Source organism: Xenopus laevis, chromosome 2S (genome assembly GCF_017654675.1).
Source record: "Xenopus laevis strain J_2021 chromosome 2S, Xenopus_laevis_v10.1, whole genome shotgun sequence".
NCBI classification, from domain to species: Eukaryota; Metazoa; Chordata; class Amphibia; order Anura; family Pipidae; genus Xenopus; species Xenopus laevis.
The window spans coordinates 150,760,605-150,817,044 of NC_054374.1; the positions used below are offsets into that span (position 1 = coordinate 150,760,605).

At 40.8% G+C, this 56,440-nt stretch overlaps 1 protein-coding gene across 1 annotated transcript; it reads right to left on the minus strand.

Moving 5' to 3' along the window:
* Positions 1-17,853: 17,853 nt before the first annotated feature.
* Positions 17,854-48,968, minus strand: tmem123.S (transmembrane protein 123 S homeolog). Its single transcript, XM_018250307.2, has 5 exons — positions 48,721-48,968; positions 35,833-36,012; positions 29,135-29,236; positions 19,998-20,148; positions 17,854-18,537 (listed from the first exon to the last, which is right to left on the minus strand). The coding sequence occupies exons 1-5, from the start codon at positions 48,818-48,820 to the stop codon at positions 18,513-18,515; spliced, it is 558 nt and encodes a 185-aa protein (XP_018105796.1). The 5' UTR covers positions 48,821-48,968; the 3' UTR covers positions 17,854-18,512.
* Positions 48,969-56,440: the final 7,472 nt, after the last annotated feature.

The window sequence follows — 56,440 nt, forward strand, 5'->3', positions numbered from 1 at the left end:
TTTCTCTGCCTCCCTGGGTGGGTAATTGCTTGATTTTTTTTTGTCTTCCCAGCATGATAGATTGGGAGGGCAGGTCAAAATTAAGGTGGCCATGCCAAATTCCACTTGGACTACATTGGCCAGCCTGCAACTTCAGCAGCAACTGGACACGATAAGTAACTTGAAAATGAGTTTATTGGCCAATCAAGTTGCAGTTGGCAGAAATTTGCTGCAGAAAAATTTGCTGCAACAAAAAAGTCGCAGAGAAAATGCCCATAAGAGAAAGACGCCCATTGACTTTAATGCATTTGGAGCGAGAAAAATTGTTGTACGTGTAAAAAATTGTTGCGTGTAAAATTTTTTTGATGCCCATTGACTTCAATGTGTTTCACAAATTTTTCGCTGATTCATTCATCACTAATGATACATAGTACATTGTAAAATGATGCTTTCTGGTGTCAAAAAGCAGATTTTAAAACTTAAAAGAGAAATTGCCATGCTTAGCAACTGGCATCTGGCACCAACCATGGAAAAGGGGTGTGTCTTTAGGAAATGGGTGTGGTCACAAAGTGGGCACAGTCACAATTGTTTGGTGTGTATAACAAATTGAATCCCATTTGACCAGTGCACTTGAACTCTGAGCTCTTTTCTATTTGTTGAACTACAATTTGCAAAATCTATATTGAGCAGTGCAGTTGAACTCTAGGCTCCTTCTACACTTTCCCATGGGTGCCAAGGTGTCCATCCTGCTGCTGATGAATGATGTTCAACTGCACCTACTGACTCTGGACCTTGCAGTAGCTCCTTGGTTGAGTCAGTTTAAACACCAGTCATGCACCCAGCACCCCAGTCGGATGTGAACACCCTCAAAGCATGCAAGGAATTATGGGGAACATTGTTCACTTTGGGTAAAGAAAAAGGCATCTCTCCTTGCTTTGCAAAACTTACATTAAATATACTGAACAGGGCCGGAACTAGGGGTAGGCAGAGTAGGCACCTGCCTAGGGCGCAAAGCTGCTCTGTCGCCTTCCCACGTGTCTGGTCCCATCACTCCCCGACTGCCGCTGGTGTCTTGTGCATAAATGCTCTTCTGCGCATGCACGCACACATTTCGCGCATGCGCGCTGGAGCGAAATTTCGCGCATGCACAGTCGAGCGCGCACAGAGCCGGCGCCGTGGCCCGCCAGGTTGCCTAGGGCGCCTGGCCCGGGTTGGCCCGGCTCTAATACTGAAAATATTGTTCTCTAAATGAACTAGGGATGCACCGCATCCGGCATTCGGCCTTTTGCAGCAGTATTCGGATCATTCTGCCCAGCCGAACCGAATCCTAATTTTCATATGCAAATTAGGGGCGGGGAGGGAAATCGTGTGACTTTTTGTCACGAAACAAGGAAGTAAAAAATGCTTCCTCCTTCCCATCCCTAATTTGCATATGCATATTGGTTCGGTATTCAGTCAAATCTTTTGTGAAGGATTCGGGGGTTTGCCCGAATCCAAAATAGTGAATTTGGCGCAGCCCTACAATGAACAAACTGATAGTATTGGGTATATATTCTGTTAACAGACAGTTTTTCCTCTAATTGTTTTTAAATTCAGCCAAATCCTCTGGACTTTATGAGTACATTTTCAAATGTTTCAAGACTCATCTAAGATGCTTCCTCAGTTCTACTAAATTGTAAAAACCATCTTTTCCTCTAATCTCATAATTTGTTTTAATTCAGCCAAACCCTCAACAAAAGATCTGGTCGAACAATGAACCACATTCAAACTCTTATTTGCATATTCAAATCTGAGGGTGTTAAAAGTCAGAATAAAAAAGTCCACCAACTCAGACCTGCTGAGTTCATGTAGAAGTCAATGGGAGAAGTCCCAAAAATATCCTAATCTGCACTGGGTTTCGTGCAATAATCCGAAGATTTCATGTTTTTTTTACAAAAATCAAAAAATCGGAGTCTTCATGCGGAAAACCCAAAAAATTTGCAGGATTCAATTTTTTCATGATTTTTTCCCAAAAAGGACATTTTCGGAAAAATTTATTGAACCCCCTTAGAGGCCATTTTTTTTTGTTTTCCCGAATCAAAATTTTTTAGCACTAAAAATTGTGATTGACTGATTACGCTAACTCAGGAAAAATTTGCTATTTATGATGGGGTCCATTTACTAACAACTGAATTTAATTTTTCCCCACGAATTTTGAAAAAATATGCTGTTTTCCCATATGTCTTAAAAGCCAGAAATTCTAAATTGATTTAGTGTAAAAACCATGAAAACCTCTAATACAAAACTTTGCCAAATGAAAGTTGTCGATGTCATATAGAAGACAAGGGAAGCTGTGCTGATCTTATTGGGCCACTTTTTATCAAATTGGACTTTAAGAGGTTTTTGGATTTTGTGCTTGGATTTATCCCAAAAACTCTTAATTTTTTAGAGGTTTTCAAGGTATTTACGTATATTTTTTACTACATCATTCAGTGCTTGTTATCATCATATTTTTGAAATTCTGAACTTTTAATAAATTTAATGACAATTGTGGTTTTAGAGTTTGTGAGTTTAGTCGTTGTTTCAAAAACTTCTTTTCTTCTTCTACTTTTGTTGTCGTTTTTTACATGTGGAGGCTTATTTATTTAAGGTTGAATTTTATTGGTCTTAGAGGTTTTTGAAACCATGACTAAACGCACAAACACTGAAACCATGAATGCCATTGAATTTATTAAAAGAGCAGAAGAAATACAGTAGATTTGACATGTCTATGGTAAAACCACAGCTTTTTTTTCTACTTCCTTACATTAAACTGATTTTGTAAGGGATTTTCCCATAAAGCTTTCCAGTTGTGTAATGTCTAGTGGTTTTCTATGTCAAAGTTTTTAAAGCAACTGGACTTTCTGAGTAATTTTTCAAAATGATTTATGACTCATCCAAACGACTTTCTCTTTTCTACTTAAAGGAAAACTATACCCCCTGAACAATGTAGGTCTCTATAAAAATATTTTGCATAAAACAGCTCATATGTAATATACTTGTTTAGTAGTATGTGCCATTGGGTAATCATAAATATAAAATTGCCATTTTAAAAAATAAGGGCCGCCCCCTGGGATTGTACGATTCACGGTGCACACAAACAAATTATAGGGGGCACATTTACTATGGGTCGAATATCGAGGGTTGATTAACCCTCTATATTCGACCATCGAAGTTAATTCCTTCGAATATCGAGGTCGAAGGATTTACCGCAATTCGTTCGATCGAAGGAAAAATCGTTTGTCCGATCGAACGATTAAATCCTTCGAATCGAACGATTCGAAGGATTTTAATTCGTCGATCGAAGGATTTTCCTTCGATCCCAAATTGCCAGGAAAGCCTATGGGGACCTTCCCCATTGGCTAACATTGTACCTCGGTAGGTTTTAGGTGGTGAAGTAGGCAGTCGAAGTTTTTTTAAAGAGACAGTAATTCGACTATCGAATAGTCAAACGATTTTTAGTTCGAATGGTTCAATTCGAAGTCGTAGTCGAAGGTCGAAGTAGCCAATTCGATGGTCGAAGTAGCCAAAAAAAACCTTTGAAATTCAAAGTTTTTTTCATTCGAATCCTTCACTCGAGCTAAGTAAATGTGCCCCAACATGTTAGGTCACATGAGCCAATTAACAGACAGAGTTCTGTCTTTTGCTCCCACACGTCTCCCTGTTACAATTAGAGCTGCGGTATTTCTGGTCAGGTGATCTCTGAGAAATGGGGGTTCAAGGCAATGTTTGATTAAATATATATATACCAGTTTGGTAAGATTCTTTAATATGCCACTTAATTTGATATAAACTGTTGCTTAGGTATTCATTTTGGGGGTATAGTTTTCCGCTAATTATTTAAATAAATATTTAAACCCTTATGTAAAAATACAGTAACCAAATTTCAATCACATTGGTTCCATTGAACTTAAGGTGGCCATACACAGGCAAAATTAAAGTTGCGAGCATCCGTCATTTAGACCAATTCGGCAACTTACCTGCCAGTATATGAGGGCTTTGACAGGTCTGATTTTGACAGGTTTGATTTTTCTTGTGATCGAGGACCGCATCGGCTAGTTGATCGATCTGTCGCCGCTCATTCTCTTCGCTGTTATCCGATATCACCCTGCCGTTGGTGACAATGTTGGGGAAAGATACGCTCCTTTGGCAAGGTCACCAAATGAGGGGATCTTATTGTGTATGGCCAACTTTAAAGGTGGCCATACACGGGCAGTTAAAGCTGCCGATATCGGTCGTTTGGACCAATTTGACATCTTATCTGCCCGTGTATGGGGGCTTCCGACGGATCTTCCCGATCGATATCTGGCTACGATATCGATTGGGAAGGTTTGATTTTTACCCAACCGACCTGTTGGAGCCCCTTGGCGTATCGTAATTCGAGCGTTCGGCCATACGGCCGAACGTTCGAATTAAGGTGGCCATACACGGGCAGATAAAGCTGCCGATATCGGTCATTTGGACCGATTTGACAGCTTATCTGCCCGTGTATGGGGGCTTCCGACGGGTCATCCCGATCGATATCTGGCCACGATATTGATCGGGAAGGTTGGATTTTTACCCGACCGACCCGTCGGAGCCGCTTGGCGCATCGTAATTCGATCGTTCGGCCATACAGCCGAACGCTCGAATTACCCCCGATATAGCCACGCAGTTTAGTGGCATATCGGGGAAAGATCCGCTCGTTTGGCGATGTCGCCAAACGAGCGGATCTTTAAGTCTATGGCCACCTTTACCCCCGATATAGCATACCTTAAGGTGGCCATACACGGGCAGATTAAAGATGCCTATACCAGTCCATAAGACCGATTTGGCAGCTTATCTGATAGTGTATGGGGACTTCCAATGGGTCTGCCCAATCAATATCTGCCCAAGATATTGATCAGGGAGGTTTGACTTTTCTGGCAATCGAGGACCGCATTGGCTAGTTGATACAGTCCCACGACACATCAGCGCCAATTCTCTTTATAGCAATCCGATTGTTTGGCCCTAGGGCAGAACGTTTGGTTTAAGATGATATCACCCCCGCCATTGGTGGGTATATTGGGGAAAGATCCACTTGTTTGGCGACCTCACCAAATGAGCGGATTTTATCATGTATGGCCACCTTTATGGTAGGTGTTGGCCGAAACTCACAGAGGCGTGGAGGTATGATCCAATCACAATGGTACCATCAATCTCAGGTATGCCTTTATTTATTGTTTAAGATACAGGAAGTGTCAGGGTAACAATGATAAAGTAGAATTGTATTGGGTGGTGTCACAGGCAACAAAAGGTCCTATTTCTACATGGTAAATAATTTACTAGTAGGTGTAGTTGAGTAATAGAAACCCAACAGACCCAACATGTCATGACCTGCTGCTGCTTATTCTGTGTCATTGAATCATTGATTGTCAGATAATAGCAGTGTGGAGTTCAATTATTGAGCTCATTCATTCTGTGAAAAAACAGGAGCCAATTACAGCCCTTATTTAAAGGGCATGTAAAGTCTAAAATAGAATAAGGCTGGAAATGCTGTATTTTGTATAGTAATTACTGCACCACAAGCCTAATCAAACAAATGATTTATGCTTTCAAAGTTGGCTACAGGGGGTCACCATATTGTAACTTTGTTAAACATCTTTGCAAGACTAAGACTGTGCACATGCTCAGTGTGGTCTGGGCTGCTTAGGGATCATCATAAACAAAGCTGCTTGAGTTCTGCATGGCTGGGAAGTAATGCGGGGGCTCCCCCTGCTGTTCATAAGTATGATTGTTTCCCTGCTCAGCAGTTAGGGACCGTCTGACAATTCCTATCCACAGCAGTAAATGAAGGGAGAATTTCACTGCATACAGTCAGGTTTCTTATAAAAACAGTAAACATTTTTTAAATTAAAGTATATTGGAGATAGGTTTCTTTTTCATTAAAGAAAGTAAAAATGGGATTTTATTTTTTTACATTTACATGCCCTTTAAGGAAGGAGCAAATGTTGTGCTGCTGGTTATAGTGTATTTCTCTCTAAAAATGGCTCGTTCCAGACATTGTTCAGAAGAACAGAGTACTTTGATTAAAAAGTTGATTGGAGAGGGGAAACAATATAAAGAAGTGCAGAAAATGATAGGCTGCTCAGCTAAAATGATCTCAAATGCTTTAAAAAGGCAACTAAAACCTGAAAGAAGTGGAAGAAATCTGAAAACCACCATTGGAATGGATAACCAAAATGGCAAAGACTCAGACAATGATCAGCTCCAGGAAGATGAAAGAAGGAGTAAAGTTACCTGTGATACTGTTACAATTAGAAGACGCCTATGTGAAGCCAAACTATCGGCAAGAAGCCCCCGCAAAGTCCCATTGTTGTAAAAAGACAGGCTGAAGAGCTTACAATTTGCCAATGAACACATTGACTGGCCTAAAGAGAAATGGTGCAACAGAGTGAAGCCGGTGGCACAAGCATCTTGATATGGGGATGTTTCTCATACTATGGTGTTGGGACTATTTATCACATACCAGGGATCATGGATCAGTTTCAATACATCAAAATACTTGAAGAGGTCATGTTGGCTTATGCCGAAGAGGAAATGCCCTTGAAATGGGGTTTCAACAAGACAACAACTCCAAACAAAAGATCATGTAATCGATTAATGGGCCGCGGGGATCGAGTCTGGGCCGGTGGGGCCCACCAGGTTTTTCCCTGGCGTCCCGCTGGCCTAGTCCAACCCTGTCCAAGTGCCTGGCTGAAGCAAATTCAAACCCAAATATATATTTAATGTTTACGCTGGCACGCCTGCGTTTCTTGTGCTGCAGAAGGGTTAGGATTCAGTTGGGTATTTAGCAAAATCCGTAACCCTGGATTGGGGATTCAGCCAACCCCTAAAAAGCAAGGTTTGGCGCATCCATACTTAAAATAAGGTTGTATTGGCCCACCCATAATGCTTCCGGTATCCCGGTGGACCAGTCTGACCCTGTTTACAGCCTGAGATAAGGAAAGTTACCCAGTACTCCTCCACCCCGGGTACATCGCACAAGGTTGTTAAGGGAATGTGTGTGTGTGGTGCAGGATTTGTGTAGGGATGGGGAAGCACTGGGATATACTGTATATGGAAAAACATGTTGAATAGTACTGACAGAGAGGGACATGTAGCACAAGGAAGTCAGAAATGGATTTGTGTGTTTTTATAATAATACCAGCAGGATGTGATGAGTTGTATTGTTAGCCAATACATTGTGTTATCTTTATTGTTCTTAAAATGTGTGATCAAGTGCACGTTGTTACACATTGGTTATTGTCATACTTCCTTGTCCTGGTTTCTAATCTCTATACTTCCTCTTAGGTGATATATTGCACCAGCGGATATATTCTACATATGGCACAAACGAAAACTTCGGAAAGTTCTATAAAGTTTTTGTTTTGTTCAATAGAGGAAGTGAGATAATAAGGGGCCAAACTCGAGAGAACCTGGTAAACAGTAAGTAACGAAAAAGAGGAATGAATCATTTGCGGTGCACTCCGTGCTCCAGGGGTTGGTTTCAGGGTAAGGTGGAGAGGACACTTTATACCATCACAGGGGGACTGACATTTTTTGAAGTGATTGCAAAGGGGAAAATGAATACATCTGTTGCTTCGTGTAGAAGATGGATAGAAAAGAGAGAACTTTATCATTTGTAATGTCATTTTATATCAAACTATTGTACAATGCAATGTAAATGTCAACTCATGGAAATGTTATGTCTATACATACTGTATATGTTTTAAATACAAATTGAATTGTTAAAAAAAAAGAAAAGAGAGAACTATATGTTTATCATATGCCCCATAAGTCATTTAATATGGGAGCCACGCTTGTTTAGTCGGTGATCATGTGGCTTGAGTGGATCCAGTGATCTCACCCTTCTGATTCACTGTTATATAATAACGTCCCCCTCTAATGTCATTCGTAAAGATATTATAAGTCACAAGGAATTAAATGACCATATAAAAGGCTCAGTGCTTTTATACAGCTCAGATAAATCCGAGGTGATGTTTAATATCTTTATCAATTGAATGTACATTGTATTAATTAATGTATATAGTAAAGTCAAGAGCTTTTTTTCTTTTTGCTGCAGAAAAATGGTCGGTACAAATGTGGCATAGGCTATGGTTTTCCAGAATAGTTTTTTACCAAAATAATAATTGCTTACAATAGGTTTTTAGTGGTAGGCAGTGTGCAAGGGGACAAGGGAGTGCACTGTTTGTAAAAATATCAATTACAAGTTTGGTTCCGTAGAGAAATGACCAAACTGTATATCAGGAGTGCCCATACTGTTAGTGATGTTGTCCCATTATGACCTACATCCATAAAGGCATTGTTATCATTCTGTTCCATGGAAAATATGATTTAAATATTGATTTATGAGAAAATGTAGATTGTTATATTTAACAAACAACTATTTCTTATGTAACCTTAAAGGGCATGTAAAGGCAAAAAAATAAAATCCCATTTTTACTTTCTTTAATGAAAAAGAAACCTATCTCCAATATACTTTAATTAAAATATGTGTACCGTTTTTATAAGAAACCTGACTGTATGCAGTGAAATTCTCCCTTCATTTACTGCTGTGGATAGGAATTGTCAGACAGTCCCTAACTGCTGAGCAGGGAAACAATCATACTTATGAACAGCAGGGGGAGCCCCCACCTTACTTCCCAGCCATGCAGAACTCAAGCAGCTTTGTTTATGACGATCCCTAAGCAGCCCAGACCACACTGAGCATGTGCACAGTCTTAGTCTTGCAAAGATGTTTAACAAAGTTACAAGATGGTGACCCCCTGTGGCAAACTTTGAAAGCATAAATCATTTGTTTGATTAGGCTTGTGGTGCAGTAAGTTCATGTTTATGTTTAGTATACAAAATATAGCATTTCTAGCCTTATTCTATTTTGGACTTTACATGCCATTTAACATAACAAATATCTGAATGAAAAGAATGAAACAGGAGGGAGATTTAGACAAGCTGATTGTTGTTAGTGTCTTGAAATCTACTGATCACCAACTAAAGGTCCACTGGTAGATCCCGATCTATCTTTTGGGCTCCCCTGCTGTAGATGTACATATGTACATAGTATCATTGTTGCTATTGCATTAGACATTACAAAGGTTTTTGTGGTAGAAAACAAGACCATGAGTAGGTTTATAATGAAAGATGTAAACAGTGGCATAATTAGATATTACTGGGCCCCACAGCAAATTATTTTTCAGGCCCCCAAAATGTTTAGAGGTTGACTTGTTTTACCAATATTTATTGAAATTGTATATGAATTAGGGCCTCATGGGGCCCCTATACCTCCTGGGCCCCCTGCAGCCTCAGGTTATGTTTCCTCTATAGTTACACCCCTGGATGTAAAGAAAGCCTTAAGCCATCACTAGGATTCTTATAATAAATACCCTTATTATTTTCATGGTAAGACCCCAGAGCAGGGTCAGACTGGGCCTGCTGGACTCCGGGAAAAAATCCAGTGGGCCCTGACCCTCATGGACCCCCACTGACCCAGACCTGCTTCATTGGCTGCCCCAATAACAAACATAGCAATGGTGGTGTTGGCACAGATAGTCTTCTGCGCATGCAAGCCACACTGGTTGAGCATGCGTGGTTGAGCATGCCGGTACCAGCAGGTTTATGGGTAACGAGGGGCCCCGGGACTGCCTGGAGGACCCTTGTTTTCCAGCCCCGGGGGACCCCTAGGATCCAGTCCGACCCTGCCCCAGAACATCACTTAACAGTCAGAGCTGAGCTAATACGGACACTCAAGGCTTGATAACAAGGGGGGCATTTGGCATTTTGAAGGGCAGGATAATGTTTGGAGGCAATGCACTCTCCATTACATCAATTTTAGAGGTTGCTTTTGTAAATGACCCCTTTAATCTCCCGGACAAACTTCTATTGTTTCATGAGCTCAATGGTTCTGAAGTCTTGGTGGCTCCAAACCAGGAATGTCCAACCTTTTGGCTTCCCTGGGCCACATTGGGAGAAGAAAAATTTTCTGGGGCCTCACTCGAAATACACGCAGACACTAGCTTTTGATTTATTTTAGAGTGTATCATAAACCTAGTGGGATTTGTATGTATCAATATCTGGTAGTTGCAATACTCAGTGAATTCTCAAGGTGCTCATCCGATAATTTGGTTGTAATTTTACTCTTAGTTTGTTCATTCTTGAAAAAAGTTGCTGAGAAATGTAGGCGCTGAATATATCCCTAGCATAGGGGGCGATGCCGCTGAAGAATGCTTACTTGCCTTTGTAAGTAACCGAACGCTCACTTGTTAACCGCTTTTCCTGCTCTAGGAAGCCACACACTGCACACCACATGTAAAATTGAAACCACACACGCACACAATCAGCACTCAGCTGAGCATGACCGAGGGTGATCGGGAAACCTGAGGTTAATGTGACTGATGGGTGGCACCTACTCACAACTGAACTCCATCATCTGAGCAAGCAGTTTTCCATTTTCGCTTATAGAAGGTACATGGCAATGTGTGGGGGGCTCTTCCCTTGTGTGGGATTTGGCCTTTGTGTGTATGTTATGCTCAGTGTAGTTAAACGATAGACTTTTATCTAGGAATGCTAACAAGTTTATTTAGTTGTATTTATTTATATACACGTGTTTATTCAGGTGTAGGTGTAAAGTTGTGTTGTGTCGCTTTTATTTCCATACACGCAAATACAATGGGAACACTGCACATTCTATTCCAAATCAAAACATGAAGAACTTGAATGAATTGATCAAATTTGTGTTATTCCTTTACAGACAGCGAAGAAAATGAAATATTTGGCTGTTCCAAAAATAACAGTGTCTGAATTCTTCTTTACTTTCCTTCGATTGACTGAACTAATATTGAGTTGTATAATCAGAGTTTCTGAGAACTGCTACACATCTGTGTTACATGGAGTCCACCAACTTCTGGCACCTGTTACATTCCACAATTCTTCTGCATTTCTTGCTTTTGCCTCAGAAACTGCATTTTTGATGTCACCCCACAAGTTTTCTATTGGATTAAGGTCCAGAGATTGGGTCACTCCATAATGTCAATCTTGTAGGTCTGGAACTAAGATGTTGCTCATTTACTGGTGTGTTTGGGGTCGTTGTCTTGTTGAAACTCCCATTTCCATTTCCTCTTCAGCATAAGGCAACACGACCTCTTCAAGTATTTTGATAATTTATCTGGTATGTGATAAATAGTCCCAACACCATAGTATGAGAAACATCCCCATATCATGATGCTTGTGCCCCCGGCTTCACTCTGTAATGTGACTTGAATTCAGTGTTTGGGGGTCGTCTGACAAACTGTCTGTGGCCCCTACACCCAAAAAGAACAATTTTGCTTTCATCAGTCCACAAATGTTGCTCCATTTCTCTTTAGGCCAGTCAATGTGTTCTTGTAAATTGTAAGCTCTTCAGCACACGTCTTTTTTACAACAATGGGACTTTGCGGGGGCTTCTTGCCGATAGTTTGGCTTCACATAGTCGTCTTCTAATTGTAACAGTATCACAGGTAACTTTATTCCTTCTTTCATCTTCCTGGAGCTGATCATTGGCTGAGTCTTTGCCATTTTGGCTATTCTTCTATCCATTTGAAAAGTCATTTTCCGTTTTCTTCCACATCTTTCAAGTTCTGTAGTCTAACATCACTAACCTGATCAATCACTGTTTTTGTTACAAATGTTATTTCTACATGGCAAATAATTTACTAGTAGGGGTAGTAGAGTAATAGAAACCAACAGACCCAACAGTCATGACATGCTGCTGATTCTGTGTCATTGAATCATTCATTGAGGCTTGTTCCAAATAACAATAATAGCTTGTTCCAGATAATAGCAGTGTGGAGTACAATTAGTGAGCTCATTCATTCTGTGAAAAAACAGGAGTCAATTACGGCCCTTATTTGAGGAGCAAATGTTGTGCTGCTGGTTATAGTGTATTTCTCTCTGAAAATCTGAGTCAAATGGCTCGTTCCAGACATTGTTCAGAAGAACAGAGTACTTTGATTAAAAAGTTGATTGGAGAGGGGAAAACATATAAAGAAGTGCAGAAAATGATTGATGTTATGGAGTGGCCAGCCAAATCTCCAGACCTTGATCCAATAGAAAACTTGTGGAGTAACAACGAAAATGCAAAGCAGATGTGCAGCAGTTCTCAGAAACACTAATTATCCAACTCAATATTAGTTCAGTCATTCAAAGGAAAGCAAAATCTTGAAACGTTTTTCAATTTATACAGAGAATGTTTGAGTTTGTAAAGAAGAATGTAGACACTTATTTTTGGGAACAGCCTAATATTCACCTTTCTTCACAAATTCCAATCCCCCAACGCACCACTCCAGGCAAGTGAGCCTATTAGGGTTTCAGCACACGGGCAGATTCGGGGAGATTTAGTCACCTGGCGGGGCGACGATCTCCCCGAACTGCCTTCCCCCATCTGCTATAATGACAAAACGCCAGCGCCAATGCACTCGCAGCACTTCGATTTCCGAAGTAGCCCGAAGTGGAAGTTTTATCATATCGGTGTGCCTCTGGAGTGTGTGCTCATTTCTACAGTTGTCTGCACCATCACCCCAAGCTACGGGGTCAGAGCGCTGCACCCGAGCCACCACTTGATACCGGTGAGTGTGAATCACATAGTAACATAGTTGAGTGTCACAGACACTTTCCAAGATGGTGACCCCCTGTGACAAGTTTGAAGTCCTGGATCATTGCTGCTATTGACAAGCTGAGACTTTAGGCTGGTGCAATATGTTCAGTATATAAAATAGATCATTTTAGCCACATTCATTTTTAGGGTTTAGTTCTCCTTTAAATATTTCTTGTATCAGCCACTTGTTTGTGATGAGCAATCTATGCCACTACAGTGCGGGTCCTGAACTCCTCCGACTCCACACTCTCGACCTACATCTGATATTAGTAGGGATGCACCGAATCCACTATTTTGGATTCGACTAAACCCCCGAATCCTTCTTGAAAGATTTGGCCAAATACCGAACCAAATCCTAATTTGCATATGCAAATTAAGGGTGGTAAAACATTTCTTACTTCCTTGTTTTGTGACAAAAAGTCATGCGAGTTCCCTCCCCACCCCTAATTTGCATATCGGATGATAAAGGCTGAATCCGGGCCGAATGGATTCGGTGCATCCATAGATATTAGTTAAAATGTTTCTGAGATTAGTTTTTGCCTGTGAAGCAATCAGTTCCCTTGATACTTTCACCTATATCTCGTGTACACTGGTCTGTACTTTATATTCCCAATAGCCGGGGTGGAAAAATCTAATTCAAAACATGAACCCCCAAGACGGAATAGTGCAAATTATCCTTTTTATTAAACAGAAATTCAGGATCATTATATTCACATATTCCTTAAAGCTAAACGTCAGATATAAAATATAAACTGCTTAAATCCATACATCTGAGCAGTTAATTCTTTGTTTCCCATTTCTTGATGAAAATTAAATTCTTCCCGATATTAAACTGTACAACGAGTGGGGGAAAAACTAAACTAAAAGCGTTTTACAAACTTATTTAAAAAATACAAACTATTTTCCACTCCAAAATAAAACCTTTGTATAAATCTCGTCATAAAGTGACAGTTTAGGTTTATACAAAATGTACAGAGATCAGAATCATGATTTGGTCTCAGCTCGGTGGAAATGAAGATAAACATGAACTGGACACGTCTGTAGTGATCATGTAATGAAGGCAAGTGAATACAAAATGTATTTTAGGAACTGATCAGCTATTCTACCTGCCAACTCTTTAAGTGAATTGCTCAGTGATTGTCACAGGGTTGGGCACAGGGTAGAGCCGGCTATTTAGGCAACAGCACGACGCCCTCTGACCAATGTGACTAATGACACAAGTGTTTTTTTCTGCTGGTGCAAAAACACCAGTGGAGAAAATGCTAATACAGTGCCTTAAAGGAACGGTAACATCAGAAACTGAAAATGTTTTTAAGTAATTAATAAATAAATGTAATGTTTGGCCTGCACTGGTAAAACTAGTATATTTGCTTCAGAAACACTACTGTAGTTCATATAAACAAGCTGCTGTGTAGCCACGAGGCAGCTATTCAAGCACAGGATACACAGTATCGCATTGTATACTACAGAACATCTGTTATCTGCTGTGTATCCTGTGCCTTTTCTCGGCTTTAGGGTAAAGGCACACCTGGCGATTCGAGGAGATTTAGTTGCCTGGCGACTAATCGCCTCTTCTTTGGGGCAACTGCTCCCCCCGAATGGCTTCCCCCGGCTATAATGAAAAATTGCCTGCGGCATGGCACACGTGGCGCTTCGTATTCCGAAGTCGCCTCACAAGGAAACTTTGGAATATGAAGCGCCACATGTGCTATGCCGCAGTCGATTTTTTATTATAGCCGGGGGAAGCCGTTCGGGGAGATTAGTCACCCCAAAGAAGAGGCGAGTAGTCGCCAGGCGACAATCTCCCCGAATCGCCAGGTGTGCCCTTACTCTTAAATGGCTGCCCCCATGGCTACACAGCAGCTTGTTTATATAAACTATAGTAGTACTTATCTGTTATCTACTGTGTATCCTGTGCTTGAATGGCTGCCCCCATGGTTACACAGCAGCTTGTTTATATAAACTATAGTAGTACTTATCTGTTATCTACTGTGTATCCTGTGCTTGAATGACTGCCCCCATGGCTACACAACAGCTTGTTTATATAAACTATAATAGTACTTATCTGTTATCTACTGTGTATCCTGTGCTTGAATGACTGCCCCATGGCTACACAACAGCTTGTTTATATAAACTATAGTAGTACTTATCTGTTATCTACTGTGCTTGAATGGCTGCCCCCATGGCTACACAGCAGCTTGTTTATATAAACTATAGTAGTACTTATCTGTTATCTACTGTGTATCCTGTGCTTGAATGACTGCCCCATGGCTACACAACAGCTTGTTTATATAAACTATAGTAGTACTTATCTGTTATCTACTGTGCTTGAATGGCTGCCCCCATGGCTACACAGCAGCTTGTTTATATAAACTATAGTAGAAGCAAACACATCAGTTTTACCAGTTCAGGTCAACAGTGCATTATATTGTCATTCATTTAATACACTTTCTTTTGTTGGTGTTACTGTTCCTTTAAGCCACTGACTAGAGGCATCCGTCTGTAACTACACACAAGTGTACTTAGTGATTGGTGGATACAATTGAAGTCAATGGCATAAGGCACTGTTGGTGTTGGCCGCATTAATCTTAAAGGGGAAAATATCCTACATAATAGTGATGTGCTGGCCAACCTGAAACCCACGGGTTTGGGACGACTCCTGCATGTCGAGGAATAAGCTCTTCCTTCCGCTCTCCCAGCCTGTGAACTTACTCTGCTGCCGTCCGACGGTACCAGCCTATATTTGTTAGGAATGCAGGATTCACTTAATAATAATATTAGCTGTTTTCAGCAGGAGTTGGCCAAATCCTTCTGCCCGGCCGAACCGAATCCTAATTTGCATAAGTACAAATGTAATATATACACAGGTGAGTTGCTGGTTACCATGAAGCCGACAACAATATGCTCCTCACTGAATAAGAGACAAATAATCCTTGAATCCTCAAAGCATGAAGCTTTTCTTGAATATAAAGTGAAACCTCAATTTTACATCCCCTGATTTTAAGTTTTCCCTCATTTTACATTGTTGTTTTCTGGTGCCACCTATATGTTGTGCAGAATACATTTCTCTGATTTTACATTTTCCTGGATTTTACACCATTTTTTTTTCTGGTCCCCTGAAAAAAACGTAAACTGGAGGTTCTAGTGTAATATGCAATATTTTGGGCGTTCACGTACAATCCAGCCACAATGATGCAACAGTGACACCTATGGGAAGCAGTGAAGAATGACGAGTTAGAAATGTCGGTAAGAGGAATGCAGTTCAGTTGCCGATACCTGTTACATCAAAAGGAATATAATCCTCAGCCAAATAAAAGAAACACAAACTATGAATACTCACACCCTAGAATACACAGTGTGATACAGGTATAGGATCTCTTATCCAGAAACCCGATATCCAGAAAGCTACGAATTATGTAATGGCTGTCTCCCATTGACTCTGTTTTATCCAAATAATCCAAATTTTTAAAAGTGATTTCCTTTTTCTGTGTAATAATAAAACAGTAACTTGTACATGATCCCAACTAAGATATAATTAATCCTTATTAGAAGCAAAACCAGCCTATTGGGGTTATTTAATCTCTAGTAGACATAAGGCAGGAAGACTCAAATTACGGAAAGATCCGTTATCCGGAAAACCCCAGGTCCCAAGCATTCTGGATAACAGGTCCCATACCTGTATTATAATTTATGTGAGTGTATGGATGCTGGGTTTTCATTTGGAGGGGTTGAACTTCATGGACTTTGTCTTTTTTTTTAACCCGATTTAACGATGTAACTATATTTTGGGAGTTTATGTAATGGCAGGTCAATGAATGTAATAACATGCAGTATATTAAGCATATGATGCAGCTGTAAAGCGTATAACTGATATTATTGATCACTTTTGCTTTCTGGAAGCAGGGCTGGTGCTCAAAATGCCATTGTACACCCCCAGAGCAGCTACTTGGGAAAAACAATGCCTGTGCGTAACACTTGCTATGGCTGGTCGATATGATAAACAATCCTAATCCGTAGTGTCTGCCACTGCCTGGGGGTCCAATATATTCAATAACACATTTCACTTTTAAAACTCTGACAAATATAAACCAAAAATCAGCCTTAAAGGAAAACGATACCCCGCAAAATGAATACTTAAGCAACAGATTAGATCAAATTAAAGGGCACCAATCATAACTAGAATAAATTACTTATTAAGTAAATACACTATGTGAAAGTTCAAGACATCTGATTTTTAAAACAGTTAGAATTGTTTGTATAATGTAAATGATCAGCTCACTATTCCTTCTGCAAGATCTCCCCTATCTCCCCTTCAGTTCTAGCTGAGGCAGCCATCTTGGATTTCACTGGCTCCTCCAACTTATATCTTCCCAGCCAACTGTAGCTCTGAAATCTCGCACATGCTCAGTTGAAATTCCTTGGTTGCTTAGCAACCCTTCTAAGCTATTTTCAAATCAGCCAAACCTGTGTGTTAGCTGCTGTACAGCAGTGCTGCCACCTGCTGGAAGTTACTGTGTGCCCTTCATTTGCATAATAACATCACCAGCAGGGGACAAGATAGGGAAATCTCCTGATACTTCTAGTGGAGGAGTTTACTAAAGCTAGGCATTCTGGGTAGAATACTCAAAGCAGTGCTTCAATCTGAGCATGCTCCTGAAATTTGCATATTATAGTCTCTGTTATAGTCACAGTATGGCCTCCCTCAGTGAAAGAACCCATTTGACAAAGTAAGGGATTTTTTAAAACCTGCAGTTTTTTAAAAAAAACTATATATGTAGTTTGATTAAACATGCTTATGTTGTACTGGTCAGATTGTTAATATGTGTTTGATTTTGGCTGTGATAGGTGCCCTTTAAGTGGCATATTAAAAAATCTTATCAAACAGGAATATATATTTAAGTAAATATTGCCCTTTTACATCTCGTGCCTTGAACCACCATTTTGTGATGGTCTCTGTGCTGCCTCAGAGATCACCTGACCAGAAATACTACAACTCTAACTGTAACAGGAAGAAGTGTGGAAGCAAAAGACAGAATCTGTCCGTTAATTGGCTCATGTGACCTAAGAAGTATAGTTTTTTTTGGTATGTATGTGTGCACAGTGAATCATACAATCACAGGGGGCGGGGCTTATTCTTTAAAATGGCAGTTTTCTATTTATGATTACCCAATGGCACACTCTACTAAAAAAGTATATTATTGTGAAAATGGTTTATTTACATGGAGCAGGGTTTTACATATGAGCTGTTTTATGCAATATCTTTTTATAGAGACCTACATTGTTTGGGGGGTATAGTTTTCCTTTAAAGAAACAGATGCAAAGTGAATGTCAAGTGTCATTTCCTTATCATGCGACAGGTAAAAGTGCAAATATAGATTTTTCTCATTTGCCAGATCATTATTATACAGACCACGTGTGTGACAGCACAAGTCCAATATGTTATGGATTAGGGATGCACCGAATCCACTATTTTGGATTCGGCCGAACCCCCGAATCCTTCATGAAAGATTTGGGCGAATACCGAACCGAATCCTTTTTTTTTTTTACTTCATTGTTTTGTGACAAAAAGTCACGTGATTTTCCTCCCCACCTCTAATTTGCATATGTAAATTAGGATTCGGTTCGGCCTGGCAGAAGGATTCAGTGCATCCCTATTATGGATACACGTCAATATACAAGGAGATTTCTAACACAAATGCCTAGTAACCTTCTGTGTAAGAACCAAGCCCAGTTCAATACACAATATAAACAAACAAGGTTTCCAAGACATTCAAAATCAAATGCTCAGGATGTAACTGGTGCATTATATAGAATAAAGCTGAGAGAGGAGAATCCTTTAGAGAACATGAATCCTTCGGAACTCTTCAGATTAAATGATAGCTTCGTGTTCATCTCTGCAAAGGTAGAAAAAATAGAGATTATTATGAGGAAAACAGACATTTTCACACACCTCACTGTATCCAGTGAAATTAAAGGGGAACTATCATGAAAATGTAATACAAGCTTCATCATACTGAAATAAAAAAACTTTCTAAATACAATCAATTAAATATTCTGCATAATTTCTGAAATAACCAAGTTTATTTTCACTATCCTTCTCTGAGCATCTGATTCTCTTCCTTCTGTCTTCATGCAGCAGTTGGGTGTCAGATATTCACTGACAGTTCAATCCAATATATCGTATAGGGAGGCTCCTTTTGCCTAGAAGATGTATTAGAGCTCACTCTATTAAAATCACCAGACATCATGTCTCTCTACATGCAGAATTTGTGCAAAAGGCAGTTATTTTGTTTGTACTGGAATCAGTTATTTGAGTGAGCTCTAATTCATCTGCTGGGAAAGGAAGTCCCCCTATAAGATATATTGGATCTAACTGTCAATGAATATCTGACACCCAACTGTTGCATGAAGAGAGAATGAATAAAGAGAGGAATACTGTAGTGAATATAAACTTGATTATTTCAGAAACTGTACAGAATTTTTAATTGATTGTATTCTCCCCTACCTGCTGTACCTGAGCCCAGAGCTATAAGCGAGCAGGGAGAGACTCAGGCAGGAAGTGATGTCACACCAAGCCAATATGGCAGTTAAACAAAAAGCCCCTAATTTTTGATATACACTGAAATAACTCTTGGGTCTGCGAGTATAATATACCACCAGAATAGCCACATTCTAAAGCGTGGGTTTTATTCCTCTTTTTGAGGAATACAGCAATCCCTCTTTTTGGAATTGGTTTATTAGTAGGACCTGACAAAATGTTGGGCGGCAAATGGGACATCAACAACAAGTAGTCCGAAAACCTCTTTGGGAGTCTGATCTCAGCACAACTAGTTTGGTCCCTCGAAAACGTGCATCATATTTCACCATTAGAAAGAAAAAGGTAAAAAAAAAAGTATTAATTATATAAGGGGTTGTTCACCTTTAAGTTTACTTTTAGTATGATTGTAGAGGGTGATATTCTGAGACCATTTGCTATTGGTTTTCATTTTTTATTATTTGTGGTTTTTGAGTTATTTAGCTGTTTATTCAGCAGCTCTTCAGTTTGCAATTTCAGCTATCTGGTTGCTAGGGTCCACATTACCCCAGCAACCATGCATTGAATTGAATAAAAGACTGGAATATGAATAGGAGAGGGCTGAATAATAAAATGAGTAGTAACTTGTAGCAACAAATATGTAGCTTTACAGAGCATTTGTTTTTAGATAGGGTCAGTGACCCCCATTTGAGAACTGGAAAGAGCAAATAATAAAAAAAAACTACAAAAAATATGAAGACCAATTGAAAATTTGCTTAGAATTGACCATTGTATAACATACTAAAAGTTAAAGGTGAACCACCCCTTGAAGCTACTTACATGGTCCTGTATTGAACTCCTCTCCTGGAGTTATAGAACTTGCAGGCGAAGAAGAGGACGGCTATAATGCCCACCGTTAACACAATGCCACCGATGAAACTGCCCAGGTCAAAACCAGAAATCTGAGGCGACACCTGAGAAGCAATGGAACCTGCAGCGAAATAAAAAAAGCCATTATTCTCTCACTGGTAAAACGCAACTGCATCATTAAACTTGTTCAAGCTAATAATGAACCCGCAGCGGCCATGAGAGGGGCAACAAGGCGTCTGCAGCCTCAATATGAGGAATGGAAAAAACTCAACTGGAAACCAACTGAAAGAGACTGTGATGGGCAAATGTGCCTCAGTGTGGCTACCCAGAAGAACAAATCAATGAGACCTGTTATCCAGAATGCCTGGGACCTGTGGCTTTCTGGATAACAGATCCTTCTGTAATTTGGATCTTCCCACCTTAAGTCTACTAGAAAATCAATTAAACATTAAAAAAAACCCAATAGGCTGGTTTTGCTTCCAATTAGGGATTAACCAAATCCAGGATTTGGCCTTTTTCAGCAGGATTCGGGTTCGGCAGAATCCTTGTGGTTGGCCGAACTGAATCCGAATTTGCATATGTAAATCAGGGGCGGGTAGGGAAATCACAAATAAAGAATTTTTTCCACTTTTTCTTTTCCTGCTCTAATTTGCATATGCATCTTTCACTATGGATTTGGCCCAATCCCAAATAGTGGATTTGGTGCATCCCTACTTCCAATAAGAATTAATTATTATCTGTAGGACTGGTCAGACATGGGATGACTTTGATGTAGTTGGCCAGCTTAAATATATTGCAATATATGGACAAACAATCCGTTTTATTTAAAGGGTAAGGCATTTTCAGTAGCTGTATGCACTTATGTCTCAATGTCTTAAATATATTGATAATGGGTTGAGTGCAGAGGACTCTTGTATTTGTCTATATGTATTTTAAAAATTAGCAGTGAGCACAACTTTCCCTTGTTTGTTATAGATCAATTATATCTTAGTACAAGCTACTGTTTTATTATTACCGTATATACTCGAGTATAAGCCGACCCGAGTATAAGCCGAGGTACCTAATTTTACCTACGAAAACTGGGAAAACTTATTGACTCTAGTATAAGCCTAGACACAACTACAGCCCTCACTCCCAGCAGCGCACATTCTGCCAAAGCGACCCCCCCAGCGATCAACCGGACTTCTTTTCAAATTTGATGGTCACAGAGAATTGACAAATGGATTACTGTGTGCATTGTCCCACTGTCCCATTACCATGTGCAGAGGGTGCTGTGTGATATTGCCATCACTGTTAATCTTCCGTATAACCAACAGAGGGCGCTGTGTGATATTGCAGTCACTGTTAATCTTCCGTATAACCAACAGAGGGCGCTGTGTGATATTGCAGTCATATTGCAGTCACTGTTATTCTTTCATACAACCAACAGAGGGTGCTGTGTGATATTGCAGTCACTGTTGTTCTTTCATACAAGGAGAGGGGGGAAGGGAACTAAGAAATCGGGACAGGTGGGCATACCCACGTCAGAATTACTGGGAGAGGGGCCAGTACAGAAAGAAAAGGACACAGAGAAACTAACTGTGATCAATTTAAGTGAACATGTCCTCACCGATGTACAAAGTCATGTATTAACCAAAGGCTTGTCCTTCTCCCCTAGCTTTGACATTAGCCAGTTCTCTCTCTATAAAGATCTTTTCCTCTTCTGTAGGAAACTCTTACTAAGGAAACACTTTAATAAAGATGATAACTCAATCACTCAGTCGACCATGAACCCACTTTTACGTACACCCAATCCCCTCAATCCTCATGATTTAGTAGAGTCTTTCACTCATGAACAAGACTCTTTCGCACAGGCGATTTCCGACCTGAATGATCTAATGTTGGAACAGGCATCACCATTGAGCACTATGAAACCCAGTTTCAGTCGCTTCATGCCACCTAAGAACACAAGCTCGGCAGTCAATGTCTTTTGTGAACTAGTCATGAATGACTTCATGAAGTTACCCAGATCATACAGCGATAATCTCACAAGAGAGGAACGACAGGCCATTCAAGAAATTTCCCAATGGGATGATGTTGTAGTGAAACCATCGGATAAAGGGGGGAATGTAGTAATTTGGCCACGTATGATGTATATGACAGAGGCCCTTAAACAATTGAATGATAACCTGTGTTATCACAAACTACACAGTGATCCCACTAATAAATTTAGGGTATTATATAACACCCTGATCGAGGATGGTTTTCAAACAGGGCTAATTACTAGAAATGAATACAAAGCCCTACTGAATGTTTCTTCCACCACCCCTACATTCTACATGTTACCTAAAATACATAAGAATTTATTAAAGCCACCTGGCCGTCCAATCGTATCAGGAAATGGTAACCTATGTGAAAAGGCAAGCCAATATATCGATATCAAACTAAGGAGTTTCGTAACCAATCTCCCATCATACATCAGGGATACTGGTGATCTCCTCTCTAAATTACAAGATATCAAAACCGATGTGGGCACTCTCCTAGTGGGATGTGATGTCGAATCACTATACTCATCGATTTCCCATAAACACGGTCTACAAGCTGTTAGATTTTTCATGGAGACTAAAAGTAGTTGGGATAATCAATTTATTGATTTTATGACCGAGCTAACCCAGTTTTGCCTAAATCACAATTTCTTTGTATTTAATGATAAGTTCTATTTACAGGTGAGAGGAGTGGCTATGGGAGCTGCTTTCGCACCCACTTACGCTAACCTTTTTATGGGCTGGTGGGAGGCTTTCTGGGTATTTGGAGACACAATGTCCCAATTCACCCAGTACATCACAACCTGGTTTCGCTATATAGACGACCTGGTATTTCTATGGAACGGTAGCCGAGAATGTCTAGACCAATTCCTACATACGCTGAACAATAACAATCTTAATATCAGATTGACACATACTGTCAGCGATCACAAGCTGGACTTCCTCGATGTAACACTAATCTTAGAGAGTGATGGTAAAATCTCTACAGATTTGTTTCGTAAATCTACAGCTACTAATTCCATACTACACTTTCAGAGCCATCATCCCATCTCAACCAAAAAGGGAATCCCAACAGGGGAATTTCTTCGATTACGTCGAAATTGCTCGGACATAGCCACCTTCAAACACCGTGCAACTGAACTTAAAGAGCGCCTGATGGCAAGGGGCTACTCAAACTCCATAATTCAGAAGGCCTACCACAGAGCAATCAAAACAGAGAGAGCAAACTTGCTTGATCGACCACAACATATTGACAACACAAATGATCAACCAATAAGATTCATTAGCACTTTTTGTAGACAATGGCCAGATATCAATTCTGCTCTCACCAAACACTGGCATATCTTACTTACTGACCCAGTTCTATCCATAACACTGGGTCCACGCCCACAATTGTGCAGTCGCAGAGCTCCTAATCTGTGTGACCGATTGGTTAAAAGCCATTTTTCCAAATATAAAACTAAATCCGCAAGAACGGGCACATTCCCATGTGGTAACTGTAAAGCATGTAAATTTATGTTTAACCAACTATCGGTTTTAGATAGATTTGGCAAACCTTATAAGATTACACAGTATTTTTCATGCAATACAACTAATGTAATCTACCTGCTAACTTGCCCATGCAATAAAATATATATTGGCAAGACCAACCGTGCTTTCAAGAAAAGAATCCTTGAACATGCACTAAGTATAGATAATGCCCCAGACTGGGTAAAAGCAAAGAAACCACTCCCCCCAGTGAGCAGACATTTTATGGAAAGTCACAACAGTTCCAGTAAGGGCCTACACACCACTGGTCTGTATAATATCAGTCTAGGGATTCGGGGGGGGGTGATGTTGAGACATCCCTTCTGGCAAAGGAAAGCAAATTAATTTTTCTAATGAATGCTCTAAGTCCATCTGGTCTCAATGAAAGCATCACCATGAATATCTTTATTTAACTGCCTATTGACACAGTCTTGATGAGCGATAAATCCATAGAACTGTATCGATTTGTCTTAAAGATGTTAACTGTATCATAGTGATCAATTAACCATCTAACATTGTTACTTCAACCAGAGAATCAGAGTTCATCTGGTCTCAAGTAAAGTATAATCACGAATTTCTCTATCTATCTCCAGATTTGATACAATATTTATGAGCAATCACTCTACAGAACTGTATCTTTTTGTTTTAAAAGATGGTAACTGTATCATAGTGTTTTACCTATTATTGAATGCTTACAAACTATTGAATTTGTTATTGTAATCAGGGAATCAGAATTCTGATACTTGACAGACACCAGGAAACTGTCTCTAAACAATGTTGCCAATGGCCTGATTCTTTGGATCCAAATGATGCTTAACACTGATCTGACACACTGCCTAAGACAGGACTCCTCCCCTTGCCCCGTGATTGGTTAATTCAAATCGGAGGAGCTTCCCCCTGTCTATTTATACCTGCACTAGTTTTGGCGCCCAATACAGCCTTTGATAAAGCTTGTAGTTTAACAAGCGAAACGCGCGTCAGGCGCATCTATTTTTTAAAACTGTTAGGCAGGGACGATCACAAGCTGGGACGGGCGGCTTTGTGGAAGGGAGGAAGGGTTGGAGAAGGGCACTTTAAGTTCGCCGACACTCACTTAAAAGGCACTCTGCCTATCGGCTACCCGCGTCCTAACTGTGGACTGATCTCAAAGGAAGGGTGGTGTGGGAGGGTACGAGGGGTGCTCTCGTTCGCGGAGGTTTGCTTCCGCCTCCTATTGTTTCACCACCTCCTCTCTGATACAAGGGACTGGACGCTAGTACCCTCACAGTTGACACGGGGACTCTCAGGTTGAGACACTTGAGTTTATAGAGTACACACTGCGGTTACTTTTTACGTGCCAACATAACTCCAAACGCCATCCATTAATTCCCTCATGTGCACAGAGGCACGCCAGCACGGCAGCAGTCGAGATTGATGGTGGGCAACAGTTGCTAGTGCAGCATAAACCCACATCACAATCTCGATCTCTTATATCGTACATTAGCTGATGACTTCGTGTCTATACAGCTACCCTACCTAACCTTGCTTTTAATTTCTTACTATTATTTCTTCTCGTGTTAATTTGGATATATTTAATAAAAGTTACGTTTTACCTTATATGGTTGGGAACTCAGACTAATTAATGGGATGGTTCAATGATATGGGACACACTTTTCCTTTCTGTACTTCAGTTCTTTCATACAACCAACAGAGGGCGCACTGTTATTCTTTCATATAACCAACAGATGGTGCTGTGTGATATTGCAGTCACTGTTATTCTTTCATATAACCAACAGAGGGCGCTGTGTGATATTGCAGTCACTGTTATTCTTTCATATAACCAACAGAGGGCGCTGTGTGATATTGCAGTCTCTCCCTCTCTATACCAACTGTTGGTATAGGAATGATTAAAAGTGACTGCAATCTCAGCAAAGTGACTGCAATCTCTGCTGACCCGAGTATAAGCCGAGGTACACTTTTTCAGCACATCTTGGATGCTAAAAAACTCAGCTTATACTCGAGCATATACGGTACAGAGAAAAAGAAAACAATTTTTAAAAATTTGCATTATTTTGATAAAATGTAGTCCACGGGAGACAGCCTTTCTGTAATTCGGAGCTTTCTGGATAACTGGTTTCCAGATAATGGAGCCCATACCTGTAGTAGACTTTAAAACCTGTAGTCCTGGATAATTCTGCGCTGCACCTTGTATTCAACCACTGCACTCAGCTGCCTGGCACTAGTACTGCTTATGTTGTATTATAAAAGGAATGGGGCTTCTTACAGATTATGTTCCCCCGGGGGGATATTAGAGGACATTAGTGCAGCTCAGCAAAGATCACATACATATGTGAAAAGAGAACTTCTACAGAGACAGCATGCAGCTCTGAAATTCCAAGAAACAGTGGGAATAGACTTGTTGACCAGGGAAAAATGTTCTTTCCCACTAGTCTGTCACACAAATAACTGCTTTACCCTTTACCCACTGAATCTTAAAGGACCAGTAACATCAAAACATTTTTTTTAAAAAATTCATTAGTATACATCGAAAAATAAACACCACGACAAATTAAACTTTAAAATTGAAAAGCCTTTATTAAGAAATAACTTACCGAAACTCCACTCCCGCTGCTGTTCAGAAAAGGCATCAGGACGACGATCCATTGTGCGGAGAGAGACGCCTGTGTTGTGCATTTCTCGGAGGCTACGAGGGAGGCTGCCTGAGGACCTGGCTTTGGAGAAGTTGTGGCTGAGATTGACTGTGCCCCTTTGGAGAGATCCCATGATCCTGAACTGTTGCAGAAGATTCTTGGCTTGCTGGAGCAATGTGGCTGTATCTATAGCCGGCTTTGGGGTAAGTACCTGCTCCCTGATGATCCCAGGCTCTGGGGTAATTAATGGGCATTAGTTTTCATAAACTCTAACTACATCATGCCAAAATTTCCACCCTGCAAGGAGTATTCTCAAAATAACTACTCGGGAGCGGGCAGTTACCCCGAAGCCGGCTATAGATACAGCCACATTGCTCTGCCGAGCCAAGTATTTTCTGCATCAGTCCAGGATCTTATTATCTCCAGGGTGGGAATTTGGGCTCATCAGTGGGGAATCTCTGCCAGAGGGACAACGAGCACAGCCAGTCCCCAGAATACTACGAGTGGCCGAGGAAGCCCGAGTTCGAGGCTCCTCCCGAGACTCTGTACTCGGGAGCGTTAGTTACACCGAAGCCGGCTATAGATACAGCCACATTGCTCCGCCGAGCCAACAGTCCAGGATCATGGGATCTCTACAAAGAGGCACAGTCAATATCAGCCGCAACTTCTCCAAAGCCAGGTCCTCAGGCAGCCTCCCCAGCACTGCGATTCCTCGTAGCCTCAGAGAAATGCACAACCCAGGCGTCCCTCTCTGCGGAGCTCTGCTTGCTGGTCAGGGATAGTAGGTTGAAGCCTTCCGCCTTCACTTCTGACACTCTGTTGAGCCCTGGCAACGGGATGTGGGGTAGGGGCCACTGCGCCGCACTGCAAGGCCAGATTCCAGTGCAATATAGTGCTCCCTGATGCAGCACTTTCACCTCGCTTCACATGGTCAGTAGAACATGAGAGACAGCCAGGAAGGAGAAATCGAGCGCCGCAGAATGGATCGTCGCCCTGTCGCCTTTTCTGAACAGGAGCGGAAGCGGAGTTTCAGCAAGTTATTTCTTAATAAAGGCTTTGCAATTTTAAAGTTTAATTTGTCTTGGTGTTTATTTTTCTATGTATACTAACGAATTCTTTTAAAAAATGTTTTGATGTTACTGGTCCTTTAAAAGGAAAATACATCCAAAGCATCAGCAAAGTTTAATAAACATGCCATTAACGTCAGCTTTACTTGAGAGCCCCCAGTACAGGGAGGCACATTTATTAAAGGTTGAATTTTGAATTCATGTGAGTTTTTTTAAAACTCTATTAAATTCGAATATACTCGAAATTCGACTGGGGGGTTATTCCTAAAAAAAATCGAACATCTAAAACTCGGACGAATTTTACGACACGAAAACTAGAATCGAATTAGACTATACTCGAATAAAGTTTTTTTCTCCGAAAAAACTCGAAATGTCAGGTGCACGTGGGGTATGTTTCAGGTGAAGCTGGCTATACATGCAGAGATATAATCTCACAAAATTATTTTTGGACTGTGTGTGGGCTGCATGGCAATTCGGTGTAGTCGATCGGACAGGTTAGACAATTTCTGTTGTATAATGAGAATATCTGTGCATGCGTCGTCTATCTGACTTATTGGTGGGTCACTTCTATTTCCGAGACACGACTCTTGTAGGATTGTTGTCTGGCCCATTATTAACGGCCAAAACATCATCAGATTTTTTTTTAATTTTGGGAATATCTAGTATAGGTCAATCTAAAAACTTATACCTATGGGAAGTTAATCCTACAATTTGAATCTGAATGCTTGTTCTAGAATGTTGCAATAAAACGTACGACTGGTATCTGAACGCTCGTTGTATGATGAATAAAATCATGGCCGGCTTAAAGCAATACTGCAGTGGCCCAATGAAATTACTAGGGATGCAACAAATCTACTATTTGGGATTCGGACAAATCTCTGAATCCTTCGTAAAAAGATTCGGTTGAATACCGAACCAAATTTGCTTGTGCAAATTAAGGGCAGGAAAGGAAAAAGTGGGAAACATTTTTTTTTTTACTTCCTTGTTTTGGAAAAATAAATCATTTGATTTCCCTTCCCACCCTAATTTGCATGTGCAAATTCGGATTTGTTTCAGCCAAGCACAAGGTTTTGGACGAATCGGAATACTGCTGCAAAAAGGCCAAATCCCAAGCCGAATCCTGGATTTGGCGCATCCCTAGAAATTACTGGCGACTATAGAATGTAACTAGGATGCCCAAGTGACAGTTTCCTAGCTGCATGAAAGCTTTTGTATTTTAATGGGTATCACCCATTATAAAGAAGAAAGGAATGTTGGGGTGTTGTATGTGGCAGTGCAGGCTGCATATACTCCTACAAAAGGAAGGTGTATCACATGCAGCTTATAATAAGAGATCAATCCAAATAACCTTATGACATTTTCTGGTCAAATGCCAATGCTTTTTTACTTGCACTCAGGTTAAATGGGGTTGTACACCTTTAAACAAACGTTTAGCATGATGTAGACAGTGATATTCTGAGACAATTTGCAATTGGTTTTTATTATTTGTGGTTTTGGAGTTATTTAGCAGCTCTCCGGTTTGCAATTTCTGCAAACTGGTTGCTAGGGTCTAAACTACCTTAGCAACCATGCACTGATTTGAATAAATCTAGAGTAATACAAAGTAACAATACTAATACATTTGTAGCCTTACAGAGCATTTAGTTTTTTTATAGATGGGGGTCAGTGACCCCCGTTTGAAAGCTGTAAAGAGTCAGAAGAAAGCAAATAATTCAAAAATTATTAAAAGAAAAAGTGAAGGCCAGTTGAAAAGTTGCTTAGAATTAGCCATAAATACAACACGCTAAAGGTTAATTAAAGGTAAACCACCCCTTTAAGGTACAAACCACGAATTCACCCCCCTCCCATCCAACACATACTTGTCACGGCAGAAGTTGCAGCGGATGTTGATGCTGAGGCTGTCGCTGAGGTTTTCGCAGGTACGTTGGTTGTTGCCTCTGAAGTGTTAGCCACGGGTTTCACTGCAATCAGAAGAGACAGTATTTAAAGGGGACCGGTCACGCAAAAAAAAATATTCCAAATCCTATTTTATCTTACTAGTCAAGCAAGATTAACTTTAATTTAGACTATATAAATTATTTGAATCTTGTTTCCTTTGGTCTGGGAATTCATAATTATAACAAGCAGGCAGCAGCTATTTTAAGGACACTGTTATTAAGACAAGCCTTGTATCATCTCAGAATCTTGTTTGTGCACCAGAATGGGGGACCTGATGTCCATCCCCATGCCCTGGCTACACAATTAAACGGTGACATACCTCCCAACATTTTGGAAATACAAAGAGGGACAAAAAAGTTGCTGTGCGTAGCGTGGCGATTTTTTTTTGTCCATGCCCATTTTTGTGGCCACACCCCCTAATTACCATGTTCATTTTACAAAATTTCGCAGGTTATAAAAGTTTGAACATATTTCTATAGTTTTTTTTTCACTTAATACAGTTTTGCTAATGAAGGTGAATTGCCCTTTAAGCTGTGAGTCTAAGTTGTTCCTGTTATCTTGTTATTCTGTTATCTTATATTGTTACAATTACTTATTTGCTTATCTAGATTCATTTGAATTGTTACAAATGTATCTAATCGTCTGTTGTGGCTTTTCTGCCAAAAGCAAATTAAATTAGAAACTTTGTTTCTTTTCTGGCAAAAGAGGCACTGTCCCTCTAAAAACGGGACAGTTGGGAGGTATGCCTGGGTGAAGAGAACGGGGGAATGTGGGGAGAGCAGTGACATCTAGGAAGTGCTGAATGCTGAATTTGATTTCATGTTTAATTTGAAAAGGACTTTTATTATACAGATTTTTATGTCTGGGTGACAGGTCCACTTGTGATAAATGGGTTTTATTATAACGTTTGTGAGGCCATTCTTCAGGCACCCAAAGTTTCTGCAGCCCTCCTGTTCCCTACAGAATGGCCTGCACAAGTCTTCGGATCAGAGATACAGTGTCCCCAAAATAAAAAGATTGTTTGCATTAGTCATATGACCCACTCTGGAGATGGAACAAAAGTATAGGAACCCAGTAGGCTATTAAGGCACAACTGGGGCTTCTCATAGGCGGGGCAGCTGTTATATCATATACATATCATATACATATCATATACATGGCCTAGCATTTCCAGACAGGACAAGGGTGGAGTAAAGTGGGCTAAATTGCAGAAAAATCAATCTGCTGTATAAAGAAGAAAAATATCAATGATCTTGGGCACAAAATAAAATTCTAATAACTTCAGCTACAGGGGTGAGATTAGTGGAATAAATAAGTCTTGCCCCAAAATACAATGATCCACTATTAACATGTACTTTAATAGGTTAAAGGAGAAGGAAAGGCTTGCAGCACTTGGGGGTGCCAAATGTTAGGCACCCCCAAGTGATTGTATTGACTTACCTGAAAACCCGGGCTGGTGCTCCTATCAGCAGAAAACTGCACTGGCCTGGGGTTATACCAATGAGCACCACGGAGTGATCCTCTTCGGTCTTTAAATTTCCCGGGGCAGACGCATGCGCAGTAGAACTAAGTTCTGCTTTCGTTCTACTGCACATGCACAGACGCGCGAAGAAAGAGGAAGACGGAAGAGGATCACTCCGTGGTGCTCACTGGTATAACCCCGGGCCCGTGCAGTTTTCTGCTGATAGGAGCACCGGCCCTGGGTTTCAGGTAAGTAAATATAATCACTTGGGGTGCCTAACATTTGGCACCCCCAAGTGCTTCAAGCCTTTCCTTCTCTTTTAAACAGGAGAAACCTCATCCTGCAGCTCATCTGTTTGTAAGCACTTGTCAAATCCCCAAGCTGCAATAAGGTCTATTCTGAATTAAATGCACACTCATACACACTGTCAGTGGCATAACTAGATATTACTGGGCCCCACAGCAAATCATTTTTCAGGCCCCCAAAATGCTTAAAGGTTGACTAGTTTACCAATATTTATTAAAATTGTATATGAATTAGGGGCTCGTGGGGCCCCTATACCTCCTGGGCCCCCCTGCAGTCACAGGGTCTGCTTCCTCTGTAGTTACGCCCCTGCTCACTGTTAGATTTTTTGGGGGAGAGGGGGTAGTGCACATACGAACATTTTCATTTCAAGGGAAAGGTTGTAATTATATACATTATTGGGAATTACTTCTGCTGCACAGTTGGATCCACAGCAACTAAAGGTAGAACTACATGGGCGATTTAGGTCCGATCCGACGCCACACGAAAAAGAAACGCTGGTGTCAAGTCGAATGCGCCGGAAATAAAGTAAAATAGAAATGCCGGATGAAGTCACAGTGTCCATCGGACACGACATTCGGATGCAAACGCTGCGACTACATCCAACATTCCTACAACTAAGCTTATCTTTGTTCCATTCAATTTGACGCCAGAGTTTCGTCGCGTGGCGTCGGATCGGACCTAAATCGCCCATGTAGTTCTACCCTTAGGCGTCGTGCAGCATGATTCTCACCTGTTGAACATTATGTTATGCAGATGCAGCCCCGTTGAACTTTACTAAACAGAGGCTATTGGATACAAATGGACAATAGAGGGCGGCAATAATTTGAATGCATCAATAAAGCAGATATTTATTTATATAGCGCTGCTACATGTATATGCATAGCTGTACAAATGGCCAAGGGATGTTATGGTCAGAGGATCTGACAATCCTAATTGGGTTAAACTTTACTGTTCCCACACAGTGACAAACACAGCCCAGCCCAGAGGATTTGGCCTTGTGTTCACTGGACAGATAACATATGAGGGGCCATGAATGGTACGGCTGCCTTTATATTTGTCTGGACAGCGAGAATGATAAGAACAGCAGAAAATGAAGAGGAATTGCATCTCGTCTTCTCCCTTCCCTGTCGATGCCAGACATTTCCAAACGAGCCTGATTAACAAACCGACCAATATCTCTAGCACATGGACATCTGTTGGGATCCACAGGCCACAATACTCATACACTTCTTATAACCAGGGATACTTCTGAGAAAAAAAGAGTTTTACAGATCCATTAAATAAATCAAAGAAAAACAGCAAGTTGAGGCAAGCACTATAGGATGGTGATGATAAACATCTCATGAAGGGAATGCGGAGGCCTTATGTGCGGCAGCTCATGATCTTACCTTGCCGAGTGCAATGCGTCAGTGAGAGATCCTTTAGGAAGCATGTGTAAGAAAAGAATAACACTGGTCTCAGACAAGACTATTCCACAAGGCATACAGCTTCATGATTTCACACCTTAAGGAGAGCTTCAAATGAAGGGAATGGCATGCGTTTATAAGTAAAGTGTCATTCTGTGTACAGTGGGCGAAGAGATGTTTCTACTTCCTAATATAACCTTTTCCCCCCGTTTCCATATGCTACAGACTGGCAGTGTGGGGTTATCTACCCTCTCATTAGGTGACAGGGGGTAGAGCACTGCAACGTGTCGGTTACTAGCGGGTTACCCACAAAAACCTGCGGTACCCTGCGAGTTGCAGGTAGAAGTTTCGGGAGCGGGTATTTACACGGGTCGGCGGTTCTCCGGGTTTGTGGGTCAGGACACGGGTCTTCTCAATAGCGAATTTTACTCCTTTTTTTCTGATCACGCCTACGTCTAATGATGTCACTTCCGGTTTAAAATGACAGCACTTCCTGTTTTACCTCTTTTTTTTCTGATCACGCCATTTGGTAATGATGTCACTTCCGGTTAACAATGGTCAGCGAGTCACAGATCGGGTTGCAGATAAGGTACTTGCGGGTCTGGTTTAACAAATTGGTTCTGCGCAGGACTTTAACAGAGGGCTAGAAACAGGATCCCTCCCTTCTATATAAATCAGGCTGAGAGTCATTTTCTTCCCCAGTTGTTACGAAGGGCAAAGAAAAGAAGAGACAAAACAAGTGCCTGCACCTAAATCAGGAAACCTAAATGACAGAGCACTTGACTCTGAAACCACTCTAGTGGAACAGATGGGAGCCAAAAATACCCCTTTTTCAAGACAAGACGAGATTCAGCTTCCAGAGAGGTGTAAAAAGATCCTTCTGAAATACCAACGGTCCACATTAAGATCCCATTAGGCATCCAACGTGTGAGGCACAATGTACTTTTTAAAAGCAGGGTGTTACATGAGAGTATACTTAGTAGGAACGATGGCTTCATCTCAAACAGATGGAAATGTTTTTGTTCTAAAGTTTTCATTGTTCCCAAGATAGAAGGTCTGTTTAGTCAGCTCTTGGAGGTGACAAATACAAGATCTTCAAGGTTTAAAATGCAGATTCCAACATGGAACATCAACAGCAGTTCCTCTGATCTGCTTGACACTTAAGCTGGCCATAGATGTAAAGATTTTTAAAAGATCCGATCGTCATCGTGAGACCACGATTATCTCGAAATGATCGTACGAATTGTCCATCCACTAAAAAGACCATTTCAGAAGATATTGCCAGGAAAACAAAGGGGAGCTGCCTGCTTGGCCCTTCAAACATAGATAGATTGCACTGGGACCGATAAAGATTTTTTAACCTGGCCAATCAATTTTCTGACAGATGTCGGCCGAAAAATCGTAAGATGTCCGATCGTTCGAATCCCACTAACCTCACAATAATTTCGAAGGATTGGTCGGACTTCACTAAAATAGGTCGTTCGGCAAGAGAAATCTTTGCGTCTATGGGGACCTTAACACTTGAAGATTTCCTTTCGGCCTAGAGGCTGAAAATAGGAAATAACCCAAATTGTGTGTGTGACCGTCGGTGGTGCTGTTCTGTTGAAGTCTATAGAGAACTCTTCTTCCAGGGTATTCACTATGGCAGGACCTCATATCAAGTCACGGGTATATGTTACTGTACTTTCCCATGCAGATAAAAGTAACGAACTGAAAAGCACTAATGTTTAGCCTGTGGCATAGAACTGGGGAATATTTTTTTTTTTGGTCACAAGGCTTGAATCAACAAACATGATCAGTAAACCTGACAATGTTCAGATAATCTCTTCCCCGGCAGCTAAGAACTAGCAGAGGCATAATCACATTAATCACAATATCTCTAGCAAAGCACAAAATATACTTATCAGTAACTGAAAAACCACATATCAGTGGGGGGTTTTCACCAGTGCCTTCCCCTATGTCTGAATTTCCCGGGGAAGGTTCTTTTTCACCCAAATTGCGGTTTTCAGGGTTACAGCCTATGGAGGAATTCAGGTTGCTGCTGGTTATTCTCCGTGGGAGAACATAGTAACCTTATTGCCTTTAGGGTCAGGCCACACAAGCAGATTCGGGGAGATTAGTCGCCCCAGTGACAAATCTCCTCTTCTTAGGGGTGACAATCTCCCCGAACTGCCTTCACCGGCCAAAATCGCCTGAAGCAATGCACATACTGCACTTCGTTTTCTGAAGTCGCCTCACGAAGAAACTTCAGGCGACTTCGGAAAACGAAGAGCCGCCTGTGAATTGTCGCAAGCGATTTTAATTTTAGCCAGCGGAGGGCAGTTCGGGGAGATTGTCGCCCCGAAGAAGAGGAGATTTGTCGCTGGGGGCGACTAATCTCCCCGAAAATAAACTTAAAGGGATTCTTTCATGATTTTTACAATGTCGTTTTTATTTCTAAATTGCAAATAATTTACTCTACAATACAAAATTTCATTCCTGAACCAGCAAGTGTATTTTTTTTAGTTGTAATATTGGTGTGTAGGTGCATCTCAGGCCATTTTGCCTGGTCATGTGCTTTCAGAAAGAGCCAGCACTTTAGGATGGAACTGCTTTCAGGCAGGCTGTTATTTCTCCTACTCAATGTAACTGAATGTGTTGCAGTGGGACCTGGATTTTACTATTGAGTGCTCTTGTGTTAGGGGGCTGCTATCTGGTTACCTTCCCATTGTTTTGTTGTTAGGCTGCTGGGGAGGGGGTGATATCACTCCAACTTGCAGTACAGCAGTAAAGAGTGACTGAAGTTTATCAGAGCACAAGTCACATGATTGGGGCAGCTGGGAAACTGACAATATGTCTAGCCCCATGTCAGATTTCGAAATAAAATATAAATCTGTTTGCTCTTTTGAGAATTGGATTTCAGTGTAGAATTCTGCTGGAGCAGCACTATTAACTGATGAGTTTTGAATTTTTTTTTTATTTCCCATGACAGTATACCTTTAACAAATATAAAATGCCATCTGCAGCATACTGGGTCCTGCAGGTGGCGCTACTGATATAACCAAGGTGCGTCAGTATGCTTTTAATGAGCACAAAGGATCATTCTTTCTCATGGCATTCCTCTACTAACAGGCAGGTAGCAGCAGCCTTAACTTGTTCTTCTCCAGCACAAAACAAAGCCTGTCCTTCTGAGTTTTTCAGTTGCTGCATATCTATGTTATAATCAGTTCATCATTAACCAGAGATAGAAGAGCATTTAGGTCACTTGCCCACAGCCCAATATGAGCTTGTATCTGGTTTAGCTTGCTCCAGTGTGGGGCACGTTACTCTAACAAAGACCTCAGCAGAGTATGGCCAAGACAGGACAACCCGAGGCCCATCATCCCATCAGCTGGTTTGGTCAGACAGGTAAAGACTGGCTGTTGCCAAAAGGATATAATTAAAGGATTATAATTAGTTAGATTACCTGTAGAGGCAGACGTTGGTGGAGCCAGCGTGGATTGGTTGGTGCTACTCACGGCTGAAGTTGGAGCTACAGGGCTGGTGGTATTATCCTTGCTAGCAGGTTCAGTTGTATTGGAGTCTGTTATATTGCTGCCTGCGGTCGGTTGCACGGGAGCACTTGTTATTGTTTTTTCTGTTGAAGCTGTAATCAAAAAGGAAACGTTAATCAAGAGAAGAAAGGCCTTCATCTGAAATAACCCTGTCCTGCTACAAACAGGATCCTCATGGTGCAATTATCAGTATAGCGAACATTGACTTTCACTTGCGCAAAAATGATGAGACTCAATAAAGCCCTGGAAACAAGCTTCCCCATTCATAACAAATCATGACAATAAGAACTAAACAAATACATAGGAAGTTCTGTCCAGTCCACCTCTCACCTGTCCTCTACCAATAACACTGATATTTGATGTTAAGCTTAAAGGAAAACTATACCCCTGAACAATTTAAGTCTCTATAAAAAGATATTGCTTAAACAGCTCATATGTAAAACCCTGCTTCAGGTAAATAAACCATTTTCATAATAATATACTTTTTTAGTAGTATGTGCCATTGGGTAATCATAAATAGAAAACTGCCATTTTAAAAAATAAGGGCCGCCCCCTGTGATCGTAGGATTCACAGTGTACACAAACAAACCATACATGTTAGTTCACATGAGCCAATTAACAGACAGAGTTGTGTCTTTTGCTTCCACACTTCTTCCTGTTACAGTTAGAGCTGCAGTATTTCTGGTCAGGTGATCTCTGAGGCAGCACACAGACCATCACAAAATGGTGGTTCAAGGTAAGAGATGTAAAAGGGCAATATTTACTTAAATATATATTCCAGTTTGATAAGATTTGTTAATATACCACTTAATTTGATTTAATTTAATCTGTTGCTTAAGTATTCATTGTGGGGGGTATAGGTTTCCTTTAATAGAAGATTTGTCTGCATACCATTAAAGTTCAGAATGGGGCTTGGTTCTATTTATTCTAATGTGGCCTAATCCCATTTACGGACAATAACACAGATCACTAAACTGGAAAAATTCCATTGGCCGAAGCCAGAGTTTGTTGTGCCACTGACCACATTGGGATTCCACATGTATTTTGGTGATTGGCCCAAGGGCTGAACCTTATATCAACACGTTTTGGCTCACCCAGTCATTGGGTAAAGATCTCTTGTTTGGGAACTGATAAAAAGACTGGGGAGAGGCCGAGCATCCCCCCCTTCCTAATCATATTGGTCACGGACCACCTTGTCACAATAATCAAGTCTGTTCAGTCAAACTTTACTGCTCCAGACCAAAGCATAGATAAATATTCTCAATGTATGATAACCTTTACTGGAAGGTTATCTTAGAGCAGGGGTCCCCAACCTTTTGTACCCATGAGTCACATTGGAATCCAAAAAGAGTTGGGGAGAAAAACAAGCATGAAAAAAGTTCCTCGGGTGCCAAACAAGTCCTGTGATTGGCCTTTGATAGTCTCTATGTGGACTGGCAGCCTACAGGAGTCTCTGTTTGGCAGTACACCTGGTTTTTATACAACCAAAACTTGCCTCCAAGCCAGGAATTCAAAAATAATCACCTGCTTTGAAGCCTCTGGGAGTAACATCCAAGGGGTTGGAAAGCAACATGTTACTCACAAGGAACTGGTTGGGGATCACTATCTTAGGGCAATGGCATCTGGGCAATTAATATCTATGAGGAGGGTGCCCAGAATTGCTCAGCTTCATTTTTTCTCAGCAGTGAAATATAACTATGGGTGCCCCGTGTGTCAGTTGATTGTTGCTCGGAATGCAATGCTGACCACAGAGTTATCCATCACCCTAGTAACAAAACGCCAGGAATCTCTACGTGAGCCATTGTCCTTACATGTATAGAAACACTTCTCTGTCATCTCCAACCTTCGAAGGAGCAGAACAGAAATCCAAACAGCTGAAAAACCCCTACAAGCAAAGTTAATGAAAAAAATAGCATTTCTAGGTAGACTTTCCCTTTAATCGAAGAAAGAAAAAAAAAATCTGTCGTTCTGACATACTTTTTGAGATGTAACTAATCTGATTAAGGCACCAGCAAAATTAAATAAGTCTCACACAATGCTGATTTTATATCACAACTGCAGACAAGCTGGACGGATCTTGTAATCCTTTCTGGGCCAACATTTCTTATTAAAGGGGAGTTTCGGCCTTGAAGTTAACTTTTGTATGTTACAGAAAGGACAATTCTAAGCAACTTTTCATTTGGTCTTCATTTTTTTCAGTTTTATAGTTTTTTAATTATTTGCTTTTTTCTTCTAACTCTTTCCAGCTTTCTACGAACTCTTTCCGCTGTATTTCTGGTCAGGTGATCTCTGAGGCCTCGTGCTTTTATTTGGTCATAGAACTCCTCGTAACTTATTATATCCTTATATTTTACAATAAGGGGTACTTTATTCACTATATAATACACAAGAGCCACGAATATCCTGTAAATTCTATCTTTAAAAACAGTGCTAAGTGATGTCATCAGTCATAATCAGTGCTTAGTGATGTCATTGCTGTCACATGACTCAATGGACCTGGAGTATAATAATATACAGGTATGGGGCCTATTATCCAGAATGCTCGGGACCTGGGGCTTTCCGGATAACAGATTTTTCTGTAATTTGGCTCTTCATACCTTTAATCTACTAGAAAATCATGTAAACATTAAATAAACCCAATGGGCTGGTTCTGCTTCCAATAAGGATTAATAATATCTTAGTTGGGATCACAGAGAAAAAGGAAATCATTATAAAAAGCTTTGATTATTTGGATAAAATGGAGTCTATGGGAGAAGGCCTTTCGGTAATTTAGAACTTTCTGGCTAATGGGTTTCCGGGTAACCAACCCCATACCTGTACTGTAAAACATGAGGATACTAGAAGTCACTGCGGAGTTCCATGACCCAAGTTCCTTCTACCTGGTTCTTTTTTATGGTCATGGAAATCCACAGTGACTTATAATATCCTTATATTTTACTCACTATACAAAAGTTAGGCACAACTCTCTAATGCTCTACTGAATATGCCGGCACTATATAAAGCACAATAATAAGACTCAAACTGGGGATTAACTTATTCATGCTGGTTTTATGCAGCTAAATTCATTTATAGGTTGTATTTCCCCTTTATAACTATTTTGAACCTAAAGTACATAAAAAACAATGTCACGGGAAGTAAATCGGATTTCTTTCTTTAATGCTTTACTACAGATTCAGTGTCAAAGTTCTGCTGCCTCTGAATATTACGGCCTCTTTGTTGTGTTTTTTGTTACTGAGATACAGAGAGGCCACTCCACCCTCTCAAACAATTGCTTGTGTATTGCATCACATGTACTTGACACATGCAGAACTGCAAGAATAAGCCGTTGCACACAGCTCTTTATTGTCGGTGGAGAGCTTGTGTCCGGTTATTTACACACACCAAGACACATTACAATACATTCATTAGCTGCACATTTGCAGAAACGGTAGCCCTGACAATAATACAATAATATACACATGTTGCTTTGGCTCAGTTTTCACACACTTCATTCAGTTTCTTAAAGTGGACCTGTCATCCAGACATAAAAATCTGTATAATAAAAGTCCTTTTCAAATTAAACATGAAATCCAATTTCTATTTTTTATTAAAGCATTCATAGCTGTTATAAGCTTATTTAAAAATCTCAGCTGTCAATCAAATATTGTCTGCCCCTCCTCTATGCCTTAGGCATAGAGGCGGGGCAGATAATTACTTTCACTTTCCATTCAGAACTTCCAACATGTCACTGCTCTCCCCACATTCCCCCGTTCTCTTCACCATTTAATTGTGTAGCCAGGGCATGGGGATGGACATCAGGTCCCCCATTCTGGTGCACAAACAAGATTCTGAGATGATGGAAAGCTTGTCTTAATAACAGTGTACACAAAATGGCTCCTGCCTGCTTGTTATAATTATGAATTCCCAGACTGAAGAAAACAAGATTCAAATAATTTATATTGTGTAAATAAAGTTAATTTTGCTTGACTAATGTGATAAAATAGGATTTTGAATAATTTTTTTTGGGTGACGGTTCCCCTTTAAACTGAGTCTTAAAGAAATTAAAAGCGAACTTAAAGGGGTGGTTCACCTTGAAGTCAACTTTTAGTGGCAGATTTATCAAGGGTCGAAGTGAAAATTAGAATTTTTTAGTTTCTTTTATGGCCAAAACTGTCAAATTCAACTAGGGAATTGTTAAAATTCTATTAGTTTTTTTTAAAAAAAATTGGAATTAGATTTTTTGAAATTTACCATACACTGGCCCTTTAAGAACTCAAATTGAATGGTAATCTCCATTTTTCCACATTTCCGTCTCCGTAATACCAATAACAAATAATCTCGCCTTCCCCTCGGCACTCCACCCCAATATCTTTAAGGATTGGCTGTTGGATGGGCACTTGCAGTTCATCCATCTCATAGAGCAAGGACAACTGGCGGACTTGCCACTTTTAAGACAAGCGAGACCCAGGGCATTTTTACAGGACTACCACTATTGCCAACTCAACATTTTTATGGTTATTTAGGAGGAACTAGTAAATTAGGAAGATCACTCTCCCCCCTTCGAAAAGCTATGTAGTGCCAAAACACCACCTAAACACACGGTGTCTCTCATATATCACATGCTGGATAACAAACAGGGGAGAGATCCCTCTCCTATTTGAAAGCCTGGGAACAAGATCTCGGCTTAGAAATTCCAGAAAATGCCTACGAGCCCTACAACGCTAATCTCATGTTTAGTTCAAGGTGTTGCAAAATCCAGGAATTTAAAGGACCAGTAACAACATTTTTTTTTTTCATTAGTATATATCGAAAAATATACACCAACACAAATTAAACTTTAAAATTGGCAAGCCTTTATTAAGAAATAAACTTACCGAAACTCCACTTCCGCTCCTTCACAGAAAAGGCGACACGGCGATGATCCATCCTGCGGCACTCTATTTCTCCTCCCTGGCTATCGGCCATATTGTACTGACAGCGTGTGAAGCTGCGTCGTGCATTCCGGATACCTCGATGTACTGTATGAAACAAGCCTGAATGAAAAGCACAGCCATGGAAGGACTGAGTGGGAATTGTGCAAGCAGCCACTGTCGGGATTTTATCTCTCACCCGGCTCTGGGGCGCCATTCCAGGGAGGAGAAATAGAGTGCCGCAGGATGGATCATCGCAGTGTCGCCTTTTCTGTACAGGAGCGGAACTGGAGTTTCGGTAAGTTATTTCTTAATAAAGGCTTTGCAATTTTAAAGTTTAATTTGCATTGATGTTTTTTTTTTGATGTATACTAATGAATTTTTTAAAACAATTTTTTGATGTTACTGGTCTTTTAATTATAACATTTTAAGTAGATGGTATTTTACCACATTCAGGCTAGGTAAGATATACCCAGACGCAAACACTATATGTTGGAGGTGCAAGTCAGATATACCCAGACGCAAACACTTTTTGTTGGAGGTGCAATTCAGAGGTTGGAACGTTACTCCACATATTTTGGGAGTTTTAAATAACTCCCATGAACTCGAAATTCGACCCTTGATAAACCTGCCCCCTAGTATGTTATAGAATGGCATATTCTAAGCAACTTTTCAATTGGTCTTCGTTATTTATTTTTTGAATTAATTTGCCTTTTTCTTTTGACTTATCCCAACTTTCAAATGGGGGTCACTGACCCCATCGAAAAAACAAATGCTGTGTAAGGCTACAAATGTATTGCTGTTGCTACTTTTTATTACTCATCATTCTATTGAAGCCTCTCCTATTCATATTCCAGTCTGAATGATCTATTGTTCTAGAACTTGGTGCATTTGGACTGATGCCGAGCTTCCCACTCTGGAAAGTGACATGTAATTGTTGGGTTCCTAAAATCGGCACCATCCGGTCCTGGTAACCAGTTGCAATCACTTTAGGGAAACTCACTGACTTCATATATTTTTGGTCCAGGTGACAAAATATAAAGGGTTTGGGACAAAACTACTACAGGTATGGGACCTGTTTTTCAAAATGCTTGGGACATGGGGGTTTCCAGATAATGGATATTTCTGTAATTTGGATCTTCATACCGTAAGTCTACAATAAAATCATGTAAACATTAAATAAACCCAATAAGCTGGTTTTGTCTCCAATAAGGATTAATTATATCTTAGTTGGGATCAAGTACAAGCTACTGTTTTATTATTACAGAGAAAAATTTGGATTATTTGATTATAATGGAGTCTATGGTAGACGGACTTTCTAGATATCGGATTTCCGGATCCCATGCTTGTAATACTCAAAATGCAGTCTGGTAATACAAAGGCTTCCCAAAAGGAAACGATCTATAACAAGGGCTGGTCTTGCTGTTTCAGAAGAACTTGTATAGGAATGAATGTTTTCCCCAGTAAGGACCTCTGGATGTCAGAACAAGGCTGCTGTTCCTGCCCACCAGTTGCCCGACGTTTCCTTCAATCCCTAAAATAAGTTTCACAGCACAACATTCCCATTCTGCTGTGATTTAATCACGATGATTGCAAGTCAGTAGCAAATAGTATGGACAAAAATTTTTTTTACAGACAGAGAACAGCAGCCCGGGATTGCAAAAGATTAAGGCCATATACCACGTTGACCACTTTTTCTCCTTAAAAAAAAAAAAGCACAATATTTTTTTTTACCTTTGATTTCAGTGTTATTTTAAAACAGTTTTATGGACATTATTCCCAAAAACCCCTGGCGCAAGCACCACATAAAAACTATATAAAAAGGGATGAGACCAAATACTGACTTTTAGCGGGTTATTTACTAAACTTAAAATGTTTCTGATTTTTTAAATAAAAAAAAAAAACAGACCAAACTAGAATCCCCGACTTGACCTTATTTATTATTCGAGCGAAAACCCAAATCGAACGTTTTTATCTGCGGTTTCCCCCTGAATTGCTCAATTTTTTCGGGCTTTTTCTTAAAAGACTGGAATTTTTTCGGATTTTTGCCGAAAAGGTCGCATTTCCGGCCTAATTCCGGTGCAGACCACAGAAACTGTAAAATAGGATAGGGACCTCTGCCTTTAACTTATACACAACCTCCGCAGGTCTGAGATGGGGGCTTTATGGATTCAGGCTTTTTGCTGCATCAGACTTTAATACATCACAAAAAATTTGATTTTAAACCCCCCCCCCCTGAAAACTTCTAGTTTTGCCCCAGAAAGCCAGACCCTTTGGACAGCCTCAAGCCTCATTAAAGACACTAGGACACAAATAACTTGTTTAATATAAACACCCACATAAAAATACGATGACAGTATATTAGGGTTGCACTGGGATTTTATTTATTAAGGATTCGGCTGAGTCCCAAATCAAATCGGGAAGGGTAAAAAAATAAAAAATAAAAATTACATGGCCAGTGCATGGAAATTTTCAGGGGTTGGGTTTGGCTAGATCCTGGCTGAATCCCAAACTGAATCCTGGATTTGGTGCATCTGGACAGTATATCTTCCATCAGTGCTAGTGTGGTGTGTCCAATGTTTTTAAACAAGTCCCTTAGTGTCACGTTGGCCAGTCGACCGTTTACTTGCCTAGGAATAAAATAGCATTGATTGGCAGAACTCGGCTTGCCAGGCACTAAATATTCCCTAAACTGACACCACTTTCAAGCAACTCCTTTCCAAGTGCCAAATGCTAGAATGACTCCAGTTGAGACCCACCCTTCTGTTTTTGCACTGCAGTGATTTTTTGTCTCTCTCAGCTCAGGTTTCCTCCTGAAATACATCTGGTCAGGGGCCACCCTTGAGTTGTAATAAAGGTAACAGCTATATAGAAAAAATAGGCCACAGTTCCAAGAATGTCTATTACATCAAATAAATGTCTACATCCCAAATCTCATGGCAACTGACCTTCAACCTGGTCTTCAATCTTCCAGGCTGGGCCCCCTACTAATGCATCCGGCCCATCTAGGTGGGCTTGCCTATTCCCTTTATGACACACCATAGAGACATAGTAAGTTAGGTTGAAAAAAGATACACTTACATCAAGTTCAACCTTTTCACTCTATTTTAACCTGCCTAACTGCTAGTTGATCTGTCTTTAAAGGAACAGTACTACCAAAAACTAAAAAAAAAGTGTTTTAAAGAAGAAGGAAAGGCAATTTACATTGGGGTGCCAAAAGTTAAGCATCCCCAATTGATTAAATTTATTTAACTGACAACCCGGGCCGGTGCTCCTATCAGCAGAAATCTGCACCGGCCCCGGGGTTTGTCCAGCGAGCACCACGGAGCTATCGTCTTCCATCTTCTTCCATTTTCAAATCTCCTGGGGCAGATGCATGAGCAGTAGAACAAAATCTGGTTGTTGGTTAAAATTTGGCTTTTCACTCTACTGCGCATGCACAGCCATGAGAAAACCAAAGAATCAGGACGAGGATGTCTCCGTGGTGCTCGCTGGAAGAACCTTGGGCTGGTGCAGTTTTCTCCTGATAGGTGCACTGGCTGGGGATGTCAGGTAAGTAAATACAATCATTTGGGGTGCCTAACTTTTGGCACCCCCAAGTGTAATTTGCCTTTCGGCCTCCTTTAAAGGAATGACAATATAATTTATTGTTGCCCCGCAGTGGTAAAACTGGTGTATTTGTTTCAGAAACTCTACTATAGTTTATATAAACAAGCGGCTGTGTAGCCATGGGGGCAGCCATTCAAGCACAGGATACACAGTAGATAACAAATAAGTACTACTATAGTTTATATAAACAAGCTGCTGTGTGGCCATGGGGGCAGCCATTCAAGCACAGGATACACAGTAGATAACAGATAAGTACTACTATAGTTTATATAAATAAGCTGCTGTGTAGTCATGGGGGCAGCCATTCAAGCACAGGATACACAGTAGATAACAGATAAGTACTACTATAGTTTATATAAACAAGCTGCTGTGTAGTCATGGCTGCCCACATGGCTACACAGCAGCTTGTTTATATGAACTATGTTTCTGAAGAAAATACACCAGTTTTACCAGTGAAGGACATTGCCTGACTTTTATCATTTGCAAGTGACAACTGTTACAGAATGCAATTACAATTCACAGCTAACACAACGATAAGCAGCTACAAGCAGTGGGAATGGGCGTTCTGGCTACTGTGGCCCTGTGAGGAATAACCCTGTGCTGATATATATGTGCTGAATATGTCTAACTGATGCACCCCTTGCCACTGGATCTTACTGGCACAACCATTTGATGGAAATAAACCCATACAGGGGCATCTGGCTAAATCTGTGGCAACCCTCCTATAGCTGGAAAGTCCTGAGCAGCGCTGGCCAAATGCTCACAATCAAGCTTTGTTTCTTTGCTTATCTACCATCTCCTGCTTAAAAGTAAAACACTGTGTATTGAAAATACAAACAATGATAACAATGCAGGGAACTGGCGCTACTATTATGACATAAACACGAATTGTGACAAAACGTATTGTGCAAGAAACGAGTGGGGAACCTCTAACCACAGTGGCCGAGGAAGCCATTAACCCTTTCATAATAACAGATCCCACGAGAGAACTATATAGCAGGTATTTTCATTTTTTAAGATTATAAAACTATTACAGGAAAATGCATGCTTAATCTAGAATCTGGAAACTGTGATTTAAGCAGCATGAAATGTGTACAGATAAACCGACATTCATTATGCCGATATTAACAGAGCAGAAACATGCTCCCCGGCTAATGCAGAAGTCTCTGCTCTTGATATGTAGCCTGAAACCCCCGATACTCTCTAAGGGGTCACTGTAGTGCCTCCAATATTTCTTTCACCATTTTATATTTGGGAGTTTAAGACCTACAGTTTTAACGACTGACAATTAACGAGAAGTCTGCATGAGCACTGTTAGTTTCCAGCTCGGTTGGTGGGTGGGGAAAAAAATCCTAGCAATGTCCCTTTATTGGCTTTAATGGCAGTTAACTCGAAAGAGACAGGAAAATAGCTGGTCAATACACTAATTAAAGGGCATGTAAAGGCAAAAAAATAAAATCCCATTTTTACTTTCTTTAATGAAAAAGAAAACTATCTCCAATATACTTTAACTAAAAAATGTGTACCGTTTTTATAAGAAAATTATATTTATGAACAGCAGAGCGAGCCCCTGCCTTACTTTCCAGCCATGCAGAACTCAAGCAGCTTTGTTTATGATGATCCCTAAGCAGCCCAGACCACACTGAGCATGTGCACAGTCTTAGTCTTGCAAAGATGTTTAACAAAGTTACAAGATGGTGACCCCCTGTAGCCAACTTTGAAAGCATAAATTATTTGTTTGATTAGGCTTGTGGTGCAGTAAGTTCATGTTTTTATTTAGTATACAAAATACAGCATTTCTAGCTGTTTTCTATTTTAGACTTTACATGCCCTTTAAGGGCATTTTTTTTTCGAAAGGAAGCTTTCATATAATGTTTTACTGTTTAATACAAACTTTCTCCAACTTTGCAGAACCAGTGGCTGCAGCAAAATAATCCTCCAAATAGAATCCCAGTTTATTTGTTTAAATCTGGCTCCATGATCTTTGTCCCTGCAGCTGGAGTTGGAAACAGTAAAGGGGATGTAAAGGCAAAAATAGAATCCAATACAAATCTCTACACAGTCGCCGACTGCGCTACAGGGAAACAAACAAAGCTGCTTGAGTTCTGCATAGCTGGGAAGTAAGGCGGGGGCTCCTCCTGCTGTTCATAATTATCATTGTTTCCCTGCAGAGCAGTTAGGGACCGTCTGACAATTCCTATCCACAGCAGTAAACGAAGGGAGCATTTCACTGCATACAGTCTTCTTATAAAAATGGTTCACATTTTTTATTAAAGTATATTGGAGATAGGTTTCTTTTTCATTAAAGAAAGAAAATTTTTTTTTGCCATTACTTGCCCTTTAAAGGGATACTGTCATGGGAAAATGTTTTTTTCAAAATGCATCAGTAAATAGTGCTGCTCCATAAGAACATCACTCAATAGTAAAATCCATGTCCCACTGCGACTCTGTTACACTGAGTAGGAGCTGTCTCATTTTGGCTCCTACTCAGTGTAACAAACATATTTTCCGTACTGGCGCAAAATAAACTGTGGAAGAAATGGTTTCAGCTACATATCCTGTGCAAATAAAGGCAGCTGCACGTCAGCCTAATCCAATTTCAACTCATGCAAAGCAAGATGAGATGTAAGAAGAGGAAAGTGAGAATAGAAAACAGTTTCGTTTGTCAACTGCCCCCCCTGTCAGGCACTGGGTCACATGACAACTAAAAACTGTCCCTGACTTTTCCATGCCATTCCCAGGTATCCGGGGTTTCCACAGCCGGCCCTGCTCAGGTCACTCACCCAGAGCTCAGTATGATCTCACTGTATTCATGTTCCATATTCCCATACTTCTAATTCCCATAATTCTAAGCAACTTTGCAATTGGCCTTCATTATTTATTTATTTATTTTTTAAATTATTTGCCTTCTTCTTCTTCCAAGCTTTCAAAATGGGGGTCACTGACCACATCTAAAAAAACAAATGTTCTGTAAGGCTACACATGTATTGTTATAGCTACTTTTTATTACTCATCTTTCTATTCAGGTTGTTTGCAATGCATGGTTGCTAGGGTAATGTGGACCCAAGCAACCAGATTCACAAAATTGCAAACTGGAGAGCTACTAAATAAAAAGCTAAACAACTCAAAAACAAAAATGAAAACCAATTACAAATTGTCTCTGAATATCACTCTCTACATCATACTACTGTAAATGTTAATTTAAAGTTGAACAAACCCTTTAAAGGCCAGTGCACGAACCTTCTTTGCCCCCCCCCCCATTTGTGCCTGTATGTTATCCACCTAATTAGACTATAAGCTCTGCCGGGCAAGGACTCTGAGTATCACTCATTCATTATAAGGGATAATGTACCCCCTACTGTAAATGATAAGGATATTAGAAGTCACTGAGGGGTTGTTCTGTGACCATATAAAGGCACAAGGCTGCAGGCTGAGTTATACAGGGAACTCTGAGTATCACTCATGTATTATAAGGGATAATGTACCCCCTACTGTAAATGATAAGGATATTAGAAGTCACTGAGGGGTTCTGTGACCATATAAAGACACAAGGCTGCAGGCTGAGTTATACAGGGAACTCTGAGTATCACTCATATATTATAAGGGATAATGTACCCCCTACTGTAAATGATAAGGATATTAGAAGTCACTGAGGGGTTGTTCTGTGACCATATAAAGGCACAAGGCTACAGGCTGAATTATACAGGGAACGCTGAGTATCACTCATGTATTATAAGGGATAATGTACCCCCTACTGTAAATGATAAGAATATTAGAAGTCACTGAGGGGTTGTTCTGTGACCATATAAAGGCACAAGGCTGCAGGCTGAGTTATACAGGGAACTCTGAGTATCACTCATGTATTATAAGGGATAATGTACCCCCTACTGTAAATGATAAGGATATTAGAAGTCACTGAGGGGTTGTTCTGTGACCATATAAAGGCACAAGGCTGCAGGCTGAGTTATACAGGGAACTCTGAGTATCACTCATGTATTATAAGGGATAATGTACCCCCTACTGTAAATGATAAGGATATTAGAAGTCACTGAGGGTTGTTCTGAGACCATAAAGGAACAAGCGTTTAAACAGGTCAGGGAACCCCAGAGGCGAATTCCAATCCACAAGTGACATCACTAAGCAGCAACTTAAACATGACATCACATATATCTTGCAGGATATTTCTGTTCTCTTATTATAGTCTGTATATCACAAGGTTAAGTTGATGAGACACGAGAGCTTCCTCCTCACTCTCAGTAACGCCACGCACCTTCCGCACTCCACTCTCTCCCACTCACTTACTTGATGGGGGTCCAGTGGGTTCGTCGCTCCGCACTCTACACGAGACCGTTAGCACGAGAAGGAGCGCTGCCCCCAGCCACTTATTCCCGGGGAGTCTCATGTTAGTTCCACTCGGGACACAAATGAATCCCTAAAGCGCCCGCAGCAAATCTAACTCTCAATCGCTCTCTCCAGCCAACCCTATTGCCTAACTCCGCGGGAGCGCGCCACGTGACGCAGCCTCCGCCCCGAGCGCGTCTCCAACTGGAACGCAAGCAGCTGCTCGAGAACCACGTGGGTGTGTGCGTTCCACCGAGTCTGTCATGTTGCGTCACAAGACTCCTGCTGTTTCCTCCCTGACAGTTGGCTCCTGCTGGATGGACGCAAATTGTTTTGGTCAGGCATACAGTGCAAAAGCAAGACCTGTGCATATTAAAGTCATTATATAAAACACACACAGATATCTATAGTTTTAACAGAAGTAATAGCGTGACACGTGCTTACCTCAAACCCCCAAGTGGCCCACGTGTTTATTGAACATTTGTTGCTTTTTATAGAGTCCAGTGTTTGGTTTAGGGCTGACAAATCAAGAATCCTGTTGCTTCTAGGGCTGCCAACTGGCCTGCCTGCTAAAAAAACACAGTGATGATTAGGGTTGCCACTATTGGCTGTGGCTAAACCCGAACAATGGGGGCGGGGCAAATAGCATTGGGGTTGAGCAGTGATCTTGGGGTGGGCATGATGACATCAGAGGCAGGTACAATGATGTCATGGAGCTATGATGCTGCGTCAGGTTTATAACATTGCTTATATGCAAATGGATGGATTTCTGGCCAGTTTTAAATGGGACCGAAAGTTTTGAACGAACAGCCCTTTGACAAACCCAGATGCCCAGTTGAAACCCTACCTCTATTTATTTTGCCCGATGAGTAAGACCAATCCTTTAACTACAGGTATGGTATCTGTTATACAGAAATCAGTTATCCAGAAAGCTCTGAAATACAACAATGCTCATTTAGAAAAACTATTTCTTATTTTTGATTGATTTCTGTTTCTTTAATAACAAGACATGAACTGCACTTCATAATAACTAAGCCATGTCAAGGTGAGTGATCTTGGTATTTAATTGGTTTTCATTTGGCCAGATTAATATTCGGGTTTCACAAGGTTCCAACAGGCCTTGGAAAAACCGAACTGGTCGGGTCAAAAGGGTACAGGTGACAACTCTAGTGATGATGCCAATGGTATTAATAGCATTATGTATCAACAACAGCACCAATCACGAGTTTCTTTTCTTTAAAATGCCTTTATTGAAACATGGGTTCTGACTCGGACAATCGACAATCAAGGTGGCTTGATAAAAGACCAATGGCGGTCTGAAACGTTGCAGAGCCCATGTTTCAATAAAGGCATTTTAAAGAAAAGAAACTCGTGATTGGTGCTGTTGATGATACATAAACAAGTTGGAGGTGGAAACTGTTGGACTTGCACCAGATTGAAGCAAATTGGAAGGGATAGGTGCTGACTTAATACCTTGTTAATGTTATTAATAGCCACAGAACAAAAGTACAGTAAGGCGGGTATTCTTTTCTAGAAAAAGTGACAACCCTATATGGAAGACACTTGTCTAAGCGGCCTATGTATCATGCTTAGGGTTGCCACCTTTTTGCCAGTGGTCGGGCGGGCCGTGATGTAAAAGGGATGGAGCCACATTGCGAGATGGCCAGAAGGCGGAGAAAAGTTACATTTTCAGCGGATTGGGGGTGGGCCAAGGGCTCTTGTTAAGGGTATTACATTGCCAGTAAATTTGTAATAGCGGCAACCTTAATCATGCTGTGTAAAAATTAGAGGGAAATATCACTGGCGATGTTGCCCATAGCAACCAATAAGTTATAGGGTTTCCACCTATGAGCTGAGTGTCTGTAGTGTTGGTGAGTGGGGTGATAATATAAAGGCAGAGGGTGATATTTTTTTGGGGGGTGGAGCGAAAGGTGAGGGAGAGACCTGCATGGGTCTGTTTTTAAATACCCGTACCCAACCCGGAATGGGTTAATGGAAATCAGCCCATGAAGAGACGGCATGATGATATCATGACGTGGCGATCGGCAATTGCATACCTCCCAACATTTTGAAATAGAACGAGAGCCAGAAAGATTTGTTGTGTGGAGAAATCTTGGCCACGCCCATTTTTGTGACCACACCCCCTAATTACCGTGTTCAATTTACAAAATTTGACAGGTTATGAAAGTTTAAACATATTTGTGTGGTTTTTATGTGTTGTTACAGTTTTGCTAATGAAGGTGAATTGCCCTTTAAGCTGCAAGTCACAGTTTCCCCAAGAGACCTACTTATCTTAAATTGTTATAATTGCTTCTCTGCTTACCTTAAATTGTTACAAAATTATCTACGTATCTATTCTGGGCTCTCTGCCAAAAGCCAATTAAAGTTAGAAACTTTGTATCTTTTTCTGGCTGTTCAGTGCAGGAAATCAAAGAGAAACTCAGGACATTTCAGTAACAAACGCAGGACTTAGGGTTGAGCTGTCAAAATCGGGACGGTCCTGCGAAAAGTTGGGAGGTATGTAATTGGTCGATCTCCGTATCAACCTAGGGGCACCTTGGTTGGTTTTCCTGATTTGGAAATAGTCCTTTTGAAAACCGGACCGTCCATGTCCAAACCAGACAGGTGGCAACCCTAATGGCCAATTAGATTTCAGTAGTTACCTACAAACTGGAAAACAAAAGAAAAAATGTGTTTAGTTGCTGTGGGCAATATCATCAGTGAGTAAATAAAACAAGCAATAGGTCCCTTAGGATTCAAAGTGATGCCAAGCAAGTAATGCCTCTTGAAAATGCCCAGTTACACCATCATGCATCTATCGCTTCCCAAAACTGTCTGTTTTCTGAGGTAATTTGGTTGTTTTGCAACAGCAGTGCTAACTGTAATTCAGCTGGAAAATCAGGACTGTAACTCAGGCACAATTTACAGGGACCAGCATACCTCCCAACATTTGAAAAATTTGAAACATTTGAAAAATGCAACGAGAGACAAAAGGTTCAGTGAAATTTTTCTCACCACACCCATTGTATGGCCAAACCCCATAAATACATGTGGCAGATTATGGAAAGCGTGAACACATTTCTAGGAGTTTTAGGGCAATGTTTGGTGTGTTATAACAGTTTTGCTAATGAAGATGAAATTGCCCTTTAAGATGCAAGTCTCAGTTACCCCAAGAGATTGGTTATCATATTAGGTACAATTGTATCAATATGCAGGTGCTGAGTATTCTGAGCTCCCTGTCAAAAGCCTTTTATTTAATTGCATTTCAGGAACTTTGTATCTTTTTCTGGTGTCAGTACAGGAGATCAAAGGTAAATGCGGGACATTTCAGTAATAAATCAACTTCACTTTTGTTTTAAATAGGTCATCTCAATCACTAAATGGGAATCATGGCACAGACAGTACTTTTAATCTTTTTACACAAAATGCGTAAACCTGTATATTTAGACATAATAAACTTTTTCTACTTACTTTTATTTGCCTGGTGGAAGAATGCCTTTATTTTCAGTGCCTGCTCTACAAATTTCCCAAAATACGAGGTGCTTCACTTCTCTGTGTTTACTAACATTATCAGACTAGAAGCATCTTCAAAGATTTCTTTAAAACCAAGTTAAACGTCCTGATCCATCCAGTTCTTTACAAGTTACCATTTAGCTAATATTTAAATTAGATGACGCTATTTCCACTTTGTTTAGATAAATAGAGCAATGAGCTTTGGTTCCTTCTTTCCTGTTCTGTTCCTTCCTAATGTTTACATTTAACACATCCTTTAGGAAACACGCCAAAACCTTAACTTTGTGTTTCACCTTCTGCAGCTTTATCCTAAATGAGAGCTTTAAATTTATATGACTACTATTAGAAGACAGGGCTTAGGAAGCACATGCATTTCCATGTAGAAAATGACCATTTATCTAGAGGGCCAGGTAGTTCCTGTTCATGTCAATACCAGTCATAAACCAGCAATTAGCCTAGAGTTGTAGGAAGCACATTGCCTACACTTCAGAAAGGCCTCCTTGGGGCATTATGCCTCATTCCCAGAGACATCAACAAACTTCAGGTCATCCTAAAGGTAATGGTTTAGTCCTGGGAATTTTTAAGCCAGTATTTTAACTCTCTCCAAATAGTTACCATTGCTTGAATAGTGCTGGCACAAATTTGGGCTAATGAAAAAACACAACACAAAATAAAGTACAGCTTGTGTGTTAAATACCACCCACATTTTAATGGGCATTGAAGGAAAATCCCTATATGGCTTTGGGTGACAATAACCCATGTGCTTAACTCTTAAGAGCTTTAGCACACGGGCAGATTCGGGAGATTTAGTCGCCCGGCGACTAATCACCTCTTCTTCAGGCCACTTTGGAAATTGAAGCGCCACGAGTGCATTGCCGTAGGCAATTTTTAATTTTAGCAGGAGGAAGGCAGAGGGAAGGCAGTTCGGGGAGAGGCGATTAGTCGCCAGGCGACTAGATCTCCCCGAATCTGCCCGTGTGCTAAAGCCCTAATGGTTCACTTTGCAAGTTTAAAGTATTGCTACACTGGGCAGTGATTGCACATTTCAGGGGGTCAAAATTCTAAGTAAAAAAAAACATATTGCTTTCTGCTTCTATGTTTGCACTTTGCTCCTTGCACCCAGTGCCACAGTCTTCCTGTTCTGATTTATAAAAAGCTATTTTTTAGCACAGGCATTCTTTATTGCAGGACTTGGTGGACATATACAGTACAAGCACCCCTTGGTGTTGCAATCTTTAGAGAGGACTCTCCTTTATTTCTAACAAAGTTACAGGTATAGGAAACATTATGTAAGAGGTCTGCTGAACACGATCAATGTTATGTGTATTTTTCACCAGTGTTAAACTGGTAAACAGTGAACTCCATGGAGAATGACTGTTGCTAAAACTTTAGGCAGGTACAATAAGTTCAGTACATAAAATATGGCATTTTTAGCCATATTCATTTTTAAGATTTAGTTCTCCTTTAAACCCCTGGCCACCAATTTGTATTTTTAAACTTAAGGGGCCCTGACCACCAATGTTTCTTTTGAATGGGTAAGGGGGCCTTGACACCAATGTGATTTTTTAATTTGTAGAGGGGCCTTAACCACCAATTATTTTTTTAAGCCATAACCACCAATGATTTTCTTTTAACTTGTAGGGGGACCCTGACCACTTATTATTATTTTTAACTTGTAGGGGGACCCTGGCCACCAATTGTTTTTTTTTTAACTTGTAGGGAGGACCCTGGCCACCAATGGGTTTTTAGACTTCATGTCTGTGTGGCTTTTTTACTGTGGTGAGGTGGTGCGCTGGGGCAGGGCCTGTGGTGGGGTGCACAGGGGTCTGGGGTGTGGCCTGTGGTGGCCGTGTGTGAGGCCCGGGGGCCTAGAAACTTTTGTCATATAGGGCCCTGTGATTTCTGATGGCACCCCTTTGCACAGCTATAGGTAGCTGTCTGATTAGTCTGCAGGTAAACAATACATAAAAGAGGTGTGGGACTACACCTCAGTGCTCTCCAGACCTCCCTGGTGAATTGGTATCCCCAGAAGGGATACAAAACTGCACATTAGTGAATTTTTTTCGCTGGAGCAAAAACATGCCTGGCGATAGGCCGCTTGTCCCTGCAGTTGGCAACGCTAGCGAATTGTCACTAGCACTAGCCACTTTGCTCTTTATTAAATCTGCCCCTTGGTGTCCCTGTCTTCATGCTCCTGATCCTACACTAAACCTGCCTACCACAGCTAATTTCCCCCAAAGACTATGTGTACAGGCTGTCAGCTCATCACAACTGGAATATGAAAATGCAGCTTTTATAGTATCAAGCACAACAAATACAACTCAAAACAGCATTCAACTGCTCCAAGCCCCTCTAGGGTGGCCAGCCCTACAGTTTCTATTGTCCTTAGTCGGACACATACTGAATCCTTAATACCAATATTTACTAAAACTCATTTTTTCCCTTAAATTTTACCAGAAACAAACTCGACCTATCCACAAATTTGGCTAATTTACTAATAATTAAACTTGAAAAATCGGATTAAAAAAAATTTGAATAATTATTTTGAGTTTATAGGCTTATAAACCTATACAAACTGGGAATAAACTGCTCATTAGAAGGAAATGCCAAAATTGAAATAGCAATATGCTTTAAAGGAACAGCTAGACCAAAAAAGGAAAGTGTTTTAAAGTAATGAAAATATAAAGTATTTCCCTGAACTGGTAAAACTGACTGGTTTGCTTGTGGGCAAAACGTCGGATGTGGTCCATGGATGCGGGTCCATGAGAATATTTCTGTATATTACCTGACCCTGCACCCACATATATAGAAATAAATCCGGATCTGAGTGCTGTAGCTTGCAACTGAATATACAGTATATATATTTATATATAGAGAGAGAGAGAGTTTATGGTTACACTGTGATTTTGAAAAAATACAGTTCAGCGTTGGAGAAAATAATCTGTAAAACTGGCAAGTAAGACTAGAGTGCTGTGACCGGATATGTTACGCAACTGCAGACTTGCGCAGCATACTGTGTTGCTAATCTGTCAGTGGTCAAGGAAACAAGTTGTTGTTGCTTTTCAATTTATTCTAGTGGTGCTGAACTAGTAGACATACAATAGGGCAACAATTGGCAATAAGCTTCTTGCGCTCTATAATGGAGTGCACAGGGATGCTCCACTCTAAATGGAGTGCTGTGTACAGAGGGAGTGGGTGGTGACAGAATAGGACAGGACCCAGACCCGCTCCCTGCATGAAGCCTTTTTTGCTGCCTCTGGCCTTTCTCTCTGGCCCCGGTGCGCCCGCAAGAGTAAGAAGGTTGGCATGGGGGGCTGGCAGGAGGGGGGTTACAGTTTGGGGAAGATGGGCCAGAGGGAGCTTTGCATCTTGGGTGGTGGGCCCGGGGTGTGTGGGGTGGGCCCAAGGCAACAGCCCCTATGGGTCCTGGTCCGATGCTGGGTGGTGAGCCATTCCCTGGTAACACTAAAACCATTAAAAATAGAGTATTAATTGAAATTGAAAAAGTGCTCAGATCAGTAGTCAGAGTAAGTCTTCATCAATTTATTTGTTGGGTTTAGACCAGTGATTCCCAACTAGTAGCTTGTGAGCAACATGTTCCTCACCAACTCCTTTGATGTTGCTCCCAGTGGCCTCAAAGCAGGTTTTTATTTTTCAATTCCAGACTTGGAGGCAAGTTTTGGTGCATAAAAAAAGGTGTACTGTCAAGCAGAGCACCCTCTGCCTCCCCTGCCGCCACTCCCACTCTGGCCCCCTGGAACTTAACTATTCTTCACTCTGAAGCCGGATGCAAATGGGGCCAGAGAGGGAGGTTGGGTCAGTGACCAGCACCAGGGGGCGTGGATCACCGACTCTAAACAATACATTAGTCGATCTATGAACTGGGTACCTGTTATGTGCAGCCTACTTGCCACTGCTCTATCTGAGCAGGTAGGAGGATGCTTAGTTAATGCTTTGGTCACCTTTATTTTCTAGGCCGGCATTGTGAATTCACCTGTGGTCAATCAACTACAGGTGCTCTGAGTTTGCCATCAGCGTGGCTATAATAACTCCTGCTCTGACCTCTCACATTGCCTATTGTAGGTCAAGCTTGCTTTTTCCTTGGTGCTGAGCTCTTGCTCCTGCATTTAGAATTCAGTACGGTATTTTTATTTTCTGGTTCTGACCC

Excerpts from the sequence above, each read along its gene's own strand:
- tmem123.S (XM_018250307.2), bottom strand. The coding sequence starts at position 48,820 with ATGAGACTCCCCGGGAATAAGTGGCTGGGGGCAGCGCTCCTTCTCGTG. Across the intron at positions 29,237-35,832 it reads ACCAACGTCTGCCTCTACAG|TGAAACCCGTGGCTAACACT; the intron begins GTAATCTAACTA and ends TTCTGATTGCAG. Across the intron at positions 18,538-19,997 it reads GGAGTTCAATACAGGACCAT|AGATGAACACGAAGCTATCA; the intron begins GTAAGTAGCTTC and ends CTACCTTTGCAG.